At 38.3% G+C, this 72,089-nt stretch overlaps 1 protein-coding gene and 1 long non-coding RNA gene across 2 annotated transcripts in view; both read right to left on the bottom strand.

Annotated features, from left to right (window-relative positions):
- Window positions 1–22,977: 22,977 nt before the first annotated feature.
- NAMPT (nicotinamide phosphoribosyltransferase) lies at window positions 22,978–62,915 on the bottom strand. The gene is made up of 12 exons (XM_035020371.1): window positions 62,389–62,915; window positions 61,587–61,749; window positions 45,363–45,519; window positions 43,812–43,915; window positions 41,586–41,714; window positions 38,451–38,609; window positions 37,558–37,694; window positions 32,354–32,579; window positions 30,082–30,201; window positions 29,259–29,399; window positions 27,966–28,100; window positions 22,978–25,908 (listed from the first exon to the last, which is right to left on the bottom strand). The coding sequence occupies exons 1-12, from the start codon at window positions 62,430–62,432 to the stop codon at window positions 25,798–25,800; spliced, it is 1,626 nt and encodes a 541-aa protein (XP_034876262.1). The 5' UTR covers window positions 62,433–62,915; the 3' UTR covers window positions 22,978–25,797.
- A 3,245-nt stretch (window positions 62,916–66,160) lies between these two features.
- LOC118020632 overlaps window positions 66,161–72,089 on the bottom strand; it is a 171,683-nt gene continuing 165,754 nt past the window's right edge. The window contains exon 5 of the long non-coding RNA XR_004681968.1: window positions 66,161–66,230. This is a non-coding gene — a long non-coding RNA (uncharacterized LOC118020632). The remainder of the gene's footprint in view (window positions 66,231–72,089) is intronic.

Here is a 72,089-nt window from a genome sequence, read left to right as displayed (position 1 = left end):
TTAAAAAACATCAGCATTTGGTTCAGGTTAATGAGAATCTGGGGGGGTATGCTGTAGATGAGGCAGTTGGAGAATGAGATGTGGCTCGACAGTGGTGTGAGGTGGAAGTGAGATAGGATGATGAAGCTTCGTTCCCTCAGCATGTAATTGCTCAATGTCTGCTGTGCCTCACAAAAGCCTCAGGAATGTAATTAAACAGGTCAGGCATTGTTCCTGCCCTCAGAGAGCACAGTAACTAGTGGTGGAAACAGATGAGGACCTGCCAAAGAAATTATTTTATCCAATGAATCATAGTTTTTGCCTATCAAGATTTAAAGTGTCCTTGGATACAACGTGGGATTGAAATAGCATCTTAACTATTTGTGGTACATATATTGATTATTTTGTTTTCTGTTTTTAGTTTTAAAACTCGCTAAGAAGGAGAGAAATGAGTATGTATGTGTATGCATATATATGTATATAAAATGTCTGTATACACACACATATGTATACACACATACTTATACACATAATGCTAAATTAAGTTGCTTTTCAGTTAGGTGGCCTTATGATTTTTTCAATGGGCCAGTGGCTCTCAGTAGCTGAAAGCTCTCTTTACCCACCTCCAGCATTAGAAAAACTCATTTCCAGAGGAGGTCTGGGCCACTGTCTTGTGTTTGGAGACCAGTACTTGTAATTCCATTTATCAAAAATGCTTGCCTTCCTTGAGAATAACAGTTATACTTGCCCCTTTTACAGAATATATGTAACAGAAAAGTATATACTTAGAACTTTTCTGTATGTGGAAATTGTTGCTAGAAGTCTCCTTAGAGGTTTATTTTTCCAGGTTATCATATCTGAGGAGGAGTGGAATGTCAAAATGTTTTGACATGTTAATAGATTTGCAGAGCCTGCAAATAATATGAAATGTGTCTTGTTCCCAGAGCTAAGTCTGGGCCATCTTTCACTCTGCCTTGCTCTCCAAGCAGAAGGGAGAACACTGCTGAAGGTTTAGAATAGAGGTGATATGCTCTATGGAGCACATAGAAATGAAGTCCTGAATCAATATTCGGGCAGTGTTTTATATAGGGCAGTGGTTCTCAACCAGTGATGATGGGTGTTTAAGAATTCTCTGGTGATTTATCCAAGTTACACAGGACTTTTCTGCTGTCATATCGTGGCAAGTATCAAATGTTCAGGAATAAATATGGTTCAGAAAAACCCCACAGATAATTCTCACCCTATCCCTTTCCTACTCCACCTACTGATAAAAGGGTAATGTACCTAAACCCTGCTGAAGGATACAGAGAATGCATGTAAAAAATATAAAAATTGGATACAAGAGAGTCCAGAAAAAGAACCAACAGCAGGCACTATTTCTCAGAATGCATTCTTTCCTGCACTAAAATGTCCTCTGGCATTCCTAAAGTGGCTTCCTGGGCATCACCACACTCTGGGGGGAGACCAAAAGAGCTCTTTGCCAGAGGTACATATTATCCACAAAGCTTGTAAATAAAGCCAGAAGCACAGAGCTGGAATGCTGTGTTCCTTGTGAGTGCCACTTAGTTGGCATCATTCCGGAGCCCAGTGATGCAATGTGTTGTTTCAGCCTGCCTTCGTCAGCAACACTGAGCAAACAGGCCATCTGATTTAAAGGAAAATAGCAATTATATTTTATTTTTATTTTTTTTATTATTTATTTATTTTTTTTTTTAAAGATTTTATTTATTTATTTGAGAGAGAGAGAATGAGAGACAGAGAGCATGAGAGGGAGGAGGGTCAGAGGGAGAAGCAGACTCCCTGCCGAGCAGGGAGCCCGATGTGGGACTCGATCCCAGGACCCCAGGATCATGACCTGAGCCGAAGGCAGTCGCTTAACCAACTGAGCCACCCAGGCGCCCCAGCAATTATATTTTAAATAAATGGCTAATTTAGAAAATATTTTCAACCTTTCTGCATCTTAAATTTTAGATGTGTCTCTTATAAGCGGCAAATACTTGGATTAATAAAACCCCAAACCATTCTATCTTTTAACTGATTTTATGTGCATATAGGATATATGTATATATTATTCATATGTTACATATATGTAGAATGTATCATTCATCTTTTAATTTTGCTATTTGTCCCACTTATTTTTATTTCTTTTTCTCCCATTTTAGCCTTCTTTTGAAAATTTTAAACTTTCCTGTTTGAAAGTAACATACTTTGTTCCTATTCTTATTAATTCAGTTTACATACTTAAAATCTGAAATCAATGAATAAATTTAATCTCCTCCTGACAAATTCAAGTGCCTCAAAACACTTTTAACTACATTTACCTTGTTCCTGATTTAGGCTGTACTTGTGGCTTTTAAGTATTGTTTAATTTAAATCCATAAGACAGTATCATTATTTCATATAGCCCGTTTTGTTTAGTTTATCCATAAATATTTACTACTTTTATTGTTATTTAGTCTTTCTTCTCTTAGAATTTCCCTTGGTGAAGGTGTGTTGGTGGCAAACCTTCAGTGTTTGGTGATCTGAAAATGTCTTTATTTTATCCTTATTCCTGAAAAATATTTTTAGCGTGGAAATGGTTCTATGTTGGCAGATATTTCTTTTTAAGACTGTGGAAGGAGCCGAGATGCCCTTCAACAGATGAATGGATAAAGATGTGGTCCATATATACAATGGAGTATTACTCAGCCATCAGAAAGGATGAATACCCACCATTTGCATTGACATGGATGGAACTGGAGGGGATTATGCTAAGTGAAATAAGTCAAGCAGAGAAAGACAATTATCATTTGGTTTCACTCATATGTGGAACATAAGGAATAGTGGGGAGGACCACAGGGGAAGGGAGGGAAAACTGAACGGGAAGAAATCAGAGAGGGAGACAAACCATGAGAGACTCTAGACTCCGGGAACCAAACTGAGGATTTTAGAAGGGAGGGGAGGGGAGGATGGGGTAACTGGGTGATGGGTATTAAGGAGGGCACATGTTGTGATGAGAACTGGGTGTTATATGCAACTAATGAATCGTTGAACACTACATCAAAAACTTATGATGTACTATATGCTGGCTAACTGAACATAATAAAAAATTCATGCAAACCGAGAGTGCTGTGGGGAGGGTGAGGGGAAATAATGCAGGTAGACCACACACACACACAAAAAGACATGGTCCTTTTGGGACATAGCATTATCTTCTGGCTTCTATTGTTGAGAGTTCAGCCGTCAGTCTCTTTCCTTAGAATGCCAACTTTTTTCCTCTGGCTGCTTTTGAGATCCTTTCTTTGCCATGTTGATTTGCAGTTTCACAGTGATGTGTCTGGGTGCTTGAGACTGATTGAGCTTCTTTAATCTTTAGATTGTCACTTCTTTCTTATAAATTTGGATAAATCCTGAGTGCTTATCTCCTGAAATGTAGCTTCTAGCCCATTTTCTCTTTCTTCTTCGTAGCTCTGATTAGACACATGTTAGTCCCTTTCATTTTTCTACATTGCTTAACTTCTTTTTGATGTCCATTTTGAGAGAGAGCGAACGAGCGAGAGAGCACGTGAGTGGGGGAGGGAGAATCACAGGAAGAGGGAGAGAGAATCTTAAGCGGGGCTCTATCTTACGACCCTGAGATCATGACCTGAGTCGAAATCAAGTTGGATGCTCAACCGACCGAGCCCTGCAGGCGCCCTTGTCCATTTCTTTTGTGCTGATTCTGAAAAATGCCTTCTGAGCTGTCTTCCCCTCTGTTCTCTCTGCAGCTATCTAATCAGATTTATTTCTGCATTTTTAATTTCCATAAGTTCTATTAATCTATTAATTTTCAAATCTTCTGGGTCATTTAAAAAATTTTCTGTTCCCTATATTTTCAAGCTATTTTATTTAAAAAAAAAATTAAGCATGGGTATTTTAGAATGTCTCATAATTTTAATATCCAAGGCTTTTATGGATCCATTTTCTGTCACCCTCATTCATGGTGTCTTATTTCCTTGTGTAATTAGTTTGACTGTGAACTCTCATTCTCCTTGGAAAACTATTCTGGCAATACTTTGAGACTTAGGATGAGAGTCCTATCAGAGAGGATTTACCTTCTGTCAGGTATTTAGGGAACTCTACCAGTCTAGTTTTATCTAAATGTATAGCTTGAGGTTTCTGTAACATGCAGGGGGTGTGCACTTCAGATATATGCAAGGGCTAGCTTTCAACAATAACTTCTTAGGGATTTTTTCCCCAACTTTGCTTGCCTCAAGCAGCTTTTCTTGCAGTGCCCTAGCAGTGCAGTGGTAGGTTTACCATTGGTTCATCCTCATCCTGAAGTGTAGCCTTTTGGGGGCCTGCTTTATTGAAGGAGGGTCTTTGATTTCTGTTTACCATGTCCTGTCAGGCCTTAAAAACTGAAGGTCATAGTCCCCAGGTTTGGTAAATGCTGCAGGACAAAACCACCTTTAGAGCTTGGTTCTTTCTTCAGGGTCCCATTTTCACTTGGATTTTGATCTGGTAATTTCTTACTGTCCTGTTAGATCATTACTTCTAAAACAATAATAATAATAATAAAGATACCCATTAGTTTTTGTTGTTTGTAGTGGTAGGAGGATCAGAATTATCTAGCCTGCTTACATTTCAGGAAACAAAATCTTCTGGTGATAAAAATACAAAAGAAGCTTTTGTCAAAAATTTGATGCTGCTGATTTGGACAGAAGATTCCTGGGTTTTCTTCTTCTTCTTTTTTTTTTATTGTGTTATGTTAATCACCATACATTACATCATTAGTTTTTGATGTAGTATTCCATGATTGTTTGCATATAACACCCAGTGCTCCATTCAATAGGTGCCCTCTTTAATACCCATCACCAGGCTAATCCATCTCCCCACCCCGCTCCCCTCTAGAACCCTCAGTTTGTTTCTCAGAGTCCATAGTTTCTCATGATTCGTCTCCCCCTCCGATTTCCCCCCTTCATTTTTCCCTTCCTACTATCTTCTTCTTTTTTTTAACATATAATGTGTTACTTGTTTCAGAGGTACAGGTCTGTGATTCAACACTCTTACACAATTCACAGCGCTCACCATAACACATACCCTCCCCAATGTCTATCACCCAGCCACCCACCTCCCACCCCCCACCACTCCAGCAACTCTCAGTTTGTTTCCTGAGATTAAGAATTCCTCATACTAGTGAGGTCATATGATACATGTCTTTCTCTGATTGACTTATTTCGCTCAGCATAATACTCTCCAGTTCCATCCACATTGTTGCAAATGGCAAGATTTCATTTCTGTTGATGGCTGCATAATATTCCATTGTATATATATACCACATCTTCTTTATCCATTCATCTGTCGATGGGCATCTTGGCTCTTTCCATAGTTTGGCTATTGTGGACATTGCTGCTATAAACATTGGGGTGCATATACCCCTTCTGATCCCTACTTTTGTATCTTTGGGGTAAATACCCAGTAGTGGAATTGCTGGGTCATAGAGTAGCTCTATTTTCAACTTTTTGAGGAATTTTCTTCTAAATCTTCCCACATCACATGATCAGATTTCTTAATTTTACTTCCTAAACTTCTATTTCTCTATCCAAAAGAAAAAGTGATTTAAAATAGCCACCGAGGGACCCCTGGGTGGCTCAGTTGGTTAAGCATCTACCTTCAGCTCAGGTCATGATCCCCCAGGGTTATTATTGTTGAAAGCTGTAGTTATTGTTGAATGCTAGCCCTGGGATCAAGTCCCGCATCGGGCTCCCTGCTCAGTGGGGAGCCTGCTTCTCCCTCTGCCTGCTGCTACCCCTGCTTGTGCTCTCTCTCTGACAAGTAAATAAACAAAATCTTTAAAAAAAATTAAGATAAAATAGCCACTGATTTTGGCATCTGCATCAGTGAAGTCTGCAGAATCTTGTTAAAAAGGAGACAGCAAGCCCAAAATGAAGTCACTTGTGTTAAACCCCACATCAGCAAACCAAGACTAAATGCCTATCTTTTTTTAAAAAAATTAAATTCTAATCAGTTGACATACAGTTCAGTATTAGTTTCAGGAGTAGAGTTCAGTGGTTCATCATTTACACATAACACTCAGTGCTCAACATCACCCATCTATCCCATCCTCCACCCACCTCCCTCCATCAACCCTGTTTGTTCTCTCTAGTTAAGAGTCTCTCATGATTTGTGTTCCTCTATTTTCTCCCCCTCCTGTAAGTTCATCCATTTTGTTCTTAAATTCCACATGAGTGAAATCATACAGTATCTTTCTCTGATTGACTTATTTTACTTAGCATAATACACTCTAGCTCCATCCATATCATTGCAAATGGCAAGATTTCATTCTTTTTGATGGCTGAGTAGTATTCCATTGTATATACACCACATCTTCTCTATCCATTCATCATTCGATGGGCATTTGGGCTCTTTCCATAGTTTGGCTATTGTAAGCATTGCTGCTATAAACATCGGGTGCATGTACTCCTTCAAATGTGTATTTTTGTATCCTTTTGGTAAAAACCTAGTAAGGCAATTGCTGGATCATAGGGTAGTTCTATTTTTAGCTTTTTGAGGAACTGCCATACTGTTCTCCAGAGTGGCTGCATTCTCACCAACAGTGCAAGAGGGTTCCCTTTCTCTGCATCCTTGCCAATACCTGTTGTCTCCTGTGTTATTAGTTTTAGCCATTCTGACAGGTGTGAAGTGGCATCTCATCATGGTTTTGATTTGTATTTCCCTGATGATGAGCGATACAGAGAATCTTTTCATGTGTCTGTTAGCTATCTGGATGTCTTCTTTGGAAAAATGTTGATGCATATCTTCTGCCCATTTGCTAACTGGATTATTTGTTTTTTGGGTGTTGAATTTAATAACTCCTTTTTGGATTTTGAATACTAAACCCTTATTTATAGATATATCATTAGCAAATATCTTCTCCACTTCTGTAGGCTGCCTTTTAGTTTTGTTGATTGTTTCCTTTGCTGTGCAGAAGCTTTTTATCTTGATGAAGTTCCAATAGTTCATTTTTGTTTTTGTTTCCCTTGACCCCAGCAACGTGTCTATTAAGAAATTGCTACAGCTGAGGTCAGGGAGGTTTCTGCCTGTGTTCTCCCCTAGAATTTTGATGGTTTCCTGTCTCACATTTAGGTCTTTCATTCGTTTGAATTTATTTTTGTATATGGTGTAAGAAAGTGGTCCAGTTTCATTCTTCTGCATGTGGCTGTCCAGTTTTCCCAACGCCATTTGTTGAAGAGACTGTCTTTTTTCCACTGGATATTCTTTCCAACTTGGTCGAAGATTAATTGACCATATAGTTGTGCATCCATTTCTGGGTTCTCTATTCTGTTCCGTTGATCTATGTGTCTGTTTTTGTGCCAGTACCATACTGTCTTGATGACTACAGCTTTGTAACATAGCTTGAAATCTGGAATTGTGATCCCTCCAGTTTTTTCTTTTTCAGAATTTCTTTGGCTATCCGGGGTCTTTTGTGGTTCAAATTTTAGGATTGTTTGTTCTAACTCTGTGAAAAATGCCTGTGGTATTTTGATGGGGATTGCATTAAATGTGTAGATTGCTTTGGGTACTATAGACATTTTAACAATGTTTGTTCTTCCAATCCATGAACATGGAATGTGTTTCCCTTTCTTTCTGTCCTCTTCTATTTCTTTCATAAGTGTTCTATAGTTTTCAGAGTATAGATCTTTTACCTCTTTGGTTAGGTTTATTCCTAGGTATCTTATGGTTTTTGTTGCAATTGCAAATGGGATTGATTCCTTGATTTCTCTTTCTGCTGCTTCATTATTGATACATAGAAATGCAACAGATTTCTATTCATTGATTTTATACGCTGTGACTTTGTATCAGTTTTAGTAATTTTTTGGTGGATTCTTTCAGGTTTTCTGCATAGAGTATCATGTTGTCTGCAAAGAGCAAAAGTCTGATTTCTTCCTTGCCAATTTGGATGCCTTTTATTGCTTTATATTGTCTGATTGCTGAGGCCAAAACTTCTAGTACTATGTCAAATAGTAATGGTGAGAATAGACACCCCTGTCTTTCCTGACCATAGAGGAAAAGCTCTCAGTTTTTCCCCATTGATGATATTAGCTGTGGGTCTTTCATATATAGCTTTTATGATGTGGTATATTCCATCTATACCTACTTTGTTGAGGGTTTTTATCAGGACAGAATGCTGTATTCTGTCAAATGCTTTTTCTGCATCTATTTACAGGATCATATGGTTCTTATCCTTCCTTTTATTAATATGGTGTATCATGTTGATTGATTTGTGAATATTGAACCACCCCTGCAGCCCAGGAATAAGTACCTCTTGATCATGGTGAATAATTCTTTTAATGTACTGTTGAATTCAGTTTGTTAGTATTTTGTTGAGAACTGTTGCATCCATGTTCATTGGGCATATAGGCCTGTAATTCTCCTTTTTAGTGAGGTTTTTGTCTGGTTTTGGAATCAAGCTAATGCTGGCCTCATAGGAGGAGTTTGGGAGTTTTCCTTCCATTTCTATTTTTGGAACAGTTTGAGAAGAATAGGTATTAACTCTTTTTTAAATGTCTGGTAGAATTCCCCTGGTAAGTGATCTGCCTAGGACTTTTGTTTGTTGGGAGATTTTTGATTACTGATTCAATTTCTTTGTTAGTTACAGGACTGTTCACATTCTCTATTTCTTCCTGTTTCAGCTTTGGTAGTTTGTATGTTTCTAGGAATTGCCCAGTTTATTAGCATATAATTTTTCATAATATTCTCTTATAATTGTATTTCTGTGGTGTTGGTTGTGATCTCTCCTCTTTCATTTGTGATTTTATTTATTTGGATTCTTTGTCTTTTCTTTTTGATGAGTCTGGCTAGGGGTTTATCAATTTTATTAATTAATTTTATTAATTTTTTCAACAAACTAGCTCTTAGTTTCATTAATCTGTTCTACAGTTTTTGAAAATTCAGTATCATTTATTTGAGCTCTAATTTTTATTATTTCCATTCTGCTGGCTTTAGGCTTTATTTGCTGTTCTTTTTCTAACTCCTTTAGGTGTAGGATTAGGTTATGTATTTGAGACTTTTCTTGCTTCTTGAGGTAGGCCTGTATTGCAATATACTTCCCGCTTAGGATTGCCTTTGCTGCCTTCCAAAGGTTTTGGACTGTCGTGCTTTCATTTGTTTCCATGTACTTTTACATTTCTTTTTAAATGTCCTGGTTAACCCATTCATTCTTTAGTAGGATGTTCTTTAACCTCCATGTATTTGTGGTCTTTCCAGATTTTTTCTTGTGGTTGACTTCCAACTTTCATGGTGTGGTCATCTGAAAATATGCACGATATGATCTTGATCTTTTTGTACTTGTTGAGGGCTGATTTGTGACCCAGTATGTGATCTATTCTGGAGAATGTTCCATGTGCACTGGAGAAGAATGTGTATTCTGCTGCTTTAGGATGAAATGTTCTGAATATATCTAAGTCCATCCAGTCCAGTGTGGCACTCAAAGCCATTGTTTCCTTATTTTCTGCTTAGATGATCTGTCCATTGCTGTAAGTAGGGTGTTAAATTTGCTTACTATTATTGTATTATCATCAATGAGTTTCTTTATGTTTGTTATTAAATGAGTTATATATTAGGGTACTCCCAAGTTGGGGGCATGAATATTTATAATTGTTAGATCTTCTGGATGGATAGACCCCTTAGTTATGATATAATGCCCTTCTTCATCTGTTGTTACAGACTTTGGTTTAAAATCTAGTTTGTCTGATATAAGTATGGCTACTCTGGCTTTCTTTTGATATCCATTGGCATGATAGATGGTTCTCCATCCCCTCACTTTCAATCTACAAGTATCTTTAGGTCTAAAATGAGTCTCTTGTAGGTAATAGATAGATGGGTCTTGGGTTTTTTTTTTTTTTAATCCATTCTGATACCCTATGTCTTTTGATTGGCACATTTAGTCCATTTACATTCGGAGTGATCATTGAAATATATGAATTTACTGCCATTGTTACCTATAATTTGGTGTTTCTGGTGATGTTCTCTGTCCTTTCTAGTCTTTTTTGTTTTAGTGTTCTTTCTTCCCCACTCAAAGAGTTCTCTTTAATATTTATTGCAGGGCTGGTTTAGTGGTCACAAACTCTTTTAGTTTTTGCTTGTCTTGGAAACTGTCTCTCCTATTCTGAATGACAGTCTTGCTGGATAAAGTATTCTTGGCTGCATATTTTCCCCATTTAGCCCATTGAATATATCATGCCACTTTCTTCTGGCCTGCCAGGTTTCTGTGGACAGATCAGCTGCTAACCTTGTGTGTCTACCCTAGTAGGTTAAGGACCTTTTGTCCTTAGCTGCTTTCAGAACTCTCTCTTTATCTTTGTATTTTGCAAGTTTCACTATGATAGGTCTTGGTGTTTACCTGTTTTTGTTGACTATGAGGGGAGTTCTCTGTGCCTCTTGGACTTGAATGCCTGTTTCCTTCTCCAGATTAGGGAAGTTCTCAGCTATAATTTGTTCAAATATACCTTCTGTCACTTTTGTCTGCTCTTCTTCTTCTGGAACTCCTATTATATCGATATTATTTCTCTTTATAGAATCACTGAGTTCCCTTAGTCTGTATTCATCGTGTAATAGCTTTCTTTCCCTCTTCTTTTCAGCTTCATTATTTTCCATAATTTTATCTTCTAGATCACCTATCTGTAGCTTGTCCCCTTGTTGTGATTACATCCAATTGGGATTGCATGTTGGTTATATCATTTTTAATTTTGGCTTGACTACAGATTTTAGTTCTCTTATCTCTGCAGCAAGGGTTTCTCTGGAGTCTTCTGGTTTTGTTTTTTTTCAAGCCCAGCTACTATTCTCATGACTTTTATTCTGAATTCTTGTTCAGATATATTACCTCTATCTGTTTTGAGCAAATCCCTGGCTGTGGTTTCTTCTTGATTTTTCTTTTTGGGAGAATTCCTCTGTCTTCCACAATGTGGTGGGGTTACTTTTTCAGTTCTAGTTGTTCATTGTGATTTTCTCTGTCCTTGGATTGATTTCTTGGGTGTTCAAAGTGATAAATGATTTGATATTTATCTAGCTGTGTTCAAGGGATGAGGCAAGCCTAAGGTCTCCCTACTCCTCCACCATCTTAACTCATTACTCCTTAATGCCTATCCTACCTGCAGTTTCAACCCCCCAGGAATGAAACCTTTAACCAGTTGTTTTGAAATCACCTGGCCAGCACTAGTGAGGTATTCCACCTCATAGGCCCTTCTCTTCCCCTTAGGAGAATGACCTTGCCTTGACACAGTGCATTCTTTGCTAATAATTTTTTTCTGCCCCCTTTCTGCCTTTAAAAAATGTTGACTTTTCTAAAGCTCAGGGGAGCTCCTTTCTATTGGGATGCTGCCTGCTTTCCATGAATTGTTTGATCTTTAAATTTACTCAGTTGAATTTTTAAGTTATTCAGCAACCCTTTGAGAGTTGAGTTAAAGTTATATTTATTTACTTTGCCTTGTTACAAAAACAATTGAAGGTGACTGAAATCTCAAAATTCCTAAGAGCACCACTAGAAGTTCAAAGAGAGATAAGGGCATTTGGTAGAGCCTTGAATGCTAATTTCTGTTCTGCAGCTAACCAGAGTTCTCAATGTGGAGTCTGTGGAACAACCTGTAGAGTCTGTGGAGCAACCTGCTAAGTTCTGTACTCTGCTAAGTTTATTTGCAAATAAGAATTTTTCTGCCAAGAGGGTACATAGCTTTAAGCAAATTCTCAGAAGTGTAAGGCCCAAGGAAAATTAATAGCTAGTGAACTACATACAAAAAATTTGTCCTTTTTATACCTTAGTTTTTTAATCTATAATTTATTTTGGGCTTTTTTAAAGTTTTATTTTAATTCTAGTTAGTTAACATATAGTGTTATGTTAGTTTCGGGTGTATAATATAGTGATTCATCAATTCCATACATCACTCAGTGCTTATCATGACAGGTACACTCCTTTTACCCCATCATCTATTTAACCCATCTCTCCCACCTCCCTCTGGTAACCATGTTTGTTCTCTTTAGGTAAGAGTCTGTTTCTTAATTTCTCTTTTTACCCTTTGTTTTGTTTCTTAAATTCCACCTATGAGTAAAATCATATGGTATTTGCCTTTCTCTGACTGACTTATTTTCCTTAGCATTGTACTATCTAGCTCCATTCATGTCATTGCAAATGGCAATAATTCATTTTTTTTTGCTTGCTGAATAATATTCCATTGTGTGTGTGTTTATATATATATCACATCTTCTTTCATTTATCAATCAATGGACACTTGGGCTGCTTCCATATCTAGGCTATTGTAAATAATGCTGCAAAAAACATAGGGGTGTATGTATCCCTTTGAATTAGTGTTCTTGTATTCTTAGGGTAAATACCCAGTGGCATGATTACTGGATCATAGGGTAGTTGTATTTTTTTTTTAAGATTTTATTTATCTGACAGAGACACAGCGAGAGAGGGAACACAAGCAGGGGGAGTGGGAGAGGGAGAAATAGACTTCCTGAGAAGCAGGCTTCCCACGAAGCAGGGAGCCCGATGCGGGGTTTGATCTCAGGACCCTGGGATCATGACCTCAGCTGAAGGCAGAAGCTTAACGACTGAGCCACTCAGGCACCCTGGGTATTGTATTTTTAACCTTTTGAGGAATCTCCATACTGTTTTGCAGATTGGCTGCACCAGTTTGCATTCCCACCAACAGTGCAAGAGGGTTCCTTTTTCTCCACATTCTCACCAAAACCCGTTGTTTCTTGTGTTGTTGATTTTAGCCATTTTGACAGGTATGAGGTGGTATCTCATAGTTTTGATTCATATTTCCCTGATGGTAAGTGATGTTGACGATCTTTTCTTGTGTCTTTTGGCCATCTGTATGTTTTTGTTGGAGAACTGTCTGTTCATGTCTTCTGCCCATTTATCAAATTGGATGATTTTTTTGTGGGTGTTGAGTTGTATACTATCCCTTTATAGGATATGTCCTTTGCAAATATCTTCTCTCATTCAATAGGTTGCTTTTTAATTTTGTTGATTGTTACCCTCTGCTTTGCTGTGCAGAAGCTTTTTATTTAGATGTAGTCCCAAAAGTTTATTTTTACTTTTGTTTCCCTTATATATCTAGGAAAAAGTCCCATCAATGATAGTCAAAGGAGTTACAGCCTGTGTTCTCTTCTAGGATTTTTACGGTTTCAGGCCTCATGTTTAGATCTTCAATCCATTTTGAATTTATTTTTGTGTATGGTGTAACAAAGTGGTCTGGTTTTGCCAACATAATTTGTTGAAGAGACTGTTTTTCCCACTGGATACTCTTTCCTGCTTTGTTAAAGATTAATTGACCATTATCTATATAGTAACTATATAGTTGTAGATCTGTTCTGGGTTTTCTAATCTCTTCTCTTGATCTATGCATCTATTTTTGTGCTATTACCATACTGTTTTGATTATTATGGCTTTGTAATATATCTTTAAGTCCAGAATTGTGATGCCTCCAGCTTTGCTTTTTCAAGATTTGCTTTGGCTATTTGGGATCTAGTTCCATAGAAATTTTAGGATTGTTCTAGTTCTGTGGAAAATGCTATTGGTATTTTGATAGGGATTGCATTACATGTGTAGATTGCTTTGCATAGTATAGACATTTTAACAATATTTTTTCTTCTAGTCTATGAGCATGGAATGTCTTTCCACTTCTTTGTATTGTCTTCAATTTCTTTCACTAGGATTTTATAGTTTTCAGAGCACAGGTCTTCCACTTTGGTTAGTTTTAATCCTCGGTATCTTATTATTTTTGGTGCAATTGTCAATGGGATTATTTTCTTAATTTCTCTTTCTGCTGCTTCATTATTGGTGTATAGAGATGCAACAGATTTCTGTACATTGGTTTTGTATGCTGCAACTTTACTGAATTTATCAGTTCTGGCAGTTTTTTGTTGGTCTTTTGGGTTTTCTATATAGGGTGTCATGTCATCTGCAAATAGTGAATGTATGACTCCTTCCTTACCAATTTGGATGCCTTTTATTCCTTTTTCTTGGTTGATTGCTGTGTTTGTCTGATTGCTAGTACTATGTTGAATAAGAGTGGTGAGAGTGGACATTCTTGTCTTGTTCCTGACCTTAGGGGAAAAGCTCTCAGTTTTACCCCATAGAGGATGATGTTCACTATGAGTTTTCGTATTAGGCCTTTATTATGTTGAGGCATGTTCCCTCTAAACCTACTTTATTGAAGGTTTTTATCATGAATGGGTGTTGTTCTTTGTCAAATGCTTTTTCCATGTCTATTGAAATGATCATACGGTTCTTATCCTTTCTCTTCTTGATGTGATGTAACATGTTGATTGATTTGCGAATATTCAACTGCGCTTGCAACCCAGAAATAAATCCCACTTGATCGTGGTGAATGATTTTTTTAATGTATTGTTGGATTAGGTTTGCTAGTATTTTATTGAGGATTTTTGCATCTATGTTTATCAGGGATACTGACCTGTAGTTCTCTTTTTTAGTGGTGTGTTTATCTGATTTTGGGATCTGGGTGATGCCTCATAGAATGAATTTGGAAGTTTTCCTTTTCCATCTTTTGGAATAGTTTAAGAAGAATAAATATTAATTCTTTTGTAAATATTTGGTAGAATTTGCCTGTAAACCCATCTGGTCCTGGACTTTTTTTTGTTAGGAGTTTTTTGATTACCGACTCAATTTCTTTGCTGGTTATTGGTCTATTCAAATTGTCTATATCTTCCTGTTTCAGTTTTGTAGTTTCTATGTTTCTAGGAAGTTATATCTTCTAGGTTGTCCATTTTGTTGGCATATAATTTTCATAATACTTTCATAATTATTTGTATATCTGTGCTGTTGGTTGCTATTTCTACTCTCTCATTTGTGGTTTTACTTATTTAAATCATTTTTCTTTTTTTTCTTGATGAGTCTGGCTAGGGGTTTATCTTTTCAAAGAACCAGTCCTGGTTTCATTGTTCTGTTGTTTTTTTTTTAGTTTCTGTATCATTTACTTCTTTTACTGTTTTGGGGTTTTGTTTGTTCTTTTTCTAGCTCTTTTAAGGTGTAAAGTTAAGTTGTTTGAGACTCTTCTTGCTTCTCAATTGAGGCTGGTATTGCTATAAACTTACTTCTTAGAACTGCTTTTGCTGCACCCCAAGGGTTTTGGACCACTGTGTTTTCATCTTCATTTGTTTTCATGTACTTTGTAATTTATTCTTTGATTTCCTGGTTGACCCATTCATTGTTTAGTAGCATGTTATTTAGCCTCCATGTATTTGTCATCTTTCTAGATTTTTTTTGTGGTTGACTTCTAGTTTCATAGGATTGTGGTCAGAAGAGATGCATGGTGTGATTTTGATCTTGAATTTGTTGAGGCTTGTTTTGTGGCCTAATACGTGATCTATTCTGGGTAATGTTCTGTGTGTACTTGAATGTGTATTCTGCTGTTTTAGGATGAAATGAAATCCATCTGTTCCAGTGTGTCATCCAAAGCATTGTTTCCTTGTTGGTTTTCTGTTTAGATGATCTGTCCATTGATGTACCTGGGGTGTTAAAGTCCCCCACTGCTATTGTATTATTATTGGTTAGTTCCTTTATGTTTGTTATTACCTGTTTTATGTATTTGGGTGCACCTATGTTGGGTGCATAAATACTTAAAATTGTTATGTCCTCTTGTTGGATTGTCCCTTTTATTATTTAATATATAGTGTCCTTTCATTTCTCCTGTTAAAGTTTTTGTTGTAAAGGCTATTTTTGTCTAAGTATTGCTACTCCAGCTTTATTTTGCCATCCATTTGTAGAATAAATGTTTCTCTGTCCCCTCACTTTCAATGTGAGTTGTCTTTAGATCTAAAAGGAGTTTCTTGTAGGCAGGATGTAGTTTGGTCTTTTTTTTTTTAATCCATTCTGTCACCCTGTCTTTTGATTGGGTGTTTCGTCCATTTACATTCAAAGTAATTACTGATAGATATGTATTTATTGTCACTACATTTTTTTTGTGGTTGTTTCTTAAGATTTTCTATGATCTTTTGTCTTTCATGGTTTGGTGATTTTCTTTAATGATATATTTGGATTTCTTTCTCTTTGTTCGTTGCATATTTATTAGTGGTTTTTGATATATGGTTACCATTAGGTTTGTATATGACCTCTTTTGCTATATTAAGTTGATGGTTGTTTACTCCTCCGACGTTTTAGGTATATGTTGTCATGTTTTACATGCTTTTATGAGTTCCTTTACTGATGCTTTAGAGAAATACTCATTGTAACTGCTTTTGGTATCCTACAGTTATACTGTCATTTTTGTCTCCCCTTTCCACTCAAGAGTCCCCTTTAATATTTCTTGCAGGGCTGGTTTCATCATCATGAACTCCTTTAGTCTTTGTTGTCTGGGAAACTCTCTCTCCTATTCTGAATGATAGCCTTGCTTGGTTGAATATTTTTGGCTGCAGATTTTTCCCATTCAGCACTTTGAATATATCATGCCACTCCCTTTTTGCTTGATAAGTTTCTGCTGAAAAAGCCCTTGATAGACTTATGGGGTTTTCCTTGTAAGTTACTGTCTTATTTTGTGTTGCTACTTTTAAAGTTTTATCTTTATCACTATATTTTGCTAATTTAATTACAATATGTCTTTGTGAGGATCTGCTTTTGTTGATTTTTCTGGGGGGTCCTCTGTGTCTCCTAGATCTGGATATCTGTTTCCTTCCCCAGATCAGGGAAGTTTTCAGCTATTATTTCTTCAAATAATTTTTTTCTCCTTTTCTTTCTCTCCTTCTTTTGGGACTCCTTTTATATGAACGTTACTACATTTGAGAGTCACTGAGTTCCCTAAGTCTATTGTCATTCTGTGTAATTCTTTTTTCTCAGCTTTCCATTAGTCTGTCTTTTAGCTTATTAATTTGTTCATCTTCTTCCAGCCTGCTGCTCATTCTATCAAGCAGATTTTATTTCTTAAGCCCTTTATCCCTGCTGTATTATTCCTTATCTGTGTTAATGGTCTAACCGATGACTTCCACTCTTTTGTAGAGTCCAGTATCTTTATGAACATTACTTTAAATTCTCTATCAGGCATATTACTTATATCTTTCATTTGGATTTCTGCCCATTGCCTTGTCCTGTTCTTTCATTTGGGACAAGTAACTTTGTCTTCTCATTTCTAAGTTTCTATGCCTATTTCTGTGTGTCAGGAAAGCCTCCTGATCTTGAGGTTAATGGCCTCATGAAGAAGAGGTCCAGTAGTGCCGTGCCATGTGGTGTCCTGTTCCTCAGGGCCTGGCGCTTCTGGGAGTGTCTCCAATGTGTGCTGCATGTGCTCAGCTGTTGTGTCCTGGCTGCTTTATCCTTCAGGGCAGTCATCTGCAGCGTCTCTCTTTGCCTGTTGTGGGCACTCTTTGGTTCCTGGCCTGAATGTGGCATGTTTTAACTAGGTGTGCTCTGGCCTGTTTTTGAAATGAGACCAGTCACCACCTTTGCTGCAATCGAGGCTCCACAAAACTCCCACACTGGTAGATACAGCGTGAGCAGGAGTTTGGGCAAGTCTTTTGGTGGAGGGCGCCAGCTGTGCTGGGACTGAAGTAAGCATGACTGGGAAGAGTGGTTCCCCCAGAGCACTTGGTGGTAGGGCTTGGTGTAAGCAATTTAGGGAGGGAGAGTGGGTGCTGCATTGGCTCCCACAGGAAGCCCTGTGGTTATGCTGAGTGGTGGCAGAGGGAAATGGCAGTTCCTTTGTTACCAGAAGGGTCTCTCCACAAATTTTGTCTCTTTGGGACATGCTCCAAGATGAGCAAATAACCTCCCCACTGTGTGCCCTGGGTGCTCTTCAGATCACTGTTTCTAAGCTTACATCCATCGGTTGTTTGACTACATTCTCTCCAAGAGCTGCACAGCGTCCTTGGGGCTCTATGTCAGCCAAGCCTGCTGACCTTTAAAACTCCAGGCTTTAAGTCCTACTGGTTTCAAGAACTTTTAAAATTTGGCCCCTCTCACTTTGGAAGCCAACTGCTCTGGGGATTCATTTTCCTCTGTGCTCCCCTATGTGTTGAGTCTGTCTCTAGCCCTTCTCCTCAACCACAGCTCCCTGCCCACCGCATTGGCCACAATCCATTTCTGTCCCAAACTGCATCTCTCCCCCTTCCTACCTTCTTCAATGTGGCCTCTTTTATTTAGTTATAGAGTTTGTTCTGCCAGTCTTCAGGTCAATTTCTGGGGTATTTGGGATGATTTGATAGTTATCTCATTGTATTCGTGGAATGACGTGAGCCTAGGGTTGTCCTACTCCATGCCATTGTCTAACCTCTGGGCTCTAATCTATATTTTGATTAAACACCTTATTTCATGAATGTACTGTAATGATTTTTCAAAAAGACAGTAATATGTGAACATGCTTTGAAAGTTACCCATCTTTTTTAAAAAAGGTAAAATATCCTTTTTTTAATACTAAGTAAAATGTTCAGGGTATTAGCATTACATAGGGTACCAAAACATTATGGAAAAGCGTTTATCTTAATGGCATTTACTCTACATTTGTATGTCTATGAGCTGAATGCAGGAAATAGGGATGAATAAAACGCCATTGTACACGTCCTACACCATAGGACAGAGACCCATGGATTGCAAGAGCATTTTAGAAATACACTCAATACCTGTGGAGCCCAGAGGAAGGGCCCATGGAGTGTGGATGGCAGATGAGTGAGTTGAATGCTTTTTGGAGGCGTTATCACCTAATCACCTAAAATGAGTTGGCCAAAGGAAGGCATTCCTGGCTGAGGAGTCAGCATGAGCAAAGGCAGAGAAAACAGAAGATAGTGTATTGTGAATATGTGTGCATGAGTGTGTGTAAGGTAGAGCAAGTCAGTTAATCCTGGCACAGAAAATGAAAAGCAAAACAAGAGGCTATCTATGCAGCATGGGCCAGACCAAGGAGGGTTTTGTAGTTTAGGCTAGATTCTGAGCATTATCCTGGAAGCTAGAGGGAGCTTCAATGTTTTAAGCAGGGGACTGAAACTATTGGATTATGTTAATAATACTCTGGTAGTACAATGGGAGGGAAAGGGGGCTGGGATAGGATAACTAGTTAGGTATTTTTTGTGTTGTTTCAGGAAGAGATTTGCAAGTCTGAAATGTGAGTTTGAGGGAAGACAGATCATAACATTTAGTAGGTAAATTAACAGGACTGTGAGTTTGATCACATGTGTGGGGTGGGAAATCTCACTTGGGTGGTTGGCTGAACCCCCAAATGAGGTAGATCTTCAAGAATATGCTAAGTTTGGACCTGTTGTATTTGAGTAGGTAGGTATCTGGGTGACAAGGCATCATAGAAAAATTCAGAGGTCTGGGCTAGAGATATCAATGCATAGAAGCTTTAGCAGATAGGTGATAGCTGAGACCATGAGAATGGCTAAGATCAGCCAAGATGAAGGTGGAGATAAATGGGACAGGACAACATTTAAAAGGTGTGAAGAAGAGCCCAAGAGAGAGAAGGGGCCCCCATCATATTACAACACAGACACAAAGGAGTAGTTTCAATTATTAGCAGTGGCAAATAGCGGAGAGATCCTCTGGTAAGATAAGAACTAAACACACTCAGTTGACAATCAGGAGGTCACTGTGTATGAGGGATGAAGACCAGATGGGGATGAACATGAAGTGAGGCAGTAAATGTGCACAGCTTGAGAACTCTGGATGTGAATGGGAAAAGGGAGAGTACAGCTGGTGTTATCAAGGGAGTTAGTGTTTTTAAAAGGATGAGAGAAATAGGAACATGTTTGTTTCTGAGGAGGAAAAGAAAGTGAGAAGTTGAAGATAAAGTTATTTTTTCCCCTGAGCTCAGGAATCTGGTAGAAATCTTCATGCTACTCAGGAAGACCTCATCAGAATTAAACTTGTAGCCAATTAATTCATCAGGATTGCTCATAAGCACAAGAGCTTAAGTTAAAAACTATGTCTTCCTGAAGTTTAAGTCAAAGAAGTAACAGCTCAGTAACCAATGATAGAATAAAACAAAAAAATAAAGTTGGTCAGGATAACTTTTTAAATTGAATTTTGTTGTCAACAAAGAATGCTGCTTCATTTCTCTGGGATGAATATAAATCAATGTAAACCAAAATTGTATTTTTTTGCAGAGACGATGCTATAAACCAGTAGAAAAGTCAATTGGCAACTTCTGCTCACCAAGAGAGTAGCACAAGCCATGAAATGTGGTAAAAGCCCCATGTCTCCTGTGAATACTACAACTACTACTACTAATACTAAGTCACCAAGAGTCTATACCAATAAGGTGAAGGCTCAGTTGCCCTGTGGTAGTCTACAGGCAAATTCCTGATTATCAAGGCCCACTTCTATGTTCGTTAAAGAAATTTTGGTGAAGTTGGTAATTTGATTCTAAAATTCAAGAACATATTTCTCTTTGTTAGAATAATCTAAACAAATATTTTCCTAAGTTTTAAGAGAACAAATAACTGAACCAAATAAAGATGGAGTTGTCTCTGGGGAACAGGTCACAATTAGAGAAACTTCAAATAAAATAGTAATTTAAAACGAGGTGGGAAGAACCTGAATACATGAGAGGTGACTGGTTTTATTTGGCTGCAGAATGCTTTGGCCGCTTTTTTAAAAATAACTAAACAAAATGTAAATCTTAAAACATTCAAACCATTCAAAATAAAAAAGTGCAATTTCAAAAATGCACTTAAAGGCTTGAACACTTGGGTCTATGTCAGTGGAAGTGGTGTTTGTAGCACGCTAATAAAATCAATACATTTTTTTATTGAGATGATTCCTTCCCTCCATTCATTACGTCAGCAAATATTGACTGAGTGCCTGGTAAAGGACATCAAACCTTTGGCAATACACAAAGTGCTTTTTATCAGTTTGTACTTGTCCATGCGTGTCGGACACTTTGGAGAGGCTGAGCTCCTCCTCGTGCAGGCTGGCCTGGGTCAGTGGTCTCCACTGCCCGATCCCTTTGAGGCTCACACAGCTCACTGTTGCTGCCTCCTCTTGACCTCCTGGTCCCTTCCCTTCATTCACTGAACATGCTGGTGCCTCATACAGCTTTCTTCTACTACTTCAACTTCTGCCGTCTTTCTGGATGATTCTAATGTCCACTGTCCAACCCAATTGCCCTCTCAGGTTTCCTGATCTTGTTTTGTGTCTCATGATCTTCTGCATTTAGCCACTGCAAGGTCCTACCTTGGAAAGTACGACACCATGAACTTGCTACTCTCCGGATCATTAATCCAAGCATCCTGGTCTGAGCCTAGTGTTTCCTGTCCTTCCAAACCTGCCTGTTCCAGCAACTCCCAGTAGATCAGAGCTGCTATCAGACTGTCCATCGGGCTCCCTACTACCTTCCCAGTGCTCTGCGTAGCCCTCATGTCCTTACCTATCCAGTTTAGATATGTAGGACCATTATTTCAGCAATTACTCAATTAGCATCCCTTTGTTTTATCAGACTCATCTGCCAAAACACCAAGTATCTCCATGTTCTCTGTGTCTGTACCCAGGCATCAGGGTGCTACTATGGAAGGGAACAAAAGAATCACAACTTTCACTTTTAAGTTCTCAGTCACCAAACAGCTGGGTCCTCCACACTGTTCTGTAGTCCTATTATACTGCCCACAAAAACTATTTTAAAACCTTTTTCAAAAGCCCAATCCCCTTTGGTCTCTGACTTTGAGAATACCACAGCCTACATGTGCACCTATCCCACTCCCATCTGCAAGCCTGCCAGTCTCTCAACCAGCGCTTTGGACCCCATCGTCTTCCACCCTCTTTGGACCCCAGCACCATCATGGAGTCCTTCTGGCTCTGTTACCTTCAACTTCTCCCTCTTTCCCGAGTCCTTTTCAGATACAAAGCAGTAGCTAAAAAGGGAAGGGAAGAAAGACACACTGTTGCCTCATTTCTTGCCTCCTTTTTACATCCAGAATTCATTGTTGTAAGGTGGCCGCTTTCCGCCGTGCGCCGTCTCTACTGTGGAGGGAATGTCTGTAAGCCACTCGGTATTTCCAGGTTCAGTCCAGCGGGCGCTTGTAATCCCTCACTCTGCTCGGTCTCTCAGCGGCACCAACACTGTGCACAAACACTCCCTTCTTTCATCCTTCCTTTAGTCCTCCCGGTTTTCCCTTCATTTCTTTAGCTTCTACCTGTCTTCTCTGCTTAGCTTCTGCCACTTACCTTTTTAGAGTTCCCCTGGGTTTGCCCTGGGTCCTCTTTTCCTTACACCCTCCAGCAGAGATTGGCACATTTTTTCTTTAAAGGGCCATAAAGCAAATGATTTTAGGCTCTGCAGGCCTTAAAGTCTCTGTCACAACTTCTCAGCTGTGCCACTGTGGTGTGAAAGAGGCCACAGGCGATAATGGGACCAATGCGGGTGGCCTGTTCCAGTCAAACTGCATTTACAAAAACAGACGGGCTGGGGGCGCCTGGGTGGCTCAGTTGGTTAAGCGACTGCCTTCAGCTCAGGTCATGATCCTGGAGTCCCGGGATCGAGCCCCGCATCGGGCTCCCTGCTCGGCGGGAAGCCTGCTTCTCCCTCTCCCACCCCCCCCTTTCATGTGCTCTCTCTCTCTCTCTCTCTCTCTCTCTCTCTCATTCTCTCTGTCTCAAATAAATAAATAAAATCTTTAAAAAAATAAAAAAAACAAAACAAACAAAAAAACAAAAACAGACGGGCTGGATGTGGCATGTGGTTTGCCAGGCCATCGTCTGTCTCCCTAGAGAAGTACCCTTTCCTGTGTCTCTCAGGACCAGCTCTACCTCACAGTCGTACCTGGAGACCCTCGTGTCCCTAATATCCACATTCAGCTGTCTCCATGGCGTCTCAGATCTTAACCTAGGACTCGTGCCCTTTCCCCCCCAAATCTGGTCTCCCTGCAGTGTCCTTAGTAAGAGGCACTGCCATTCAGATAGACAGCTGCACGAGGCAGGAAGGAGAGCAGTCGTCCTTGATGCCTCTCTCCTTTTCTCGTTCTTTGAATTGGAGGAATACCCAAAAGGGGGTAAATCTCGAAATGGCCAGTCTTTGAAGCAAACAGTCAACTTTATCATTTCACTAAGAGAGCTAAGCTTTATTTCCATGTTTATTACATGTTCACCGTTGATGTTGTATACATATTAGAGTTAACATACAACTTGGGAGAAAAGCTGGATATTCTCCACTGAATGGGTTAAAAAGGAATGTGAAACTACAAAATCCTTGTTGAAGTGTTGAATTCTAAATTATGGCAAACAGAACAATAATTACCTTGCCATTTTTCTCTTTCTAGTTCTCCAAGATGAATTTCATTATAAAATATTTTCATAACAATTTATTTAAAGAAAGGAAATAAGGGCTAATCATTAAAACCATTTGACTTGAAGTATAGCGTACAAAAATTAAAGAGTCTTAACGCAGAACTCCTATCTTCTATTTAAAATACAAATACTTCATGATGTTATGAATTGAGAGGGATTAACTGACATCAACTGCAAATCTAATGACTTAAGCAAACCCATACATGCCATTTGCTTTTGTCTGGAAGATTTAGGCTGATTTAAAGGTGATACACAGCAGAATTCTATTTGATAACTATGTCAACCATTTGCTACTGAGAATGGGCATGGCCAAATATTAAGTGCTTAGTCATAGAAATTCAGATGAATCAGTTCCAAGGGGCTCATTAATCATTCCCCCCCCTCCAATCTATGGCCATGTTACTAACGTACAGAGTTTAGCATTCACTGAAAGTTTTAGAATAAAACTCCTCTAGCTACTCTGAAACTGCTGAGATTCACAGTACACAAAGAGTATTGTCTCTAGTATAATTCCGATGTTTAAACAAAATCAAAATTACTGGTGGTTATCAAAGTTGTTATTTGGTAATAAATATGTTTTTTAATTCTCTATAAGCCCCTTAGCACATTTTGTGAAGAAAGCTGTGTTTTTAATACTAATTTTTACTTAGATACATTTAAAAGAATCGGCTTAAAATTATTTTCCACTAGGAATTACAGGATGAAAACTCTTAATAAAAGTGAATAATGCTTATTATTCTCAATAAACAAGTGTTTAGAATCATCTGCAAAAACCATGTTCTTTTTAATGATGTTTTTAAGAGACATTATTCTACTGATAAATACCTTTCTCATGTAACTGTTTAGGACAGATGATTTATGGCTTTTTAATTTTTAGTTTCACATTTAATGTCATGTTGTTAGCTTTCAAAATCAGTCTTCCAAGATCAGATTCTTAAATAAGAACAGAAAGGACAAAAGAGAGACAAACTCCTTATCAACATAGCTTCCTCCCTTCCCTGGAAATCAACATTTCTCTTAAACTTCAAGGCACACACTCCTTTTCTTAGACCCCAGGAGCCGACAGACTTTTTCTGCAAACTTCTCACGCTTTGTGGGTCATATGGTAACTATGTAACTACTTGGTTTCTGCACTGTCCTGAGACAGCAGTCATAGACAATAGGCATTTACAAAGAAGAGCAGGCTGACCTTGGCCTGTGGGCCATAGTTGGCCAACTCCTGCCTTAGAACAGATGATGTAAATAGAAAAGAATCATTAAAACTGGTCTCTAGTCAGATGTGATGACTGACTCAGAATCTAGCAGTTAATCACTCTAGAACATTTTGATGTTGAACACGTTGAATGTAGCCAACTTACTACTCTTGGTTAAGATTCTTCTATTCAAACTCATGTCACCATGCTTTAATTTATCCTCATTTAAGAACTTGCTTGAGCATTATTTATTGAGGGATTCAGTTTAAAATTAATAAATGATGTCCATACAATTTAATATCCAATTTAATTTTTAAAAAACTTAATGAAAATATAACAGAATCAAAACATTTAAAATAAGTACACTCACTACCCATTCCAGTAATTCATTTAAGTCATATCAACTATAGAATAGGAAAAATAAATTCAGAAGTGTAATTACTTTAAAATACACTACTTCCACTTTTGTTAATATTTTACATTTATGTATATATTCTATAGTGGAAGCAGAAATTCTCTCTAAAAACATCTCCTTAAAATCTTGAGGTGCATGTTAGAGCCACAGGCAATATCTGACATATAAAATTGCAGTACAGGCCTTCAAATTTGGCATTTCACTGGTACAATACAATGACCAACGTATATAATCACTGTACAGTGCCTAGACATTCCAGTAAGAACCATTATTTTCTTTAATGTAGAATGATTAATACATATTCTACAAGGGGCAGTGAGGTTAGTAATTCTATAGGGTATGTCCCGACATAATTTTCAAATTGTACAATAACACAAACAACTCTGTTAAGGCCATGTTTTATTTGCTGATTAATGGACAAAAGGCAATGTAATTTATTTTCAAGTATTTTCTTGAAAGTCTGTGCTCATAAAAATCATGAAAAGTTGGAAAGACTGTTAAATCACTGAAACTTTAAATATATCTTACACAATCTTGTTTGTACAAAAATACAAGTTAAATATAAACATAAAGCAATCAATGATTTTATGCAAATCTGTTTTATGTGATCTTCAGTTATATATAAAAGTTTCTGGGTTCTGTTATTTGTGAAAAGATCAATACCAGATTGAATTACTATCTATTGGCAAAGGGCCCTAAAAAGCTTACTTCAGCATTAATCTTTTACATGGTTAAGTGCATTTCCTAATTTGAGATCACCTAAACACGGAAAAAAAAAAAAAATGAAAGGGCAGTATGTCCATAAACCAACAAATAATTTGGCTGCAATGTATCATAAAACACAAAGAAACCCCCACACATCTGTACAATAAACATTATATACTCACACGCAGGTGTCTACGTGCGTGCATGCACGTACACACACACACACGCAGGCGAGCACACACACCCCCTCATAAAGCCTAATGAGGCGCTACTTCCAGTTCGATCTTCAGCTTTGCATTTTTTCTTATTTCATCAAATGAATAGTTTTTTGTCACCTTCCCATTCTTGAAGACAGTATGGAGAAGATCCTGTACAAACATAATAATACTAAAATGTAATGGTTATATTAGACTATCAAGCAAAATATACTTCAGTAATGCTTTGATGAATCAGACTGACTAGTCAAATACAGAGATGTTTGATGGTGTTCAAATTATGAAATAACTTTATACACAATGCTGGTGGAGCAGGCAGAGAGCATGGCAATATCTAAAAGGGCTATGTAAAAATATTTAGCTTTAAAAGAAGCAATGATCTAAATATTCTTAAAAGTTTTCCTTGAAGGAAAAACAAAACAAAAAAAACCCCACTAGCTGATCCATCTCTCTGTTTTCAGGTGGAAGATGCCTGCTGCCCAGAAGAGCCATGCTGTTGCTGATCATCATGACTGACAGTGAGCAAGGAGAGCCTGCCAGACCTTCCCTTGTTCCTAGACAACGGGCTCAACACTGATTAAACTTACCAACCCTGGAATTTAATAAATTTCCTAGGCACTGAGTTTTGGACTTAAACAAAAAAACCCCTAAAAAAACAAGAAACCAAACCAGAAACAAAAGTAAGTATTGATTTCTTTGATGAATGCACAGTGACTGATTTAAAAGCTGTGTATATTCCAGAAGTTACTGATACATGTAATCCATTTGATCTATGCAAGGATAACAATCGAGAATTAAAACTAAATCCCCTTTTGGGTCTGGTAAAGCCACTTGGTCTCCCTAAGGAACTGTCTGCCTGCCTTTAGTTTCTCTTTAAAACACCCACAGACATAATCTGTCATGCCTAAGTTTTCCATCAAGATTGAGGTATGTGACCTTTTCTTTCATAAAGTACTATCAGAGAATGGTGGTTCCTACTCTTAAATCATAATGGCATTTAGGATTATAATTGATTACTGCCTCAAACGTTCTAGAGTACCATTTACATACTCTTAAAATCAGTGCCTTTTTAAAATCATAGTTAGGTCTGTGTCTAAAATGTCTCTAGTCCATCTGGAAACACTTGGTGCTAAAAGAGTTAAGTGAAGGCTACCAAAGCCCTAAACAACAGGCTAGACCTAAACGTTAGTTTAGGTTTGATTAAATACTTTTCATTAAAGACAGAAAAATATTTTGGCTCAAAATCTTTAAAGAATATCAAAGTAATATACTTTAAGCAGAATATCTGATATGGTATTAAGAATCCATAGTAATAAATTAATGTTTGGTATAAACTTTTTTTTTTTGGTATTAACTTCTTTCTGATAATATGAATGTTCATGAGTAGTTTCCCTCTGAAAGTGAGTTTTTTCAATCCAGTGGCTTAAATAAATTTTGTAACTTCTGAGTTCACGAATGTAAGTGTACTTTTGCATGTTAAAGACCGTTAGATCATATGGACCACTTCAGCACACTAGAAATTTTTCCAGTTTGGTTGATTTGAATCCAAAAACTTGGTTAAGTCTAGGTTTCACCAATTATTATTATGTCATCAGAATCCAGTCCTGGCCTTTTCATATCTTACACTAACATAACATAATTTGCTTTTTTTTTAAGCCCAGAATTGCTGTGAGAATCATATGAGACTAAAGAAAACTATCTCGACTGGATTCTGTTAAGTTAAAAAAAAATAGTTATCTTTAAGAACATCTCAGAATTTGGATAGCCCTTCCTTTATTAAAATTACCAAAGTTTTACTCTAACATCAATAGCTTCCTTTAAGTATTCTTGGCTACTCCTCTTCAGAAATTATTTGCTGCTAAATTGGCAGTAAGAGTAAGATCAAATACACAAAAGCTTGTTGAAGCTCATCAATCACTACCCTGCGGGTCACTATGTGGAAGAACTTTTACTTTGTTTTTTTTAATGTTATAAAGTTTTTCACTCCATTGTATGCCCAATCTCACTTAGGATCTAGCCCCGTCTTGCTTTTCATCTTATTTTGGTAGGCTAGGTCAGCATTTGTACACTTTTTACAACAAAAGTACTTCGTCCTTCAAGAAAAAATTTGTTTTGAAAATAATTAAAAAATACAACATAAGAGCCCCTTTTCTTAATTTGGAAAGCTAACCTACTGTTAAAAAAAAAAAAGATCAGCATAGATAACATACATGACCATATTCCTCAAGGTCTCCTTTTCCTTCCTCAAGTGTAACAAAATTCCCTGCTGGTGTCCTATGTAAAGATAATCGACCCTTTTTGGATCTTTTGTTGGGATCAGCAACTGGGTCCTTGAAGACATTAATCTGGAAGAAAGAGAAATAAGACTAATCAGGAATGTGGACTCAATTCCCATTAAAGAAAAAAGTTTATACATAATTTATACATAAACTTTAGGTACTTTATAGGTATAACTAAACGAATCCACATCTGGCTTTTAGAAGCATAACTCTAGCCTGTGTTGGAGGACAGAGTCCTCCGTTATGTAAAGTATGAACAAAATCCAAGTACTGAAAATATCCTTTCTTACCACTGTAGATAACTACTACTCTAGTTGTAGGACGTCACTGAAGTTAACATGTAACCCTTAAGGATCTTTTATATTTTGCATTGCCTTTAACTGATTCAACTTATAGCACATGCATGCTACCGAAAAAAAAAAAATCTATGTCAAATGTATTATGGAATCTGTGGCAAGGGAACTAGAATTTTTACTAAGGTAAAGGCTTCCATTCATTCCATTACTTGATAACCTCTCCTTTTGTTACTTTTTACTCATTCCTTGTTATTGTGAAAAGCAAAGAAGACCTAGAGAACCTCAAGAGAACAGAAGGTTTGTTTAAAGATCAGAAGGTAGGAGGCCAACAAAATAGAAGCAAGTAGTGAATCAACCCCAGAACTTTCCAAAGACAGACAGAAATGAAGTAAAGCAGGGAACCAACCCAGGTGTTCTGAGGAGTTCTTAGTCTCCCCCACTCCCACCTTTGGATCCACAGATTCTCAAAAGTCTATGAAGGGTCAGGGCAATTGCTGTTCAGCTGCCTGAAACAGATAGCTTGGGTTCCCCTGTTTTAAGGCTATTAGAATGGGATTCTGGCATCACAACTCCAACCTCATGCTGCACCTTCCTAAAACACTGACAGTGCTGACATGCTTAGCTTTAGTATGTGATGGCTAGGTTAGCTGGCATTCCCACTCGAAATGGTCAGCTCTTTGACTCAAAGGTAGAATACTGAACTAGTGGGAAATGACTGGCCTGTATCATCTCTTAAATCTTATTCTTCCTCCTCTCTCCAAGTCATGTTATTTTTTACCTAATGTCTCTTTTCTTTGTTTTGAGTCAAGGTCAGTGGTACATGTAAACATACTATGAGTTTAGGACCATATCCTTCAGTAGAATGCAGTTATTCAATGCAACAGTCAGATATAGAAGTTAACACAGGAGCAAAAGTTGAAGGACATACCCCAAGGCCATTGGTTACAACATAACTACACTTGAAGGAACAATTCAAGAGATCTCTTGTTAACTTCTGTAGCAAAGCTCCACCAGAACCGAAGGCAATGTTTTCAATACTCCATTTTTTTTGCTTCATGCCTTCTACAATCTAGAGGATTAAAAAACAAAAACTAAGTAATCTGATAAAGGTTATTTTTGCTGAGTCATACTGATGAATAAAAACATCCTAGAGCCATTTTATAACACCATACATGGTGAGGTAAGAGTAAGGCCTACAGAGTTATATTCTACATTTTCTCTTTTAAAAGACCTACCCACCTCAAAAAGGTATAACTGTGAAAGGAGGGGATTTCATTCCAAGCTCCTGCATGTGTGGTGTTGCCATTCTGACTGTGGTTAGGGTTGGGGTAATGAAAGAAATGAGGGAATGAGAAACAACTGGTGATAAAACATTTAAGGTTTTGTGTCTACCGCAGGAATATAGTGTATAATACATAGGATAGACAAAATATGTGTTAATTGACTGTTTATGTTATTGGTGAGGTTTCTGGTTAATAGCAGGCTATCTGGAGTTAAGTTTTGGGGGAGTCAAGAGTTATATATGAATTTCTGACTGTGCTGGGTGGAAGGAGTATAATAATGCAACTCCTGCATTATTCAAGAATCAACTGTTTATAAATTTTAAGCAATTAACAGAAAAGACATATGATCATAAACATTTATGAAAAGAATCACAGCTGTACTTAAATTATTAATGTGCTATTTACCAAACTGATAAGGAACTTAATTCTAAGGATTGCTTTACTGGAACTTTAATATAAAATACATACCTCTTGTAAGGTATTAATATCTACTCCGTCCCCTTGAATAATTCTAAGATAAGGTGGCAGCAACTTGTAGCCCTTTGAGTTCTCAGTAACAGGGAACTTCTTACCCAAAATATCCAAAACCTGTAGGGGAAAATACACACCCAACACAAAATAACTACAACTGAAAAAAAAATGTGTAAAAGCTTTCCACAGTTAAAAAAATGACTTTGCTAGACAATCTTGAGAATATAAAAATTGATCAAATTACTTAAAATGTTTTACAACACTATGTACAAGCCTTCTAAAATTTAGTCTCAATTCCTTTTGAGTACATTAGAAACAGGCATGCTATTTTTCTCTCATGTCAATTTATACTGTAAAGTTGCTCAAAACACAAGTTTTCTCCTTCCCATTTTTCAAATTTTACAGATTCAAGAAAAAAACCTTTAACATTAGGAAATTAAAACAGTAAATATAAGTGAGCAGAGTGGCCCAGTGAAAGCATGCGGGCCCATAACCCAGAGGTCAATGAATCAAAAACAGTAAATATGGTATTTTTAGTAGGTATATAAAACATCATTTGACAAACCTATAATTAAGATTTGGATTTATTCTGCCTATGCCCAACAGTTTGTTTGGCTTACTTATTTTTTTAGATTTATTTACTTGAGAGAGAGAGAGCAAGCAGGAGGGGCAGAGGGAGAGAGAGAGAGAATCTTAAAGTGCGAAGCCTGATGCGGGGCTCCATCCCACGTCCCTGAGATCATGATCAAGAGCTGGACGCTTAACCAACTGTGCCAGCCAGGTGCCCCTGTTTGGCTTATTTTGTCTGATAGAACCCAAATATGAATTACAAACCTCAAAGAAATTATGATATGCAAAGCTGGAAATGAATCATATATAACCCAAGTTTCTCTGGAGTTCTCATTTAAAGGTGACACCCATTTTTTTAAAGACAAATTGCATATTATGCAAATCATCCCGCTCGTTCATTGCCTACTTTTATTTTTTTTTAAAGATTTTATTTATTTATTTGAGACAGAATGAGAGAGGGAGAGAGAGCACATGAGAGGGGGGAGGGTCAGAGGGAGAAGCAGGCGCCCTGCCGAGCAGGGAGCCCGATGCGGGACTCGATCCAGGGACTCCAGGATCATGACCTGAGCCGAAGGCAGTTGCTTAACCAACTGAGCCACCCAGGCGCCCCGCCTACTAAGTTTTAGAACAGCTGAAATTCCTGAACACTGATCTAAAATTTCTCAGAAAGCTTGGTCAGAGATATAAAAGACCTACCAGACATATATTTACCCCCATCACTCCCTTTTCCTAAATAAAGATTTTACCAATGAGAAAATTACATATTGATGACTTGGTTTATTCTTAACTAGGTCAGTACATTTTTATTAGGTAACAGGGAAAACATGAAACTTGTTAAGTTTGCTAAAACCAAATTTATTAGTATTTCAGGCTAAGACCTTAAAAATGGCCTATTATTGAATGGAACAGGAAAAGACTTCCTTGGTTCTATATCCCCCTTTCTCAAGGGTAAGTAATTTATCATCTAATCATTAGCTCGGAAAGTGTGGTAAAGTGGAAAGGCAGGAGCCAGAAAGATCTATGTTGGGTATTTGGCATATTTTACATGTTGTGTGACCTTTAGCAAGTTATTTTAACCTCTCTAAGCCTGTTGCTTTGTCTATAAAACAGATGGTAGTATTTATCATAGGGTTTTCATAGAGATTAAATGACACAGCTTAAGTAAAGCACCTAACACAGTATTTTTCTAGTGGTAGGCATCAAATAACCTGCTCTTACTACTGATTTTCAAAGAAGGCAAACCAAGTCCTGAACGCTAAAACAAAACAAAACAAAAAAAACAAAACAGCAATGCTACATTGAGGATCAACAGCATCTCCAAAGAATCACTATCTAAGAAGTATTTTCGAATTCTTTTTAATTCCACGTCACCTTGCGTGTATTTCTTTTGCACTAAAAACTTCAAAGGTATAGCAATGACTTGTGGTAAAGAAAACAAACCACAAACTTGGTAACCAAATCACAGGATTAATGTTACTAATTAATTTTCAAGGTAAGTAGAAAATATCTGTTCAATGTTATTATCTATTTGACAACATATAAATAACCCAGAACTTTGTATCCTTGGACAAATTTATTACACCCCTGGGCTACAATTCTAAAACAGATAGTTCTGAAAAGGCATGTGCACAAATTAAAATAGTACTGATATAGCTCATCTACAGGCATTTTAATAATCAAGTTATGTGTTAAAATTTACCTTTAATACAGTGTCCAGAGGATTTCCAGAATCAGGTCTGATTATCAGCGGTGCCTCTGTACTTCTTGACAGTATTAGATGTCTTAGGTCTTCACCCCATATTTTTTCACATGCGTTGTAAATGTCATAGCTATCGCTGACCACAGATACAGGCACTGATGAAAATTGTGTTACTATATGTTCAAAAGCATCTTTTTCACGGTCTTTCCCCCAAGCTGTTATGGTACTAGAAAACAAAATGAAAACAGATTTACTTAGGCAGACACATCTATTGCTGAATCATCTCTCATGTACCATACTTACACCATCAACAGCGCAAAGGTGAGTGATTTAGCTTAATGAATACACATCATAAGGTTCACTGACTATTTGGGCCATGACACCCCCTGGCTGAAAATAACTATAGTTATTTTAACTTAAAGTCATAGTCACCCAATTTTTTTTGTATTCCTGAACCTACTCATTTTAAATCAGTTCACTAGGGGCGCCTGGCTGGCTCAGGCAGTAGAGCATGTGACTCTTAATCCCAGGGTTGTGAGTTCGAGCCCCATGCTGGGTGTAGAGTTTACTTAAAAAAATCAAATCAAATCAGTTAACTAAAAAAAGCACCTGCTGAATGCACTCTGTACATTATGGCAAGATGTCAGAAAGAATGAACACATATTCCTATTTTGCTAGGCAATGCAAGCACTTGGCTCCCTTCTGTGAATTTTCAAAACCATATACCAATAATAGCAGGGACATATATTTGTCTTTTTGAACTTTAAAAATCTTATACTTAAAGGCAATTACTTAGGCAATTATTTGTACTGTACTATATATACATATAGTCAACTAACCCTTTACTGGTTATATTTTCAAATGGCCAATATGAGGCAGTCATTTATTTCATCTATAGAGTATCCACGACTAATTAATACATGCCCAGGGACTGTAAGGATTTTAATACTTAGTTTGGGCAAAACATAATTAAGATGGGAAATAAAATGTGAGAGTATGTATTAGGCAAAAACTGCTATAGTGATTTTTAAAATGTCCTCAATAATGATTCTTCTTATTGAATAGATTAATAATATGTAACAAGTACTTCTTGGCTAATAAATATAAGTCAAACAATTTAATAATGAATTTGAAAACTGTTACCAATTCCTCATGCCAAGCAATTTTTCCTTCTCCCTAATTTTCCAGTCTTCATCTCTACCACTTCCGTTTTTCTAGTAAAATAATGGGAAGACAACCCATTCATTTATTGTCTAACCCATGCAGGTACAAATTTATCTCAAAACTATTTAAAGATTTTATGTACTTGACAGCGAGAGAGGGAACACAAGCAGGGGGAGAGGGAGAAGCAGGCTTCCCGCGGAGCAGGGAGCCCGATGGAGGGCTTGATCCCAGAACCCCCGGATCATGACCTGAGCTGAAGGCAGACACTTAACGACTGAGCCCCCCAAGCGCCCCTCAAAACCGTTTAAAGAGTCATACTAATCTATGACTGAAACTGTCATTTCGTTACGGGTTTTGTTTCTTCCGCCTAAAGGACTGGAGTAAACTATTTTCCCATGCTGTCAATGATATGCTGGTGCTAACAGAGCATGGACACTTCAGGGTTACAAAGACTTAGCTGTCCAGAGACTCCTTTTATCTGAAATGGAGAGACAGCATGTCTAGTCCCATACAACTCATTCTGGAGCGAACGCTCTTCCTGACAATTTCAGAGGCTGCTAGTAGCTCCGAAGCCAGCTCCCTACTTCACACCAGCATCTGCAGGCTAAAGGGAAACTTAAGACATGGGTGAAGAGCAGCCCCTTCTTCCCATCAAGAACCACTACTGTCCTCTTTAGAAGGATGGAGAGAATTGAGCTCAAAGAATACCAACACTAGAGAGCTTTGCAATGTAAGCATGAACTCATACAGGTAAAGCTCATCGCCTACACAGGGATGTTTTCCCAGCGCTGGATCAATACAGCCACCTAACTCTGCTCTTTGTATCACCGACCACACTTCACTGTTCATTTTTAGTCTTTTACTTTGTTTTCTCTTTGGTACTTGAACTTCCCTGAAGCTTGCTTTCTCATGACTTCAGTGACCTCTCCCCCATTTTTATTTATTTTTTTCCGATTTCTGTGGTTCCTCTTTAGTCTCCCTCAGAGGCTGCGTTCTTCTTCAGTCTAACCATAGGCTCTGACCCAGTGCATGCTTTCCTCCATCCACCTCCCTTTGTGAAAAACACTCAAAATCCCCTTGTGGTAAGGGTTTCCAAAATCTATACCTTAGAGTCCAGGTTTTTCTTCTGGACTTGTCAGGTAGGAAGATGATTATCTTTATTATATCGATCTCTGTGGAGACACTTCCTACAGCACCCTCTGCATAATCCATTTGTAACACCTATTTTTCTGATAATAGTATTAGGTATATGGAGCTCATAAGTATTTGTTCAATGAATTCTACTAATGCCATATTCCAATTTCCAGCATCAAATCAAATCATCTTTCCAAAGTTTGAAGGAAAGATTATATAATAGCATGTTTTTTTTTCCTCCTCAATGTTCTGTTGATTTATTTTTGTTTTACTTATATAGTTTAACAAGGCAGTTTTACATAAGCTCAAAAAAGTAGCATTTTCTTAACCACATGATGTACAATTTTAAATTGGGTTCCGCATTAAATAGACTAATACCTCTCTTAAATTTCTTGGTCAACCAAACTCTCCCCACATCTTTGGGTTCAGTGGGGTTTTTTTAAAAAAATGTGTTATCACTGGCTATAAGAAAGCATGGCTTTGCTTTTGCACATTCTCAGAAAAAGTAAATCAGGAATATGAAAACCATTATATGAATAGGGCAAAATAAGAATCTAAGTTTGTGAACTGGTAGTACATTGGGAAGAAAACAGAAAAGTCCTGTTAAAACAAATGACAACAGCATATGTTTAAGTCCAGATTTGTATATTAAAATATTTATAACAATAATGGCAATGCTCTTTTAGAGTTCTCTTATCTTGAAGTTATTTAGATGTTAGCTCATTTATCCTTAATGACCTTCTGATGTTGGAGATCTGGAATTTTAGCTCCTCCCTTTTGGCTGGATGGACAAACTGCTCAAGGCCACCTAGATTGTCAGGTAGGATTCATTGGGTCACTCAGATTTCCCAACTTTCAGCCCAAAGCTCCTTTCACTATACCATGCTATTGTTTAAAAGACTTTTCTATTTAAGAACATCTGAAATATTCTTATATATTAGAGTCAAATTTACAAGTGTAGCAAGTATTATGAGACTTTAAAATGGATTTCACTCTGTTTTAACATGAACACACTAAGAAAATATATCTTTATTCTCAGATTTATAGTATCATACTCGTGATGTTACTACTATGAAAACAAAACCATCAGTGAAGAGTCTAATATACGGATACTACTTACTTTTTTTTTTTTTTTTTAAGATTTATTTACTTACTGGAGAGCATGAATGGGGGGAGGAGCAGAGGGAGAGGGACAAGCAGACTTCCTGCTGAGCGTGGAACCTGACACAGGGCTCCATCCCAGGACCCTGAGATCATAACCTGAGCCAAAATGAAGAGCCCGCTGCTCAACGCACTGAGCCATCCAGGTGCCCACAGATACTATTTAAGTTTTTAGAAGATGGACATACATCTAAGTCCAAAATAAAAATACTGTAATGCTAGAACCTTCATCTGTTGATGACATGTCTTGACTGTGAGAGTATTCAACAGGGCCCTACTGATACAGCAATGCCCATGAATGTTTGCGGAATCTACCCTCTACCAGCCCCAACCTAATCATCAAGTTTTAGCAATTTCATCTCCCAAGCCACTGCTCATGTTTATTTAGCCCCTTCTTTCCATTCACTGACCCACTGGGTTCTGCATCTTGTCATCTCTCCAAACTGTTGCAACAGCTTCCTATTCAGCCTCCTAACTTCTTGTTTCTGTCAATTTATTAGGATATCCTGCTATCAAAACAATCTTCCTAAAATATTTCTCTGATGACAAAGCTCCTTATGCTCAAAACGTCAATGCTCACTCTCATTTGAATAAGTAATTAGATTAACCTAGCATGATGTGCAGTTAACATTCAATGTCAAATGAATTTGAGGGCCTTTACTAACCTGTCTTGGGTCTACCCCTATGTTCCCAACAAAATCTCCATTATGTTTCAGCCCGTATCCCCTAAACAAACATATTCACTCTCCTCTTTCACTCCTGCTCTCTCAGGACAATGCTTGACCTGTGGTAGGCATGCAATAAAGATTATGTCTGCCATTAAATTTTGCTATTTTTTCAAGAAGTGATGATTTCACATAACCATCTCTACAAAAAGCTTTCTTGATCCTGCCAGTGAGGTAACATCTTTCCTTTCCTTCCCTTGTACAACTAGAGCACTTTAACTTCTTTACAAGTACTTCATCAACAGAGCAGAATGTTGCTAGTTTATTATTTTTATACTGAAGACAGGGTCCATTTCTTGTATCTTTCTATCCCTTTTAGCACCCAGTAGATTGCCTTGGATAAAACCTCAGCTTTATTCTAAAACTCACTGCTGGTTTTAGCACCCTGCGATATCCAAGTATGAGTAGAACTTAATAAACTTCCCCAAACTGATTACAGTAAATAATTTTGGTTATTAAGAACCAGAAACTATAAAAGCTCCACTGACTTTGAATGAAGTTAAATGCAGGAGCAGAGCAGTTGCACTCAAGATTGTAACTGCCTTCTCATTTAACTTGAGCTGGCTTAGCCAGAGCCGATAAGAAAGCTTTCATCAAAGGGCCTTGCTCTTCTACAATAGAGGGTACTGGGTCCAGGTGACAACTTGCAGGGCATGCAGAAAGCAGGAAAGTGACCAAGTTTTACAGGGAGTGCTCCTAGATTTAACAAATAAAACATACCTGCATGTGGCAACAGAGCAGTTCTTAAAACTTCTTAAAATAAAACTTACATGGCAATGAAAGTGTCAAAAGAAAGCTCTTCAACAGTTTTTATTAGGATGGTTCCAAGTTCTCTCTCTGATACTAATCTTTAATACCTACTATAAATACTGAATTTGTATTGCTTACATTTGTGAAGATTTACTGTAGTTCCTGGCTTGTAATTAAGCAAAACATCACTGAATCACCAATACAAGAGTGAAAAAAGTCATTTTAGAAAACAAATGTTTAGATAATAGGAGGATGAAAACAGAATTGTACCTGTGTTCTGCTGCTGGAATAGAATAGCCTGGAACAGGATCTTTCGTTCCATAGTATTTTTTAACAAAAGTAATTCCTGCTACTGTATCTGTTCCTTTGAAGTTAACCAAATGAGCAGACGCTCCTATGCCAGCAGTCTGGAAAATAAACCACAAACCAAAATCCAACAAAAGAAAAAGACCCATGCTTTGAGGTATAAAGTGTATCTCTCAAAGGAATTGTCTTCAACTATTCTTTTTATTTTTTTTAAAGATTTTATTTATTTGACAGAGACACAAGAGAGGGAACAAAAGCAGGGGGAGTGGGAGAAGGAGAAGCAGGCTGCCTGCGGAGCAGGGAGCCCGATGCGGGGCTCGATCCCGGGACCCCGGGATCATTGACCTGAGCCGAAGGCAGACACTCAACGACTGAGCCACCCAGGCGCCCCGCCTTCAGCTATTCTTGGAGAGATAGATATTTAACTATTATCAGAGATAACACGTCCTATGACAAAGATCCAGTTTTCCTAAATATTTAAGGAGTCAACTGTTACCTCCTGCAAGAGACCTACTGAATAGTGACCCACCCCCATTTCCCACCAGCCTCTTTTCCCTTACTCTGCCTTGTGCCTTTTTGTAGAACATTACCTGACACCTGCTAAATTTATTATAATATATAACATTGTATGTCTGCCCATCCATCCAATATATAAAAAATAGGGACATTTGCCATGTACTCTGAACAGAGGCTAACACAGAGTAGGTACTTAATATATATATTGACCGAATGTCTGGAATTTTAAAATGTAGCCTACTCAGAACCAAGATCAGTATCAGTAACTTCCCCCAAATTTATAATGGTAATCTAACCAACAAACCACATTCTATTAAATGAAGTTCATTTCAGTTTCTTACCTCTTGGGAAGAAACTCCTCTGTAGCCAAAATCATGTAACTTGTATTCCAGACCATCTAAGTTACCAGATGTCTCCAGCAAATATTTGGCCAATATTTTCTTCTGCTCTCTAGAATTTGTGGCCACTGTGATTGGATACCAGGACTGAACAAGAATAGTCTGTAGTGATAAAATTAGTCACAATTATTAGAATATAAACTATTGAGTTCTTTCTGAGGAAAATCCCTGCTTTCTCTGGAGGGACATCCTAGAGATCATAATACCAGAAATACCAGTTAAGACATTTGAACTGTATAGCAAGATGCCCATCTTGTGCATTCCAGATATAGTGAATAGCTTAGCTCTCAAATCAGCAACACAAAGGATAAGCACAGCAGGACCTTAATAGTAGAGAACATGAAATTACCTAGTTTCTATCCAAAGCGCCAACGAAGCAAATAATATTTAGAAAGACTATGTGATAAAGGACCAATTTTTTTTAAATTTTCAATCTGTCATGGACAAATAGTTTTATAAAATACACTCACACTTAGGTGTTGAGGCAATTACCATGAAAGTTTCTAAATAAGTTTGGTTATCCTCAATTTCTGTATTTAACATGGACCTGCATCAAATAGTTTATGGACCAGCATGGGAATACACTTTGAATAGTATGGGTATCATTTACTTCTCTACATAGTCTTGGATCTAATTTTTCCTTAGATCTATTGTGACTACCAGTAGGTTCTTTAGTTCGGAGATGCTTTCGCTTAGCACTAGAGAATTCTATTCACTGAGTTATGCTTTACGTCCTTGGCTTTTATCAAGTCATTTTAAGAAAGCTACATGAAACACTTCTGCATATGCTGTAAAGCTGTGAGGTCACTGTCTACTTTATAATTCTTTTTAACAGCAAAAAGGTTTGGTTTTGCGTTTTGTTTGGAAGAGATGGTTACGTTTAGCCCAATGTGTTCATTCCTCAGCCCCTTTGTAAGTCTGAGACATCTTTGCAGAACACTTGGGCTCTTCTAAACATGTTCTGAAAGAAACCTAGCACCAATATTGATATTGATAAAGCAATTCAGTATTTTTAGTGGGTTTTAAAATACAGTGCATGGTGAATAGCAAAGAATATTAGCAATAACTCTGAACATACACTGGGAAAGGTCATTGGAAGGAATACTATTTAGTGGCTTTTTAAAATGTTTTAAATCAAGGATTGCCTGAACAACATCTTTATAAGTAACAAGTTTGTTGGATTTGGTATCAGACTTCATTTACAAGGTGGTAAACTTGGGTTGGGGATTGATAAGATTGGGATAAACCTCCTCTTACCCTTGCAACAGAAACCCACAAAGGATGCAAAGTTACTATGAAGAAGCCTCTTCTGGAGACTTGGTATTTAGAGTAAACACAGTTTTTTATAAAACAAAGGATCTATAATAGAAACCATAATAGGGATTGTGTCAGACCATAAACTGTTGTGGCTTAGATAAAAATAGCTAGCAAGGATTGAAATTATTTAAGGTAATATATATTAATAAAATAGAAAATAAATTTGATGGAAGTTCTGTTTCACGTTCTAAGCAAATAAAAACAAGGAACTACGTAATGTTTTTTCCCTTCAAAAGCGAACAGTCTCATGCTGGATTTTACATTTAGTCATTTTTAAATTAAAAATGGTATTTATTTGCTAACAAACTACTGCTCTAAGATGTCTATATTTACATTTTTAACTGCATGGTTTTTTAGTGAAATACACCAAGATAATAATGATTATTACAACAGGGTTTTTTTGTTGTTATTGTTGTTTTTAAAGGCTAGTGTTTTTTTTTTTTTTTTCACTTTCTGAAGAAGATAAAAACATACATGAAGCAAGGTGAGCTGGGAATTAGACCTCTATGTCCATAAATATCTGCTTTATGGAAGTTCAATTAGACACAAGGGACAAGTACTTATTGACTAAACCCTCAATCAGAAAATTAAAAAAAAAGTGAAAAAGGTTACCCATAGATGATGACTTTCAAAATAAGATTTATCTATTTGGGATCTTTTGGCATTGAAGGTAAAAGGATAGATGGGTAACTCTTCCTCTTGTGTTTTTGTAATATCATCCTCTTAAAATCTAGTATTTCCCAGTACAAAGCAGTAAACTATTTTAAGTCTTTATTTTGGGTAATTGGACATTTTTTCTGGGCCTATTAGCCTACCTTAAGTTGATGTCCCATAAAGAGCCTAATTAAGAGAGTTTTAAATTTTCTGTCAACTTAGACAATGTATTTCAAACACATTCTTAGACCCCTTAATTCTTCTAAATTTTCCAGTCCTTATAAATAACCTCAAATGTATGATTTTATAATATAACAACAAATTAGTTTAACCAATAAACTACTAAAATAATGAATTAGTTCTAAGCACTGGGTAAACACCTCTCAGATAGTAGGGTGGTATTTCTGTAGTCACTTTCTAGGGTATTTCCTCTAGTAGAGAAAATCTAAATTAAGCCGTTGAGAAGCTAAGTAGATTATTAATGTCAAAACTATGAGCATATGAAAACAGGACTGCTTAGGTACAGATGAACGGAAAACAAAGAGCCTTGCAGTATAAACTCAGAGTCTCTAGTGTATCCTCCTTTTTGGGCTTAGAAATTAAACAAAAAGATCAGCAAGTCTTGAGTATTGTTTAGATGACAAATATCAGGTGGTAAAGCGTAGGCTCTAGGCTGATTAGATAATGAAGAAAGCTGTTATTAAAAATCTGAACAAAATTCCTTTAGTATAATTAGAACAGAATATCCACAAAAAATCTTAAGTTACTAAAAATAAACCTGTGCCACTTTTCTCAGTTTTCTCTATGATAATATACACTTAGGATTGCAACAAACAAGATGGAGGCCAACAGAGCTTTAACAGTAATAGTTCTTAATAATTTCACTTAGATAAAGTCTCAGAACATTATATTTCACTGGAGGGAACCTTAAAGATTATTTAATCCAACTGTTACTTTATAAATGAGAAAACTGAGGCCTGGAAAAGTTTAGTAAATTGTAGGAGATTATACAGCTTTATTAGTAGCAATTTTAAAACTAGAATCCCAGTTGAATGGTTTTTACACCTTGAGTTGATGTTAAATAGTAATTAAAATAAAACAATTCACCTCAATCCAATTTGTAAGCCAGTAACACTCTGGATCTGTGTTTTCCACTGTGAAGAGAACATTTCCTCGGGGAATGACATAGCCCTCAGGAACAGCTTTTATTTCTATTGGAAGATGCCCATCATATTTCTGGTAATAGACAATAATGAATTTATTCATTCAACAGATGATATGCAGTTACTTGTTTAATAAGGTTCTTTATATTTTACAGAAGCTAATCTTACTATCATAGAAACTGCAATTGTACATGTTACTGTATTGCTAGAATATCCTTATTCTCTTGAAATAAAATTAGCTAAAATGATTAACAGTTTAGGCACTGATACTAATTTTTAAATTTTATGTTATCAGAGTACTTCTGATAAGAACATTTCTCACTAGAAGATAATCTCAAAGTCATCTAAAGAAAAAAGTTGTTTTTTCCCATTTCTTCAAAAAAAGTTTATTCCAACATATTCCAAGAACACTATCTTTCTTTTCAGTAGTCATTTTCATAAAAGAAAAGCTAAAGGTTAAAAGACAAAATAAGGGACTGCTATTAGCAACAAACAAAATAACAACAAACAAAAAAGAAAAGAGAAGGCGCCTGGGTGGTTCAGTTGGCTAAGTGTCTGCCTTCGGCTCAGGTCCTGGGATTGAGCCCCACATCCGACTCCCTGCTCAGCGGGGAGCCTGCTTCTCCCTCTCCTCCCTGCTTGTGCTCTCTCTCGCTATCTGTCTCTTGCTCTCAAATAAATAAATCTTAAAAAAGAAAAAGAAAAAAAAAAGAAGAGAGAGAGAGATCCCTGCCAGTAGAAGAATCTTAAATAGGTTTTCTCTTTATTCTGGTAGTTGACCAAAACCACTTTAGGAATAGATAGACCAATCATTAAGTGTACTTTCTAAAGCTTTGGCAATCAATATCCAAGTGCAATAGTTCTCTCCAAAATTAGCCTGAAACATATTCGCTACAGAGTATGTTTTCGGACATTTAATTATGCCTCTCTTCTTTTAAAGGTAAAAGCTGTGGCTAAATTTGGCTAGGAAGGCAAATTATTTCAGAAATCCTAGTAGTTTTAATGTGATTTGGGACAGATAACTAAATAAAAGAAAAATCTGTTTAATGAGAAGCACTGGAAGGCCTCCTGATAGAGCAGAAAGAATTACTGCCTTAGAAATCCTAGCATGGACTCAAAAATACTGACCTGGACTCTGGGCAAGTCATTTAACATCTCTAGGTCTCAGACTATTCTTAAAACAGGGTTAGATAAGACTAGATTAGATCCCTAAAATTCTCTGAACATAAAATCAAAAGATTTATCACCCTGGCTACTGGGAATTATATTAATAAGCTTAACACCTATTACTTTTCTCTTCCCAACAAACCAAATGGGGTTAAGTGCAGGAGTTAGCCAACAGATTTTACTGATCTTACTTAAGATACAGGGAAAGTACAGCACAGAGTGCTTACTTGACTTCTTCAAAGACCCTTAAGTAAAAAATAGTAAAACTCAGTATTACAATATAGGCCTGAAAGTTAAAGTATTTCTAATTATTTTGTGTTTGATAGTCTACAGTGGAAAAGACATTTGTTTTTAAGACATAAATGAACACTTGACATGGCAAGATGCCAAAAGATCCAATTCCCAATCTATCTTTGTAGTAAAGACCACCACCAGAGGACATTCAACTCTCATAACTCAATTCCCAGGTCTTTGGATGCTCAAAAGTTTAAGTAATCGATCCAAACATGCTAGGTATGAATATTACAGGACTTAAGTAATCGATCAGGACAACAAAGAATAAAAACTGACTTTATGGATCAACATGGAACCATTCCAATGATTCAGTCAGGGAAATTTCCTAGAATTAATGCATAGTGATAGACTCACTGCATCTATTCCCTTAAATGATCTATAGCCAAGAAAAAAACCTAAATTTTAAAACTGCCAAATAACCATGCCCTTTCTTATAGTACACTTTCAAAGAAAAGATTAAATCTCCTTTCTGAAAAATGCTAGTGATTTAAATAATTCATTTATATTATAACCAGTTATTGAGACCTGCTATAGAAAAAATTTAAATGTCACCCTTAACTTTTCACAAGAATATCTAAAATAGCCATTATATTCGGGTCACAGACAGAAAAATAAGTCATAAGTATAGTCTTCTATTCAAATTCCTTTTAAGAAATTTTGAACTAAAAGCAAAACCAAAGTAGAGCAAAATGTGAAAACCGTTTTTTACCTCAAGAATATAGTTCCATCCCTTTTCATTAAAGACATCATCCTGGAAATGCTCTCTATACACCTCTTTGGCTTCTTGGATCTTCTCTTTGGTCACTACTTTACCTGAAAAAACAGATTTCTCCTGTTTACATTTCTAAAGGCATTCTATAAATTGCTGAGTTGCTGTAGGATTAATCTTTCTAGATATTTCACCATTCTATGGATAAAAAACCAAGAACTGAGAAGTTAAATGATCACCCAGAGTCAACAGCACAGCCAGAAAAGGAATTTGCCCTTCTGCTCACTCACCCTAAGCATATAAGTTCTTATTTGAAAAGGAGATGTACAGAAGAAATTATTATTTTTAAATCACAGTAATAAGTTAACTTCTAAGTTGGTATTTTTTCTATCACTATTAATATATATACTCTTCAAATTTGATATAGATAATTTTCCAGGTGAACCTTTTTACTTTATTTATAAAGGGTGTCTTCAGGGCTGATAATCCAATAATTTACACAAGGACTAAGTTTTTGCTTCTCAAATATACTTTTAGTTATCTTTAGCTGTAAAATGAGGATAATAGTAGAGCACCTACTTACAGGATGACTGTGAGGACTAAGTGAGTTAAGACATATACTTAGCATAATGCTGGTCTATAATAGGCAATTCATAAATTTTAGCTATAATTATAAATAATATTTTATAAAGTCTTTAGGCTGTAGAACTGAAGTATGACATCAATCTTTAGTAACTTTCTCTATATAAGGTCACTAGTAAACTCATTTAAAATATCTTGGGAAGTCTTACTGCAAAGTACTTTGGATACTCAAGTAGGTTTTCAATGGTATAACATATCTGAACTGTCTGATCTTAAAACTGCCAAGATTATGGAAAAAGGTTATTATCTGTGTAAAATTCAACTTAATCTGTCTTCATTTGAGATTTTTATTTGAAAAGGCTTCAGAGATGAAATTTTCCAAAATGTATAAAAAACCTTTGTGAACTGTTTTCGCCCCAGAAATACTATTATAAAACAAACTAGACATGGACTTTCAAATACAAAAGCATAGAAATTATTTTGGTTTTTTTTTCCATTTTAAAATGCATTTGAGACTAAGGCCACAGTGTCAGGCAGTTCTGAAAAATAGGGTTTTAAGATAAAACAGATTATGACAAAAATATTCTAATTGCTACCATAATTCAAAATGAATTCCCAGATGAATAATGAACCCTTTACTGTGAATGACTTAAATCTATTAACATACCAGATTATCCTCAGAAAATTACTGACTTTTCTAAACTTATTCCCAAACTTATTAGTTTCAGAAAATCTTTCTCATATTTAGAACAATAAGCACATACACCAAATTGTAAGATTTAATGCATTCAAATTAACAGATTTTTTACAATTCCAAAATAACCCCTAAAATAGGCAAAGTAGTTAAGTACATATCAAAATTAAACTATTGAAGGAGTTATTTCAAATCATAGAATATAACAATATAGGAGAAAAATTATGAAGTGTTACATAAAAGCAGCGTTTTAAATGTACTAGGAAAAATAATACCTTTTAAGTACTTATTAAGAATGTACTGCAACCCATAAAATACTGTTTCCTCGTATTTCACCTTCTTTATCTTGGAGTTTTCTGTCTTCTTTTCACGGCATTCAAAGTAGGAATAAACTTTGCTTGTATTGGGTGGGTACTGTTTATAGTGAGTAACCTAAAGGAAAGAGAAATACTTGAGTTAGAGAACATTAGAACAATATAAATCATGACAGAAAGGGCTTGAAATTATCTAAAACCAGAGAAACTACACTTCTTATCTGCTATTGATCAGCTTCTTTTCCTAGTTGTAAAGAATAAGCATCATACTTATTAGGATACTTTTTTAATAGTTCAGTATTTTAATTTCAAAACCACAGGTGAGTATTAAATTTTATAAACAAATAAACTGAACTTAAGGAAGTATGAAGCCTCTAAGGGGATGGACGGACACTTGAAATCAAAGTTTGAAGACAGGTATCTCATTTGATCTTGGGGAATGGTCTTCTTTCAGGGAAAGAGATGTAGCTGCCTGGCGGGGGGGTGGGGGGGCGGGGGGGCATACCCATGATATAAAAAATGAACTGGAAGCAGAATTTGGTACTGTTACTACCCAAATGTGCTATGTTTGATAAGTCAATAGTCAACGACTTCCCATGACTCTACTGCATCTATATAGCGAGGTAGTGAGAATGATTCCTTCCAGTCTTCATAGTAACACTATGAAAACCTGGATGAATGCAGCAGGAGCAGTAAAAAAAATAAAATCCTGTTTTATATTACTTTTTCTCAAATTTCCTCTGAATTGGGAAATAAATGCCTGTCCAATGCAACATCAAATCCCTAGGAGTTTAAAAACATGAAGAAATATTATTTCCCTTCCATGAATTTGGATTAGAGTTACTGTTGAAAGTTAATACGTCTTTGTTTTAAGAAAAAAGTGAGTTCATTTTAATTTGAATTTTCTTATATTTTAATGTGGTTAAAACATTTTACCAATAGAAAGTAAGTGGAAGAATAATACGTATATGCTCTGTTGAAACAGTAGGAATGAAAATGCCTTAAGGCTTAAGGTAGAGGGCGGTCAAGCAGGTGATGGTGGAATGATCGCTGCAGAACAAGTTCCATGGATGACCACTGTGAACATGAACCATTCTTCCTGTTTAGCTCTGATCCTAAGTTTAGAGACCAATGCTTTTCTTGTTTGGATGCACAATCTTAAAGTAAAACTTGGCTTTAACCTAAAAAATCTTTGTAGCTTAGCACAAAAATTCTAAAATAAATATACTCTATATAGAGAGCAAAAAAAAAAACCAAAAAACAAAAAAACACAAATGTTTAATAAATCTTTCTTCTCCAAAAGAAGCAACTTGTAACTCTATGAAAACAGCACCCTTATGCTGCTTGAAGGCAACCTGCGAGAAGAATCTGAAACCTAGAGGTAGGCACCAGGGGTTGGTTTGGGTTTTTTGTTTTTTAGGTTAGAACCTAGGGACTGATACTGCTGGAAGCTGAAGCAGTAGCTCAGTAAAACAGTTAAAACCCAGAGCAGTTAAATCTATGAACCAATTCACCAAAATGCAAAAACAACATAAGTATATATATGAATGATACCCCAGTAATAAATCACTACTATTTCAGCTACTTAAGAAATGATTAGAAAAAGGTAACACCACCTAAAAATATATGCAAGATGTACATAAAAATGAAAATGTCCAATTTACAATCTAAATAACTCCAACTCCTTCAGTGGGAATAAGTAGTGAGGTAGAAGAAAAGTCAACTACGATGAAGTAAAATAAAGGTCTGGATCACATTATGCAAGTTTACAGAAGTCATATTCATAGCTGTGACTCTCAGTAGTTTGACCTTTTTGCAGTTCATATACTTAAGGGTGTATCTTTATAAATTTACTTTTTCTATGTCAAATTTAAAAGTATGAGAAGGCAAATCAATTATTTTCATCTTCTGAGTAGACCAAGCAGTCAAATGCTGAATGGAAATGTTCCTAAACTATTTAACTCCACTTTGGTCTAAAAGTATACTAAAACTTTTTGATCATACAAATACAGTTCCAGTTCTGGACAATGACTGAATGTATTTATAATTTTAAAGCTTTACTTCTGCCATATTCTTTAATTATATACTTAAAACCTTTGCATAAATATTCAGAATGCCTCCTCTGAAAACAAATGTCATTAAAAACACAAAATTGTCTAGGCTGCTTAATTAGAAATGAAGTGTGACTTCTAAAATCTTCTTTGGAGAACTTTCAAGAACTGTTCTAGAATTTAGCTGAAGAAGCTAATTCTCAGGCAATTAACCACCTACCAATGAACACCCAATATATTTAAAGAATCAAATAGTATGTTTGGATCTATTTTATACTGGCTTATACCATTGTTTTAATGGGAAAAAATTTTTAAACAGAGCTTTTTAGTAAATACTATTCTAAGAATACAGCCAATAGAAGATTTGTAATGGTTCCAGTTTTGCTAGGTTTACTACCCTCTTCATTTTGCTTTCTGCTGAACCACTTGGAACCTTCACTAGAAAATGAGATGACACAGCAGAAAATCAAATTAATAAATTGTTATTTTGAAAATAGTTTATTCACAAATATATACTCTATGTCCACTATGTATCAGGCACTGTTTCAGGTACTGAGGATGGGAAAATAAATGGACTAAGGTGGTTTTTATTCTCAAAGGGCTAATGAGGGTTGGAAGGTCAGAGAATAACATATAAATCAACAAAATAATTTCAGATCTAGATGTAGGTTTGAGAAATTAAAAGAAAATGAAGGGCTGGGAGGGGGCCTAATAGACTGCTGTAAAGAGGGGGCCAGGAAGGCTTCTCTGAGATGGTGACATGTGACAGGACCTAAACTACAAGGAGGTAGGAAATACATTGATTTAAGGGACAGAACACAACGCCAGTGTGGATGGTGCTTGGAGAGTGGGGAGGAGGAGGAGGAAGAGGGAGTACATGGTAAGGTCACAGAGAGATGCAGGGATAAGATCGTGTAAAGGCTTGTATGTTACCACATGGAGCTTGAATATTACATCAAGTGCAATAGGAAGCCCTTAGTATGTTTTAAGTTGGCATGAATATGATCTGATTCATATTTTATGAGGATCAGCTTGACAGTGAGGTCAAGAATGGATTACAGGGTGACCAAAGAGGAAGCAGGACCATAAGGTAAGAGGCTAAAGACTAGCTTAGGTGATAGAAGTGGCTCATTTGGAGGTAAAGGAGAATTAGGCTAATAGATTATATTTGGGGGATAAAAAGGGAGGAAACAAAAGTGTTTCCTACATTTTTGGCTTGAGCAACTGGGTGAATAATGGTGCCATTTACTGAGATGGGGAAGGCTGTGGAAGGAATGGATTGGGAAATCAAGAGCTCAGTTTTAAGTATGTCAAGTAATACAAAGTTTCATAGTTTTCAAAATTAAACTGAACTACAAAAAGGGAGCTATTAAATCATGTTGGGTTTTTTTAGCGTTACTTTTGACTTCTATCAATAGAGAAAATGGTTCTATAATAAATTTAACATTATTTATAAGATGAAAATAACTAACTTCTCATAATATCCTCAGCAAACCTTACCTCTAAGAAGGTTTCCTCAACTAGCATGATTTTTCCTACAGCTAATAGAGCACTAGCAGTATACACATACATGTGTGGTAAAGAACACTGGCACACCGGAAAAATTAGCTCTTTTAACAGAAGTTATTTTCGGGCGCCTGGGTGGCTCAGTTGGTGAAGCGACTGCCTTCGGCTCAGGTCATGATCCTGGAGTCCCTGGATCGAATCCCACATCGGGCTCCCTGCTCGGCGAGGAGCCTGCTTCTCCCTTTAACCCTCCCCCCTCCCATGTACTCGCTCTCTCTCTCATTCTCGCTCTCTCAAATAAATAAATCTTTAAAAAAAAAAACCAGAAGTTATTTTCACAGTCATGTGATTGATTTACTTCATGAAAAGCTAAAAATTATAATCAATCCCTAGGCTACTAAATATCCTTGTCCCAAGTATGACATTTAAAGAGAAGTATCAGGGATGCCTGGGTGGCTCAGTCGGTTAAGCATCCAACTCTTGATTTCAGCTCAGGTCGTAATCTCAGGGTCGTGAGACTGGGCCCTGCGTCGGGCTTGGCGCTGGACATCAGGCCTGCTTAAAAGTCTCTCTCTCTCTCTCTTTCCCTTTCCCTCTGCTCCTCCTCCCCCCTAAAAATAATTAAAAAATGAAGAGAAATATAAGAAGTATTTAAGTTGCAAAGAATCTTTCTGTGAGAGCAAACTCTAAGTTTTTCCTGAGCCTCTCCAGGTTTCCCATAAAGTTGATGTTTTTTCAAGAGCTTTCCTCTCACAATGGGATCACAAGACAAAGGCAACTACTACTAACCTACTTTATCAGTTATAATTTTAACAGCTAAGAAATGATCATAAGCCTACATTTTAACAATACCATGTGTATATAAGAACACATGGGAAAATATATATAATGTCACAAATAAGTTATATTATCTATATAAATTATAAGGGCACTCAGAAGAGGATCCACTCAGCCTTACAATGGCTAAGACCTTCTGCCTTGTCAATGCTAATGTGCTAGAAATAGAAAAAAAAATTAACTGATTCTTTCTTTTCAACATTATTTAAGATTTCTCAAGCCTTAGAAATACTTCTATTGCCACAGAAAATAATTTTTTGCTATTTGGCTTTTGAAGCAATAACAACTTCAAAAGTATGGCTAAAAGATTTTTGGATTATACTTTGGGGAAAAGAGGAAATTGTCAAATCAGCTATAATCATACTGCCCCTTCCCCTAAACCTCCTAGCACAGAGTTCCTGATAATTTGTACTTTTTTTGGCCACACCATTGAGAAAGATGTAGTCAGCTGACAAAGAGGACACCAGCTTCTGGTTATCTTTGTTTTGCAAAATATTATATAATTACTACTGACCTAAATTAATCTTCCTATGAAGTGTATTCATGATTTACATATAGTATTTTATTTGTTGCCTGAACTTTTCCTATAATTTATAATATAAAACTCACTGGAAAATTGCATCATACGAATGTACAGGTAATCTCTGACGTACAAACTACAACAGTACTCCACTCTTCACAAGGCTCAGGCTGCCATGAGAGAGTCACCGTGACATTTAACTTAAGTGTTTGTTCAGAAGTAATGAAAAAGAAGCAACAATGAAAAATAGGAACAGCTCAGACACTGGGTAACTAAAATTCCAGCCAGGACTAACTTGCCAGTAAGATCTGTCCCCAACTCTTTTTCCAAAAAGCCCAAATCTTTAAAGTCTGTTAATCTGCCATTAGTGAGGCAGCAAAATCTTTAAAAAAAAAAAGCTACCTTGGGGCGCCTGGGTGGTTCAGTCCTTAAGTGTCTGCCTTCGGCTCAGGTCATGACCCCAGGGTCTTGGGATCAAGCCCCACATCGGGCTCCCTGCTCAGTGGGAAGCCTGCTTCTCCCTCTCCTGCTCCCCCTGCTTGTGTTCCCTCTCTCGCTGTGTCTCTGTCAAATAAATAAATAAAATCTTAAAAAAATAAATAAATAAAATAAAAAAAGCTACCTTGGATGCCTAATCACCATACATAAATTATACAATCTTCTGTAACTTCTTTAAAACCAACTTTCACCCATCCTGGATTTTAAGAGACATCTTTTGTCTTTTACAATACCTAGGAGATCTCCAATATTTATTAAATGAATTAATGAAAATGGGCTGGGTTCCAAATAACCAGTTTACAAATGACCTTTTGAGAAGCAGCCCACACTGGATAGCACAATTCATAACAATGGATGATGTGTAAATTGTTTAGAGATTACTATTGTACAATATATATATTTTTCAACTCAACTGACAACACCTTCCATTTTAATCTGCTAATAGGTAAAATGTTCAGAAACAACGAAACTATTCTCTGCTATAGTTTGTTACTAATATTATCTACATAGAAGCAAGGGAAAGAAACAAGGAACAGAAATGCACCTTTTTTTTTTTAAAGATTTTATTTATTTATTTGAGAGAGAATGAGAGAGAGAGAGCACATGAGAGGGGGGAGGGTCAGAGGGAGAAGCAGACTCCCCGCTGAGCAGGGAGCCCGATGCGGGACTCGATCCCGGGACTCCAGGATCATGACCTGAGCCGAAGGCAGTCGCTCAACCAACTGAGCCACCCAGGCGCCCTAGAAATGCACCTTTTAATGAGTCAGTTATTTGTAAACTAATTCAATGGCTACCCCAGGGATAGGCGGAGAAAAAAAAAACCCAAAACAAAAATCTGACCGGTCTCCTTTACAAGAAGTTCCAAATGCTTTTTAAGTGCTACAATGGTTAAAGCAGCCCAATGCACCTTTCCCTAGCTGGCTTAGCAAAACATAAATACAACCCAGCAGATACTTCTACTTTATGCCATTTTGAAAATGATTACACAAGGGTCCAGGATGAAAATAGAAGAAACAACCAGATTTACCTGTTTTTCAGTTTATTATATATAATATAGTAGGAGATTACAGAAATGAATATGTATTTTCAACGCTCCTCCTCTGATCCAAATTGTCTTGAACCCTCCAGAGAGGATACAAGTAAAAACAAAATAACCGTGCTGTCATGTGCTTGGACACTACCCTACTACCTGCAAAAAAAACTTTTTGTACACCTTAAGACAACCAACTATTCTTTCTTTAGTTTTAGAAAGAAGAAATCAACAATATTCTCTCTTCCATCAACACGTCTAAAACCACTAGGTTCCCTACCTACTTTAACTGGCCAGTAGTAAGTAGAATATGTAATAGTCTCATGTAATGACCAAATAAAAATTTTATTACTTCTAACCTCAGGATTATCATTCCTGTCTCTTCTTCATCTAAGAAGATAAAAAGGTAAAAATGGAATACAGATTATAAGGATCACAAAATATGTAAGATAAATGAAACTGAAAAATGTCAGTGTGGAATACACCATCTATTTTAGTGTACTGTTGTAAACCATTGGTATAAAACATATGAACCTGACTGAATCCTCTTGAGGGACTTTTGGGGAGGAAAAATGAAAAATCTTACTAAGATAAAAATATTTTTTTTAAAAAAATTTGTTTAAAGATTTTATTTATTTCAGGGAGCGGGGAGAGGAAGAAGGAGAGGGAGAAGCGGGCTCCCCACTGAGCAGGGAGCCCAACATGAAGCTTGACCCCAGGACACTGAGATCATGACCTGAGCCGAAGGCAGATGCTTAACTGACTGAGCCACCCAGGCGCCCCAAGATGAAAATCTTCTTAAAAGGTTTCATATTAGACAAACTTGGAAGATGGTGGCCGAGTAGGAGGATACAAGGCTTGCCTCATCCCACAACTAGATAACTATCTAATCACCCTAAATACCCTAGAAATTGACCTGAAGACTGGCAGAACAAACCGTGGGAGGGATGGGGTGACTGGGTGATAGACACTGGGGAGGGTATGTGCTCTGGTAAGCACTGTGAATTGTGCAAGACTGTTGAATCTCAGATCTGTACCTCTGAAACAAATAATGCAATATATGTTAAGGGGGAAAAAAAAAAAAGAAGAAGATAGCAGGAGGGGAAGAATGAAGGGGGGGAAATCAGAGGGGTAGACGAACCATGAGAGACGATGGACTCTGAAAAACAAACTGAGGGATCTAGAGGGGAGGGGGGTGGGAGGATGGGTTAGCCTGGTGATGGGTATTGAGGAGGGCACGTTCGGCGTGGAGCACTGGGTGTTATGCACAAACAATGAATCATGGAACACTACATCTAAAACTAATGATGTAATGTATGGGGATTAACATAACAATAAAAAAATTTTTAACGTCGAAGAAAGTAGGAAGTATGGAAATGAGGTTTGGGAGAAATGGATCATTGTTGCCGCAGTGGAAGAGAGAAGGGCTACAGACAGACTAACACACAGAGGAGCTTGGAAAGTAAGAGGAGCCAAATTTCGTGAGTTCTTGCAACTAGCAGGGCTTAAAGCCCTGAGTTTTAAAGGTGAGCAGGCTTGGCTGGGTTAGAGCCCAGAGGGCATTACACTGCTCTTGGAGAGAAGGCAGGTCAAACAGCCCATGAACAGAGTGTGGAAACAATGACCTGAAGAGAGCCTGGGGCACACAGTGGGGAGGTTATCTGCTCCTCTTGGAGCATGTCCCAGAGGGGCAGCGTCGATGGAGAGACCCCTCTAGGAACAAAGGAACTGGCCGGAGCCATTTCCCTCTCCCTGCCCCTCAGCGTAAGAATAGGACCGCCTATGAGAACCAGCATAGCATCCACACTCCCTACCTAACTTGCTTACACCAAGCCCCACAGTTCCACTGTGCTTGGGTGGGACTGCCCCTTCCAGTCACATTTGCCTCAGTCTTAGCACTGTGGGCCCCGTCACCCAGGCCAGCCCAAACCCATGCTCACACAGTGCCTCCAGAGATGGGAGATTTGCAGGGCTTCGTTCGGTTCCAGTGGCAGTGGCGACAGGCCTCATTCCACAAGCAGAACAGAGCACACCTAGTTAAAACGTGCTACATTCAGGCCAGGGACCAAACACTGCCCAAAACAAGCAAAGAGAGCCTCTGCAGATGACTGGCCTGAAGGATAAAGCAGCCAGGACACAACAGCTGAGCACATGCAGCACACATTGGAGATGCTCCCAGAAGTGCCAGGCCCTGGGGAACAAGGGACATTACATGGCACAGCACTACAGGATCTCCTCTTCATTAGCCTCAAGAACAGGAGATGTAGCTGATTTTCCTAATACACAGAAGCAGGCACAGAGACTAAGACAAAATGAGAAGAAAGACAAACTTGTCCCAAATGAAAGAACAAGACAAGGTCATAGGCAGAGATCTAAGTGAAAACAGATTATGTAACATGCCAGATAGAGAATTTAAAGTAATGATCATAAAAATACTCACTGGACTTGAGAAAAGAGTGGAAGGTATCAGTGAGACCGTTAACACAGAGATAAGGAATAACAGAGCAGAGATAAAGGGCTCAATAAACAAAATAAGAAACATGCTTAATGGAATGAACAGCAGGCTGGAAGAAGCAGAGGAACAAATTATTAACCTAAAACACAGAGTAATGGAAAGTGATCAAGAACAAAAGAGAAAAAAAATAATTATGCAAAACAAGAACAGACATAAGGAACTCAGTGACTCCATCAAACATATTAACATTCATATTCTAGGAGTCCCAGAAGAAGAGAGAGAAAAAGGGGGAAGAAAATTTATTTGAAGAAATAATAGATGAAAACCTCCCTCAAACTGGGGAAGGAAACAGACATCCAGATCCAGGAGACATAGACACCCTACCCCACCCCCCCAAAATCAATAAAAGCAGATCCACAGTAAGACATACAGTAATTTAATTGGCAAAATATAATGATAAAACATTTTAAAACGGCAAGACAAAAGAATATAGTCACATACAAGGGAAACCCCATAAGGCTATCAGCAGATCATGCAGCAGCAACTTTCTAAGCCAGGAGAGCATGATATATTCAAAGTGCCTGAATGGGAAAAATCTGCAGCCAAGAAAACTCTATCCAGCAAGGCTATCATTCAGAATAGACGGACAGATAAAGAGTTTCCCAGACAAAGATTAAAGGAGCTCAAGATCACTAAACCAGCCCTGCAAGAAATATTAAAGGGGAATCCCTGAGTGGAACATAGAGACCAAAAGTGACAGTATAAGGGTAGGAAACACAAAAGCAGTAAAAATGGCTCTGTAAAAAAATCAGTCAAGAAACTCACAAAAGGATAGAAAATATGACAACATATACTTAATGTGTGGGGAGGAGAGGAATGAAGAATGGGTTCAAACTTAAATGACCATCAACTTAATATAGACTGCTAAATGCTAAAGAGATTACATACAAACCTAATGGTAAGCACAAACATAAAACCACTAATAAATACGCAAAGACTAAAGACAAAGAAATCCAAATATATCACCAAAGAAAACCAGCCAACCATAAAAGAGAGAAAGACAAGAGATCAGAGAAAGAAACCACCCCCCCCCAAAATGAATAAAATGACAATACATATCTATCAATAATTACTTTGAATGTAAATGGACTCCAATCAAAAGGCATGAGGTGACAAAAGGAATAAAAAAAAAACTAGATTACATCCTGCCTGTAAGAGACTCCTTTTAGACCTAAAGACACCCACAGATTGAAAGTGAGGGGATGGAGAAACATCTATCATGCAAATGGAGGTCAAAAGAAAGCCAGAGTAGCAATACTTTTATTGAACAAATTAGACTTTAAAACAAAGATTGTAACAAGAGACAAAGAAAGACACTCTATAATAATAAAGGGGACAATCCAACAAGATGATGTAACACCTGTAAATATTTATGCACCCAACACAGAAACACCAAATACATAAAAATTAATAACAAACAAAAAGGAACTAATGGAAAATAATACAATAATAATAGGGAACTTAACAGCCTGTGTGCATCAATGTACTGATCACCTAAACAGAAAAGCAATAAGGAAACAATGCTTTGAATGAACAGATGGATTTAACAGATTAATTCATAACATTCCATCTTAAGACAGCAGAATACACATTCTTTTAAGTGCACACAGAACATTCTCCAGAATAGATTACATATTAGGCCATAAAACAAGCCTCAACAAATTCATGAAGATCGAAGTCACATCATGCCATCTTTTCTGACCGCAACACTATGAAACTAAAAGTCAACCACAAGAAAAAATCTGGCAAGATGACAAATACATGGAAGTTAAATAACATGCTACTCAACAATGATGGGTCAACCAGGAAATCAAAAAATAAATTAAAAAGTATATGAAAACACAGTGGCCCAAAACCTTTGGGATGTAACAAAAACAATTCTAAGACACAAGTTTATAGCAATACAAGACTATCTGAAAAAGCAAGAAAAATCTCAAATAAACATCCTAATCTTACACCTAAAGGAGCTAGGAAAAAGAAAAACAACAAACAAAACCTGGAAAGAGTAGCAGGAAGGAATAATAAAGATTACAGCAGAAATAAATGATACAGAAACTAAAAAAACAATGGAATAGAGCAATGAAACCAGGAGCTGATTCTCTCAAAAACTCAACAAAACTGATGAACCTCTATCAAGACTCATCAAGAAAAAAAGAGAAAGGACTCAAATAAATAAAACCACAAATGAGAGAGAAGAAATAACAACTCATACCACAGAAATACAAACAATTATAAGAATATCATGAAAAACTATATGTCAACAAACTGGACAACCTAGAAGAAATGGCTAAATTCCTAGAAATATATAAACTACAAAACTGAAACAGGAAGAAATAGAAAATTAGAAAAGAGTGATTATTAGCAAAGAAATTGAGTCAATAATCAAAAAACTTCTAAAAAACAAAGTCCGGGACCAGATGGGTTTACAGGCAAATTCTACCAAATATTTAAAGAAGAGTTAATATTATTCTTCTCCAGCTATTCCAAAAAAATAGAAAAGGAAGGAAAACTTCCAAATTCATTCCATGAGGCCAGCATCACCCTGATACCAAAACCAGATAAACACACCACTAAAAAAAATTAACTACAGGCCAATATCTCTGCTGAACATAGATACAAAAATCCTCAACAAAATACTAGCAAACCGAATCCAACAATACATTAAAAAAATTATTCACCACGATCAAGTGGGTATTTATTCCTAGGTTGCAAGGGTGGCTGAATATTTGCAAATCAATCAGCGTGATACATCTTATCAATAAGAGAAAGGATAAGAACCATATGATCATTTCAATAGATGCAGAAAGAGCATTTTGACAAAGTACAACTCATGATAAAAAACCCTCAACAAAGTAGGTTTAGAGGGAACATACCTCAACATAATAAAGGCCATATCTGAAAAACCCACAGCGAACATCATCCTCAGTGGGGAAAAACTGAGAGCTTTTCCCCTGAGATCTAGAACAAGACAAGGATATCCACTCTCACTACTTTTACTCAGCATATTACTGGAAATCCACACCACAGCAGTCAGAAAAGAAAAAGGAATAAAAAATTGGTAAAGAAGGCAAACACTATTTGCAGATAAATAACACCATATATAGAAAACCCAAAAGACTCCACCAAAAAACTACTATAACTGATAAATGAATTAGGTGAAGTTGCAGGATACAAAATCAATGTATGGAAATCTTGCATTTCTATACACCAATACTGAAGCAGCAGCAGGAGAAATTAAGAAAACAATCCCATTTACATTTGCACCAAAAATAATAAGATACCTAGGAATAAATCTAACCAAAGAGGTGAAAGACCTATACTCTGAAAACTATGAAACACTGATGAAAGAAACTGAAGATGACACAAAGAAAGGGAAAGACATTCCATGCTCATAGATTAGAAGAACAAATATTGTTAAAATGTCTATACTACCCAAAGCAATTCACACATTTAATGCACTCTCCATCAAAATCCCAACAGCGTTTTTCACAGGAGCAGAACAATCAATCCTAAAATTTGTATGGAACCACAAAAGACCCTGAGTAGCCAAAGCAATCTCAAAACAGAAAAGCAAAGCTGGAGATACAACAATTCTGGAGTTCAAGATGTATTACAAAACTGTAGTAATCAAAACAGTATTGTACTAGCACAAAACCAGATACACAGATCAATGGAACAGAATAGAAAGCCCAGAAATAAACCCGTAACTACATGGTCGATTAATCTTCGACAAAGCAGGAAAAAATATCCAATGGGAAAAAGACAGTCTCTTCAACAAAGGGTGTTGGGAAAACTGGACAGCTACATGCAAAGAATGAAACTGGACCACTTTCTTATACCATATGAAAAAATAAATTCAAAATGGATTAAAGACCTAAACGTGAGACCTAAAACCATAAAAATCCTAGAAAAGAACATGGGCAGTAACTTCTTGACATTAGCCGATGTAACTTTTTTTCTAGGTATGTTTCCTGAGGCAATGGAAACAAAAGCAAAAATAAACTATTGGGACTACATCTAAATAAAAAGCTTCTGCACAGCAAACAATCAACAAAACTAGAATGCAGCCTACTGAATGGGAGAATGTCATTTGCAAATGACATGTCCTATAAAGGGTTAGTATCCAAACTATATAAAGAACTTATACAACTCAACACCCACAAAACAAACCATCCAATTTGAAAGATGGGTAGAAGACATCAACAGACAGTTCTCCAACGAAGACATACAGATGGCCAAAAGACACATGAAAAGATCCTCAACATCACTTACCATCAGGGCAATGCAAATCAAAACTATAATGAGATATCACCTCACACCTGTCAAAATGGCTAAAACCAACAACACAAGAAACAACAGGTGTTGGTGAGAATGTGGAGAAAAAGGAACCCTCTTGCACTGTTGGTGGGAATGCAAACTGGTGCAGCCAATCTGGAAAACAGTATGGAGATTCCTCAAAAAGTTAAACATACAACTGTCCTACAATCCAGTAATTTTTACTACTGGATACTTACCCCCAAAATACAAGAACTCTAATTCAAAGGGATACATGCCCCCCTATATTTATAGCAGCATTATTTATAATAGCCAAGATATGGAAGCAGCCCAAGTGTCCGTGATCAATGAATAAAAAGGGGTGGTATATATATACACACACATATATATATATACACACAATGGATTACTGAACCATAAAAAAGAATGAAATCTTGCCATTTTCAAGGACATGGATGGAGCTAGAGAGTATCATGCTAAGCAAAATACATCAGTTAGAGAAAGACAAATACTGTATGATTTCACTCATATGTGGAATTTAAGAAACAAAACAAGCAAAGGGAAAAAATGAGAGAGACAAACCAAGAAACAGACTCTTAATTATGGAGAATAAAGATAGTTACCAGAGGGGAGGTGGGTAAGGGGATGGGTTAAACAGGGGATGGGGATTAAGGAGTGCACTTGTCCTGATGGGCACTGGGTGATGATATGGAAGTGCTGAATCACTATATCGTACACCTGAAACAAATACTACACTGTATGTTACCTAACTAGAATTAAAACAAAAACAAAGCCTTGTAAGAAAATAAAAAGGTTTCATATGAGAAAAATAAAATATATTGGTCTGATTTGAAAATGGGCAGGAATAAACTTTATTAAATAGATGCAAACTCTAACAATGCATTAAGTATGTCATGCTAGGAGATTAGAAAACTTTAAGGTAATTCACTCTTTTAATTAAAAGCAGCCCAGAAAACTGATGTTAAGGCAATTTTATATTCTTTATGTATAACTGCCAGAGGAACTACAAACTAAAGGAATCTGTACTCCTTTTGTTTTTATAAGTTAGACCCATCAACCTGTTTACATATCCCATTTCCAACCAAATCATTAATTGCTACATTAAGAAAACTTTTGGAAATCATTTTAAAGATTTAGTTAGGAAAAAAAATTAGCAAAAGAAATTTAGTTAAGAAAAAACTATGAATGAGACCATTCTAAAATCACTACTGAAGATACTCAAAACACTAGAACTAAGACAAGAGAAAGTTTTAAGGCCAAGTAAACCATACTTGATAATACTTTGATCTCCTTGCAATGGTGTAGATTTCCACTGTAAAATTCCATTTAAAAGACCACTTGTTAATGAAACTTGGCTCTACTTTAAGTAAGTACCGGCCTAAATTATCTTAAGTAGAATGTTAAGGTGATTGGGAAGAAATGAACAAAACAGAACGTAAGTAAAATGGGATTCTCCAAAATACTTTCTCCAAATATTTAAGGAAAGAAACAAAAAGCAAAAAATCACAAAAAACCCCAACAATATGAGAGCATTATGCTTTCCTTCATATTCCAAACCACCATGTTGTCAAGTAAATACTAAAATTTATTTTGTTCGGGGCGCCTGGGTGGCTCAGTTGGTTAAGCCTTCGGCTCAGGTCATGATCCTGGAGTCCTGGGATCGAGTCCGCATCGGGCTCCCTGCTCAGTGGGGAGTCTGCTTCTCCCTCTGACCCTCCTCCCTCTCATGCTCTCTGTCTCTCATTCTCTCTGTCAAATAAATAAATAAAATCTTTAAAAAAAAAATACAATTATTAAAATTTATTTTGTTCAAGTGGGGTGTCTGGCCTGACATTTCATCTTTTAAGTGCGTTGGCCAACAAAGCTTAGCAAAGTATAGTTCAGTTTACTTCATGTAATTTGGAAACTGGGGCAAAGAACATTTGCCAGATTTTCCTCTAATCATTCTTTCCTTTACTTACTTGTATGAGTTTCAAACAAAACTGATGGGGCAGCAATACATTCAACTGTCCAATAGGCATATTAACACAAAGGTGTCATTTCTCTCTCTGGGAGTTCTCCAGGGTTAAAACTCGTGTTTTCACTTTCCTTTTCACAGAAATCCTGTAGTGGCCCTAATGGAATAGGGGCAGCCTATCGGCCTTTACAACAAGGGATGAGGAGTATGAGTGATCACCAGCAGCCAAGGAGTTTGAAACCGAGCCCAGTGAGTGGGTCGAGGAAATCCAGCACGCCTACCGAGGGCGGATAAGTGTCCTCCACACCCCGGCCACAGGCAGAAGAACGCAGCCGGCTGCTGCGGCACCCCTACGAGGTCTCGCCCACCTCTTCCTCGGGAAGGGACGTACCTGCCCAGCAAGGGGGGCGCGCACTCGATTCAGCTTGGCGGGGGAAAACCCACTTCTCAAACCCCATTCCCTTTCTCCATGGCCGAGCCCCAGGGGCCGTTACCTAACCGACCCGCTCCTCCGGCGACCTTTCGCCCAGGCCGGCCCAGCCCGACCCAGCCCGAGGCCAAAAGGCCGCGCTCCTGGGGAAGGCGTGTGCTCGGCCGCGGACGCCCAAGCCTCCCTGGCCCCGACCCCGCCACGGCCTCACGAGCCCGGAGCCCCGCGCCCCGCGCCCCGCGGCAGACCGGCGGGCGCGCGGCGCTGGCTCAGGCCCGCCTCAGCCCCCTCGCCGCGCCCCCCCCACCACGCACCCCAAAGCCCCGCCTCCTGCCGTCCATCCCTCCATCCCTCCTCCATCCACCTCCTCCCCACTGCGGCGCCAGCTTCACCTGCCTCAGCCCGCCGCCGCCGCCGCCGCCCGCCCGCTCCTTCCCTCGGGATAGCGCCGCGCCACGACCCCAGAGCGGCGCCCCCCACCCCAAGCTCCGCGCTCATCCTGGACGCGCCCTCTTTCTTCACCTGCCCCCGCCCCGAACCTCTACCTTGTAGGAGTCGGTGGCCAGGAGGATGTTGAACTCGGCGTCTGCCGCAGCATTCATCTCGGGCGGGAGTGCGCGGGCCACGCGCCGCGAGGTGCCCGGCGCGGCGGCGAGGAAGGAGAAAAATGGGCTTCGCCGCACTCCGTTGCTTAAGTCACTGCTCGGTCTGAGGGGCGGGGGAGAGGAGGGGAAAGCGGAGTGGGGAGGAGGGGCCACTGGAGGGCGGGCCCGGGAGCCGTGACGCGGCCGGGGGTGGTGGCGCCGGTAGCTCTCGAGCTCTCAGCCCAGGGACTCCGACCGACTCCTCACCTCGGCTCCCCGCCCCCGCCCCATCACCCCGGAGGGGACGCGAGGGGCGGGGCGCGGCCGCGCGTGCGCAGCGCGCGGGGGGCGGGGCTGGGCGGAGAGGACGTGAGGCACGCGATCTTTCTCCCGGACGCCCGCTCCGGGAAACCGGAGGCTTCCGGGCAGTCTCGGCCAGGGCCCGAGGGCCTGCCCCGATTTCATTTCCCGGCACGGCGGAGCGGAGAGGGGGGGTGGCGGGGGGAACCGGAGGCTTCCGGGCAGTCTCGGCCAGGGACCCGTGTCCCTGCCTCGGTTTCATTTCCCGGCACGGCGGAGCGGAGGTGGGCGGGGGAATTCCCAGCCTCGGCACTCCTGCGATTAGCCGGTTCGCCCGCCCGGCTGACACCTTCCTGCCCTACCCTGTCCTGGCTCGTTTTCTGAGTCCCCTGAAGTCGTGCCACCCGGCTAGGGGCCGAGGAGCATTCCTCTGCCGGTCTCCCCGTCCCGCTCGCGCACTCACCTTTGTCTCCGGCTGGGATTGAGGATCGAACCTTTTGCCTGCATGCCTCTTGTCCCTCCTGGTCCTCCTAAGGCTCTCTTTAAAATCCGAAGAGCTGCGGTGAGGAAGAAGGTCTAAGGGTCCCCTTTGCTCTGCCGCATCGACTCCGCTTTCCTCCGCTGTGTGGCTGAGCTCTTGGATCCTTTGAATGATGTTTTGACTTTCCCGGAGAAAATTGCCTGCACGTGAAGGCAGGGGTTGACTTCAGTCCTCACAGATAATGAAAGTACGAGGCCTAATTGAATCTAGTAGTGCCGAGAAGTAAATGGCAACGGGCCAAGTTTCGACACGATGCAAAACTGATTTCATCATTGTTCTAATCGTTACGTCTTGGGAAATGGTTTGGTAACCTCCAAAAAAGAAGTAAGGGAAACGACGTCGAATGACTTCACTTCACCTAAGTGCCGACCATCCACTTACGCAATTCTCATACGTGATTGCATTTTTGCGTAAAACTAAGATTTCCTTTGTCCACATGGTCAGCGTAGCTGCTGCTGCTTTTTTTTTTTTTTTTTTAATTCCAAGATTTAGGTTTTACAAGATACAAGTAGCCGGAAAAAAAGCGGTTCAATGACAACTGGCACAGGAACTTTATAGATTATTTTTAAAGTTAGTGAAAATCTCATTTTATCTGGGGGGGTGGGGTGGGATGAGAAGGGGGACGCTGTGAATTGAGAGATTCATCACAACAAAACGGACACCTCTTCAGTTAAAAGCAACTTGGGTCCAGACTTGGAATAAGTACAGATTGGAGTGTCTTGGAATAAGTACAGATTCTGGAGAGTCGCCCCCATCTAGAGTCCATACAGTCAAAGATTACGGAAGTGGTGAGATACCAAGGTAGTAATCGTACACTCACCAAGGTAGTAAATAATAATACATTTAGAATAATAGAATAAGAATAATTTTCAGCATAAAAGTTGAAAACAAAGAGGATTTTTTTTGGTTGACCCTGTGTTTACTGGGGGAAATTATTTTTTAAAACAAGTAGGTAAATCATTTAAAATTTTTTTTATTTTGGCAAATTTTATCAAGTCGTGCAGTGTGATTCAAAGAAGGAAGATGATCCTTTATGCCTCTCTTGATTTGGTGCTTTTTTCTTGATTTAACATTTCCATAACCAACCTTACTTAAATGACAAATTCTTTTGGCTTAGCTTCCTGGAATCCATGTATGTATAAATGACCATTGTTCTATGCTGCCTTATGCAGGAAAAAAAAAATGGGTTCTGATTACAAAATGGGCTTTGTTTATGGTAGCATTTTCTTTAAAGCAAAATAAAATTTGATTTTGCTGTCTTTGAGGTGAAAAAGTTTAATATCAATACAAGCAAAAATGTTAATATTGCATTGACATTGTTTGTTAAATGTAGGAAAGTCACAAGGCCTGCACACATATTAGTGACTTAAACCCTCATAGCTATCTCCAGAAGAGAGAACGTTAGAAAATCACCATTTGCCTAATAATCAGGCACACACTGTATGTAACTACCTACATGCTAAACACCGGACCATTTTGAATTAATTGGGCTTCAGTACGATACAAAATTAAGATTTCATTTTTAAGATGGCCTCCCTTGAAAGAGCTTAACAGCTAGCATTCAGTACGTTTAGTAGCATGTAAAAGTTTCTGAGAAACTGTTTCTCATGGGTAACCACACATGACAAATAATGTCAATACAAAGACTCAACTGGATCCCTCACTTTATTCAAAGCCCTGGGTTAAACTACCATTCCTACCAAATGGCCAGTCAAGCAGGGTAAATTGGGCATCCAGCTCTTGATTTATATCCGCAGAGTACTATGAAAGCTTGCCACTCATATATTTGATCAGGCCAAGTGGGTGTTACTGCACCACTCCTATTTTCCACACACTCTTCCAGACAGACTTTGGTACACGTTTGTATTTCAAAGTGGCCTCAGACATTCCAATCTGACCTGGCTTCACTTCAGTAAGAAACACAGTTTAAATAAATAAATAAATAAATAAATATATAAATAAATAAATAAATAAATAAATAAATAAATAAATAAAATAAACAAACAGGAAAAAACCCCTAGAGAAGTAGGCATGGGATTCCCCCATCTGCAACTCCTGACAATGGTCCTGTCCGTTGCCCTTTATAACTTCTAGTTTTACCAAGCAGCAACTACTGTCAGAAAGACAAATGTAAAAGAACTTTTTAATTAAACTTAGGCCTTTTTAAATTCAAACTTCCATGACATTTTGGGGACCTCTTAGAGTTGTAATTTCGCAAGGAAAAGGACTCATCTACGGAAAGATGTGGGTCTTCATGGATCTGATTGTCAGCGCTGCCCACCCTTGGCGCACTCTTTAATCACTCAGTCTGCTGGGCCCTCTGCAGTCACACAGAAACACAGAAAACTACTGAGTCTTCTGAAAATACAGAAGTGATAGCGTTAAGTGTAACCCACAAACAGGAAGGATTAGCACATGGACTTGGATTGTTCACCGTCATTGCCTGGCAAATGTCCTTGTGGTCTGACTGCTACACCCATTATATACCTGGACAGTGCTGGGTTCATCATCCATCTGATGTTAAACCCTCCTCAAATCTTATATCCTGCAGGAAGTCTCCCTAGTCCATATGCTGCATCAGTTTCCTCCTCTTTATTAGTTTTGTTTCCCTTTGTATCCAAACATAAATTTTTCTAATTCCAACCATATAAAGTGGGAAGTCATGGTAGAGAGCAAAAAGAAAAAAAGGTTTGAGTTCATTTTTAAAAGTGGGACAGATGTGCACAAGTTTAGATGCTCTGTGTGAGGATTTGGGTGTCATATTACTTATGCATTTTTCCGACGGTCACCTTAAGACTCGATAGCCAAAATCAATGACTGAGAGAATGAGACTGCTACAACTATAAAAACTGTTAAGATTTTTTAATGAAGTGTTTTCTGGAGTGTGGTTTGCTGATCACTCATGGTACATGAGATGTGTGTCAGTGGTACTCAGATAAACATTTCTCATTTCAATAATGATGTATTTATTTCTAATGGAATTGAGAAAAATATAACTAGCATGTAAGAGTCGATTTTTCTTGGGAATTAATACTGAGGATGAAGCCAAAGTAGGCGGACGCAGACCGGTGAAACTATTTTCCTTGCCTTTCCTAACTTATAACTGAGGATTTTCATATCCTCAATATAAGACTGGTTTTCTTGAAGAAAACTAAGCATGAAAGGCTACATGCTATATGATTTCATTTATATGAAATTCTAGACAGGCAAAACTATAGTGAAAGCAGATCCGTGATTGTTAAGGGAGGCAGATTGACTGTAAAGGGGCAAATGTGAGGGAACTTTTTGGGGTGATGGAAATGATAAATGGGGTAGTGATTATACAATTGTATACATTTGTGAAAATTCATTAAGTTCTATACTTAAAGTTGGTGAATTTTATCATATATAAATTGAATCTCCATAAAACTGAATTTTAAAAAAGACCAGTTTTCTTGAAACCATTTTAAATATTTTCCTGTTCTGTTTTCTTATGTTTCCATTTACACATTTTATTGTTTCCATCTTACTTTACATGATTTGGAGATGAGCACCATTTTACCCTCCTCAGAGAGGATAGTGTTGAAGCTGGTGAACATGTATAGAACGCTGATGTCAAAAGGAGTTTCCTGCTATTGAGTGGGAAGCAGGAAAAAAATTAATCCCAATGTGATTCAATTCAATAGGAATGTATACACATGTCCAAAGCAGCATTGGAGGACTTCAAGAAGAAATGCCATATTTATCCTCAGTCTTTTCCAAAGCAGCTATGAAATCACTGGGATCTGGTGTGAAGGGAGACAAAAAAATATTGGTAGTTACTCTGTTATCTGCAGCAAACTCAGCATGGGACTGTGAGGTCAATAGCAAGTTGCCTGTGAACATCACCCTGAACTGCAGGGACTAGTGCAGAGTAAGGCCCGAATAAAGACCTACGAGCGCTGCCCAGGCCCAGGCCCTAGAGCGTTTCTGTACCAAGAAAGGCTCTACCTGTGAGACCTTCAATTGCAGGCTTGTATTCTGGGTCAGTACACCTGCCTTTCTAGTTCACTCACTGTCCTCCTAAACTTAGCTCTCAAGACCCAGCACCTGCCTGGATGACTTTCCTTTTCTCCTTATCGAGACCTAGTCTAGACCCCATTCCTTCATATTACCCACACCATCCCTGCCTCCATCATCTCCCAGCTGGTTACAAATCCTTACCTTTTCTGCTCTGAGAGTATCCAGGCTACTGAGCATTCATAGGAAACATCACACAGCCATGAATTTGCATCCACAGTAGGACGTGTAGGGCTTATCTTCCATTCCATTCCCTCTATTCGGCTTTCTTTCCCATTTTCCTCAGAGGTTATTTGAAATGTTTACCTCTCTCCTCAAACCTATTACCTCGAAACAACTCCCTCCCTCTCAGCAGATGGGGAGTCCCCTGTGTCGGTCAGACAAAGCAAGGCCACCAGCGGGAACTCCCTAAATGGTCCTAGCTACGACAGCATGTCTGTCTTATTCAGAGTGTAGCACCAGGCACATAGTAGGGGCTTAGCAAATAGTTACTGAATGAACGAAGGAGCAACTTCTATCAGCTTGTATTGTTCGCCTAAAATCACCATCTTTTTTCTATGTCCCTGTTGTGTTAAGCTCAGGCGTGATGATGGGAGTTGCTTTAGCCATGAAATGTGCACCGTGGGGATGAGCATCACTCCTAGCAGAAGCTCTAGGAGCTCGGGCATGGTTTGTCTTCTCTCTTTTCCTTCTGCCCCAGAGACTGCAGTGTTCCACATAGGGGCTGGTCCATGTGCCTAAATCCTGAAATGCAGACAACCCAGAACCAAATCAGGGCCAATTGGTGCTGGCCATGTAGTGTGAGTAAGAAATAAACCTTTCTTATTGTGAGCCGTGGAGATTTTAGAGGTTGCTACCACAAGCATAACCGGGTTTATCCTGACAGATACAGGCCTCCACACACTGTGTTTTCTTTTTTCTCCAGGCTCAGGGAAAGAGGAGTCCCTCCTTCTGCCTCAGGTGAATCTCTTTCATCGGTGCTCTGGGTCCATCCCTCCCTGCCCACCCCCACTCAGTCTCCCCCGGTCCTGCTCAATTAGACATCACCCCTCTCTGTTCTGAACCTTTAAACACCCCCTTCCTGTTGACTTCTTCTTGGCATATAGACATATTTGGATTTCTCTCCTCTTAACAAAACTGAAAGAGCCAAACTTCCTTTTCCAGTTATCACGGTATCACTCTCTTTTTCCAGAAAAAGAGGTCTCTGCCTCCTGTCTCTGCTTTCTTTCCTCATCTCACCTACCTCAGTCTGTGTGGCACTGACCCTTTGGCCAGACAGGCTGGCAGACCCAATGGTTACATTTCACAGATATTGGCTAATAACCTCAGTAAAAAGAAAAAACAAAACACAAAAAAACCTTTCTTTTCTTCCTTTAACCATTATCCCTCTTGTGTTTCCCTCTGACCCCAGGGTGACAGCATTTTCTCCAAAGGAAGTCTGAACCTATCATTCCACAGTTCCTTTTGGCATGGAACTTGACTGTAGGTCCCAGAGGAAATCATCTCTTATCTACCCCAAAATTTACCTGGACCTGGACCAGGTGCCTCTTTCTTTCCCAGCGGTGAATTTTCTGTTCACCTATAGCTTCTGCTAATTAGAAGCTAAGGAATATTTTGGATCCCATCTTTAGCCAGGGGTGTTAGTCATACCAACCTGGGGCCAACTTCAGTCCCAAAGAGTCTTCCGCTATTTTTCAGAGGAGGCCAAGGAGTGCCTCATGCATAATAGAATCCCTGTGGCCTTCTCTGAAATTCAGAATTCTGAGTTGGGCACATGGACTGGAATTCCCACAGATACTTCATGCTATAAGCTGCATATAAGGATATTAATCCTCTCTTCAAATTCATCTAAACTCAGTAAGAATGAACATGGGCACCACCCTGAAAACTGAGCAGTGTGTCTGTATATACTATTCAATTAAAATAATCCAATTTAATTAAGGCTCATGGAGCTTGCCAAGGCTTTTTAAGTGTTCTCTTTTCCTGAACCACACCTAAGTTACCATAGATGCTCACACAATAAACCGTTCTAGATTTTCTTTTGTTTCTGGAGGTCCCACCAACCTTCTGGGATAATCAAGAACTTGTGAAACAAACCACATGGTTTAGGGCTTATAGTCTTCTCTTCCAAACGGTCCCAGATCCTCCTTGAAAATGTTTCAAAGACACTCACTTCAGGGCACTGATTACTCTTGGATTTGGGGGTCATTGTCTCTGCTCTTTGCTCTGGCTGATGGTGGGCTCTTCTATTCTACTTGTCATCCTTCTGCAGCTCAAATCCTGAACTCGTGCCCATTCGGTGGCTTTGGACTTCTGTGAATTGTGGTGCTGGGTAAGGCTCTGGGACCACTAAGTGATTGTAGCTCAGAATGCATCCTTAAAAAGAATTCTGGCTTTTGTAGTTCTCTCATCTCAGATATGTAGGACAACTTTTCAAGGGCTTACTTACCTAGAGGATATTTGCATGGTACCATTCTGTCTTAAGAAAGTCTCCCTCACTTTTCTCAGAGAGGATGCTTTTGGTTCCAGCTAACACAACTACTATTAAAAGTGGCTTAAGGAATAGGGGTTTAATTTCATCCACAGCAGGGAGTCTTAAGGTAGGTTTTTCTAGGCTGGGCTCACTAATTCAAGAATAGCAAGATTCCTGGCTCTTCTCCATTTTCTCCACTCTGTTACCCTCAATGTACTGAAGATGTGTCTTTGTCACACAAGTCACAAGCTATCTGCCACGGCTCTAATTATCACGACCTCACACAAGAACACACAGAAGCAAGAAGAGAAAGTGGGGTTTTGTTTGGAACACATGTCTCTATTAGATGCAAAAACCTTTCCCAAGAGGCCCCCACAGACTTCCCTTGGGCCCTACTGGCCAGAGCTGGATGTATGTCCGTGTCCTAGCTGTAAGGGAGGATGAAAAAGTAAGAATGTAGGCATATTCAGTATTCAGTTGGTAGAATGGGAGGAAAGCTCCACCTGGAAGAAAGAAGGAGGTTACAAATATCTGTTATGAGGCACCTGGGTGGCTCAGATGGTTGAGCGTCTGCCTTCCACTCAGGTCATGATCTCAGGGTCCTGGGATCGAGCCCAATGTCAGGTTCCCTGTTCAGCTGGGAGTCTGCTTCTCCCTCTCTCTCTACTTCTCCCCCCCTGCTCATGTGCTCTCTCTCTCTCAGATGAATAAGTAAAATATTAAAAAAAAAAAAAGTATTGTCTGTTGCATGGGTAACAACAGTAATGACCATATCACTACCAGCTAGGAGCCCAGATGCCTCAGAGGTCTTCTGTCTCAGGGTGAATTAATTCTCTGCCTACATGAAAGAATCTGCTCCTACACTTGGCCTCTTCTGTCTCCTTGTTATGGGGTAATAATCTGACCATTCCCAAGGCAGTCTTAGTGCAAATATAACTCCTAGTGGCCTTTTGGGACTCCAGAATCAACCTGAGTAGAATGTGTAGAATGAATCCTACCTCTGCCCCTTAACTTCCCATCCTGCCCTGCCCCCTGCCTGTGGTTTTACTACAGTAAAGCAACAGAAGGCCATGTTTACTCCTTGAGCAGGCTCAGAAAAATGTGTGTGGGCTAGCAAAAATGTTTACACTTTTTTCTAGTGTGATCATTAAAATCTCTGAGGAGTGAGCACAAAATAATGACTTACTCTCATAGACATTTACTCAACTAGTTTCATTATACTCTTACATCATGTGCCCATGTATCATTACACTAAATCTAACACAGTATTGGCTCTCATATTGTCAAGAGTAGTTTTTAAGTACCATCTAGATACTTTTTCATGTATTAATGGTTAGACCTTTAAAAATTAATGTGAGCTTCTGTTCAATAAATTGTTATCACCACCATCCCAAAGCATTTATTAAGCACTGAATTCCATGTAGTACTATTCTAGCTGGTATATAAACAAAACAATGCAACACATTTTACACAGAGGTTTTTAAAAAAGATTTTATTTATTTATTTGACAGAGAAAGAGAGCAAGAGAGCACAAGCAGGGGGGACAGCAGAAGGTGAGGGAGAAGCAGGCTTCCTGCTGAGCAGGGAGCCCGACACAGGGTTCAATCCCAGGACCCCGGGATCATGACCTGAACTGATTGCAGACTCTTAACTGACTGAGCCACCAGGTGCTTCTACGCAGAGCTTTAATACTAAATATAGGAAAGTAATTGATTGAGTTAAAAATTCATAATTTTCACTGACAAAAAAAGAGGCCAAGCTCAGGTTGGGCTCAAAGGGATAGTTGCCTCTCGGAAAGGCCTTTTTTGAATTTCATTGTTTCATGAGCAGCTTCTAAGCTCAAGATCTTGTTGGACCTACAGCGATTTATATGATAGAAACTCTGCCTCCTAGGGGCAAACAATCTTATGGGGAAACCCAAGAATCCGTTTTCCCTCCTTCGTGTCCCCTCAGAAATGATGTACTTTAGCCTTGCTCTGCTGACATCCCACCTTAAACCACTGTTCCCTTGCTGCTCCTAGAGCTCAGGATGCACAGACCGCAGCCTTCTTCTGAGTGATGGGGCTCTGTCTGAAAGGGCCACCACGGAAGGCAGAGAAACAGGGGATAGGCTTTATCTCTATTAAAGCATGTCCCTTGTTAGAGCACATTATTCCATCCAGAGTCTGTATTTGGATGCAGTTACACTTAGTTGGTTGTACCAGAAACCCAAACCAAAACAAACCAAAACAAACCCCCCAAAACAGGGCCCTAAATAAGATTTAACTTTACTTCTTTCTCTGAGAATAAGCAATGCAGAAATGATATAATGCTTTGGGCATTCATGCTCTTTCTCTGTCCTCCTGCTTTACTATCTTCAATGCAAGGTTTTGATCCTGTGGTCTAACTCAACTGTTCCAACTCTGATCATCAACTTGGCATCAACACAGCTGCTGTATGCAGAAGAGACTATAAGGGATAAGGGAGTAAGTGTGGAAACCAGCTAAGTGACCACTGCAGTCCACATGAGAGATGATAGTGGCTTGGACTAAGATGGCATCAGGGGAAAGAGAGAGAGAGAGAAAAAAAGAGGGGCAGATCTGAGATATCTGGAAATAGAGCTAACAGGACTTGCTGAGGCATAAGATGTGTGTGGGAGAGTAGGAGGAGATTCATGAGAACTATATGGAGAAGAATGGAATCAACAATGATTATTCTTAGGTTTTGGCTGTAACTGTAGGGTGGTTCATTAAATGAGTTGTGGACAACTTCAGAAAGAGATTTAGGGGATCAAATTAAAAGCTCAATTTGGGCTTTAAGCTTGAGATTTCTATTAGGTAACTATAGGATTACCTGCTTGCTTACTGAGTTTTTGACTACTTGGATTTCTCCTTCCTATGTCCTGATGGCTAAATGGATACCTGGTCCCGAAGGCTTCCATAATTAGGAATAAATTTGTGCCCCTATCCATTCCTTAGTTTTTTTTCCTGGACTTTTCTGGCCATTTGTTTTCAGACTAGTCTTTGTTCTCACTTTTCCAAGCTCCATTCTGCCTGGCACTGGTTTTCTGTCCCCAGAGTGAACTCTGACCCTGTGTTTCTGTAGTCACAAAATACCTTGGGACTACGCAAAT

This window comes from Mirounga leonina, unplaced genomic scaffold (genome assembly GCF_011800145.1).
Source record: "Mirounga leonina isolate KUSES-001 unplaced genomic scaffold, KU_Mleo_1.0 Mir_174, whole genome shotgun sequence".
In the NCBI taxonomy this organism is placed as follows: domain Eukaryota; kingdom Metazoa; phylum Chordata; class Mammalia; order Carnivora; family Phocidae; genus Mirounga; species Mirounga leonina.
Note: the sequence above shows the minus strand (reverse complement) of the source record. Positions and strands in the feature narration are given on the sequence as shown.

Bases quoted from the DNA above. Each gene is read 5' to 3' on its own strand.
- NAMPT (XM_035020371.1), bottom strand. From the start codon at position 62,432: ATGCAGGCAAAAGGTTCGATCCTCAATCCCAGCCGGAGACAAAG. The intron at 43,916-45,362 runs GTATTATTTTTC...CTGTTTTTTCAG, and splicing joins TCTTAATAAGTACTTAAAAG to GTAAAGTAGTGACCAAAGAG. The intron at 32,580-37,557 runs GTACAATTCTGT...TTTGTTTTCTAG, and splicing joins ATTCCAGCAGCAGAACACAG to TACCATAACAGCTTGGGGGA.